Source organism: Dermochelys coriacea, chromosome 4, assembly GCF_009764565.3.
Source record: "Dermochelys coriacea isolate rDerCor1 chromosome 4, rDerCor1.pri.v4, whole genome shotgun sequence".
NCBI classification, from domain to species: domain Eukaryota; kingdom Metazoa; phylum Chordata; order Testudines; family Dermochelyidae; genus Dermochelys; species Dermochelys coriacea.
Window position 1 is genome coordinate 84,175,906 of NC_050071.1, and position 72,089 is coordinate 84,247,994.

Here is a 72,089-nt window from a genome sequence, read left to right on the forward strand (position 1 = left end):
GCCAGGGAGAATGGCTGAACATGCCAGGGAGAGGCACAGAGGGAGAAGTACAGAGACCCTCCCACCCTGCAGGTAAGTGGGGTTGAGGAGCGCACAACAGCACTGGGTGCAGGGTGGAAGGAGGGGGTCGCTGGGCAGAAGAGACACTATGGGCAGTCACGTCCTCCCCTTTAGATTGTGCCCCCCTGCTGGTATGGGGAGACACAAGTTGTATATTGTCCATCATCTATAGCTTCAGAATCATCTTCTGGTACCACCAGCAGTGCTGCAACTAAACATATGTCAGAAAGTAAATTACTCATATAAAAAACAAAACTATCTTCATTATTCAATAAAACCATGGATGAGTTCATAATCAAGACCAATCAATTCAAGCAAGGCTCCATAGATGAAGATTGCTCTGTTCATTTATACAATAAATTCTCATTTTCATCTTGTTCAGAACAAACACTTCAGTGACACGGTTCAGTCATTATGACCAGGCTACACTTCACCTGACAAAATAGACATTGTTGGAAGGTTGCTGCATATAGTGTATCAGAAGGAAATTGAAAAGGGGCTAAAAAACACTGGTGGGACATTTGTTAATCTGCTTTTTGATGGGTGGAGCAATGTACACAATGATACAGTAATGCGTGTGAGACAACAGAAGATGAGGTTGTCTGTCAATTGAAAAAATTGATACATCAGTAAATATACATGCACAGAATACTTAAAAGAAGTAGCAGTAAAAGCTTTAAAAAAACTGAACAAAAATTCAAGTCAAGTGCATTGCTTTATCACAGATAATGCTGCAACTGTAGCAAAGATTAGAAGAAATCTAGAAGAAATGAAATAGAACCTGAGACATAACATCTGGGTGGGATGGTAATTTGAGACATCTTTTAGCCAAAGACTTCAGTACCACTCCAGGAATAAAGGGTTATAAACCTTATTGAAATTGAAAAATACTTCCACAACAACCACTTTGCTTCAGCTTCATTGAAGAGATCAGGAGGATCCAAACTAATTCTCCCCCAATCCCTCGGAGACAAACGCCTACAAGATCTCTATCATGCATTCTTACAACTACAATACCACCTGCTGAAGTGAAGAAACAGATTGACAGAGCCAGAAGAGTACCCAGAAGTCACCTACTACAGGACAGGCCCAACAAAGAAAATAACAGAATGCCACTAGCCATAACCTTCAGCCCCTAACTAACACCTCTCCAACGTATCATCAAGGATCTACAACCTATCCTGAAGGACGACCCATCACTCTCACAAATCTTGGGAGACAGGCCAGTCCTTGCTTAGAGACAGCCCCCCAACCTGAAGCAAATACTCACCAGCAACCACACACCACACAACAAAAACACGAACCCAGGAACCTATCCTTGCAACAAAGCCCAATGCCAACTCTGTCCACATATTTATTCAAGTGACACCATCATAGGACCTAATCACATTAGCCACGCCATCAGGGGCTCGTTCACCTGCACATCTACCAATGTGATATATGCCATCATGTGCCTGCAATGCCCCTCTGCTATGTACATTGGCCAAACCGGACAGTCTCTACACAAAAGAATAAATGGACACAAATCAGCCATCAGGAATCATAACATTCAAAAACCGGTAGGAGAATACTTCAACCTCTCTGGCCACTCAGTAAAAGATTTAAGGGTGGCAATTTTGCAACAGAAAAGCTTCAAAAACAGACTCCAACAAGAAACTGCTGAACCCAGCAGTTAATGTTCAATTAATATATTGAATTAATATGCAAATTAGATACCATTAGCTTGGGTTTGAATAGAGACTGGGAATGGCTGGGTCATTACACGTATTGCATCTATTTTCCTATATTATGTATCCTCACACCTTCTTGTCAACTGTCTAAATGGGCCATCTTGATTATCACTACAGAAGTTTTTATTCCTTGCTGATAATAGCTCATCTTAACTAATTAGCCTCTCACAGTTTGTATGGTAACTTCCAACTTATCTGTATGTGTATATATATCTTACTATATGTTCCATTCTATGCATCCGATGAAGTGGGCTACAGCCCACGAAAGCTTATGTTTGAAAAATTTGTTAGTCTCTAAGGTGCCACAAGTACTCCTGTTCTTTTTATGATTCTATGTACAATGGAATCAATGGTTGATTGTTTTTTGAGCTAGTTATTAAGAACTAACCTATTCTGATGACAATTTGTAAAGAAGATCATGACAAAAATAAATGGCACTATCACAGCCAAGGTAGTCAACATCAGACTGAAAAGAAATGTAGAAGATATGCTGAATATACCAACACCTATTTTCATGGGACAAACTGCAGAAAGATTGGACAAACTGCAAAAAGATTGTTGATGTATTGCTGATTCTGTTTGAAATTTGGAAAGGACATCAAGAGACATTGAATAAAGAAATACCCAACAACAAACTTAAATTGCAGGCAGTAAAGAAACAGATGGATTAAGTATTTACTCCACCTCATTTTCTTGCCAATAGTCTAAACCCAAAGTATCAGAGTAGATACCTAAATGGGGAAGAAAATACTGCTATGTCTGAGAGGAGACATGATAACAGTTTTCAAGCACATAAAAGGTTGTTACAAGAAGGAGGGAGAAGAATTGTTCTTCTTAACCTCTGAGGATAGGACAAGAAGCAATGGGCTTAAATTGCAGCAAGGGCAGTTTAGGTTGGACATTGGGAAAAACTTCCTAACTGTCAGGGTGGTTAAGCACTGGAATAAATTCCCTAGGAAGGTTGTGGAATCTTCATCAGTGGGGATTTTTAAGAGCAGGTTAGACAAACACCTGTCAGGGATGATCTAGATAATACTTAGTCCTGCCATGAGTACAGGGGACTGGACTAGATGACCTCTCGAGGTCCCTTCCAGTTCTATGATTCTATGATAAACATGTAACAATTACCCACCAACATGCTGACCATAATAAATTTCAGGACTGGAGGTGAATCATTCAAACTGTAGATGTCTGCTGATGACTTAAAGAAAGTCACCGCCGCTGGTAGAAGTCACTGTGATGCTGTCTAAAAAGGAAGATGACCATTTTAACATTGTTGCACAATTGCACTAAAATTGATACAAAATATATTATGTGAGGTGTGATTAGAAAAGTTACAGTCTTTCAAGTATGATTATCCTGGTTAAATCCATGTATCATCAGTGTATCTGAAGTTATGAATATTGGCTATGTATTTGTATCTCCTACACGTGTTTGTTCTTGGGGTGACACCCACAAGGTAGTTTACATCCAATCTTGCCAGTCCATTGTGAATGGACTATTGAAGCTTGATGGGCCATTAAGAAGACTCAGCTCTCCAGATAGCTCTTCCTGGGAACACACAGGCAGCAAGGAGCCAATGACCACTCCTGCAATTCAGCAAAACATATAAGGACTTCTGATGTGGACATGTGACCTCAGACTCCCCATCTTTGTCAGTAACTTTCCATACACAGGGGCTGTGGGTTTGTTTGGGACACTAAATTTCCATGCACATGGCAGAGGATATAAAAGACACCTCAGACATCTCCATTTTGCATCATTCCTGCTCCATTTCTCTGGACATTTTTCTGGACCGCTCTCCTCCTGGTAATAGCTCACCTTTCCTGATCACTCTTGTTATAGTCTGTATGGTAACTCCCATTGTTTCATGTTCTCTGTGCATATAAAATCTCCCCACTATATTTTCCACTGTAGGCATCCAATGAAGTGAGCTGTAGCTCACGGAAACTTATGCTCTAATAAATTTGTTAGTCTTTAAGGTGCCACAGGTACTCCTTTTCTTTTTGCGGATACAGACTAACATGGCTTCTACTCTGAAACATTTCTCTGGACTGTAGATTTACATCTAAAAGGAGTATTTTGAACAATGGAATGAGGACCTTCCAATCTTTTGGAAGTTACCAGAGAGACTTTTGCAAGCCAGCAGAGTATTCCATCACTGCTACAAACCTCATCTAAAGACTTTGCAATCCTTTGTATGCCTATGATCTTTTAACTATGTATAACTCTACTCTTTTCTTTTATTAATAAATCTTTAGTTAATTTACTAAGGATTGGCTGACAGCGTGATAATTGGGTAAGATCTGAAATATATATTGACCTGGAGTAAGTATCTGATCCCTGGGAATTGGTAAAAACCCATATATGGCGAATTGGATCTGTTTGACTGGATGGGAGCCAAGGGCTGGAATGCCTAAAGGGGACTGCATTTGGCTTCTTGTTAACCAGTGTGGTGCTATAGAATTTCCTTTGTTACTGGTTTGGTGAATCTAGTTATAAACTAAACCAACAATTTGTGGGGATTGTCTGCCTTGTTTCTTGCAGTCTGCCCTGAATGTGGCATTCTCAGTGTGGTCAATTCCCTGCACCCAATCACAGTCACTAGCTAAGCATTTGGAATCAGTGTTTTGAAGTGCTTAACCAGCTTCGGACAGTAATAGCCTCTTCTGCAATCACAGAGAATATTTTTCTTCATTTGGCCTAATTCAAGTCAAAGTTGAGACAGCAACTGGGAGTTGAAAGAGCAGGAAGACATGTCTCTCTTCCTGTCTAATAATAAAAAAAAGGTGGTGGGGTGACATCTACTACTTTTAAAAATCTGAAGGATTCTAAGTGACTTAGGAGCCTGTCTCATTTTCAAAAGACTTACATGTGTAGGAATTTAAGCTCCAGTAACTCTCACTTAGGTGTATTTGAAAATTTTCTCAGGTGGACCTGAAGTAATCAGTTTAACTTACTGACTACAGTTAATCTCTCTGTTCCTTTAGGGAGTCATTTAGTTATAAATGTGAAACATGTCTTGATAAGAGAAGTTTATGTATCCAAATACTTAAGATTGGTTTTGTTTAATATAAATTTATATGCTGTTTTATGTGTTTAATTAACCTAACACAGCTTCACACAAATGATGAACAAAAAGTTCATTATCTCGTAAATAAGCAAGATATAATTCACCATTTTTCTAACATACTAAAAACGTACAACTAATAAGAATTTGAAAATGTTAAGCTATATAATTGCTTAAATAAATGTGTATAGTTACCCTCCGAGGCACCAAATCTAATGTAAAAGCTCTATTTAGTTGTAAATCAACTGTTTTTAATGGTTCTATCAACTGTGAGAATACACCTTTGTTTAGAAAATAACTGAAGTACAAATGGAAAAGTTGCTGAAAATAGATTACGTTCGGGATGCTGGTGAACCCATGCGCCAGTTCTAGCCAAGGCTGTAGATGTGAGCTAAGAACTGACAAACTCATAGATGGAAACCAAACCAGCTCAGCTGTATGTTAGTTTCCTTCAAAATAGGTACCAGTCTTATAAGAATGTATTTAGGGTTTAGAGTCTATGAAATGCTAGTGCGGTGCTGCCTGCATTCATCTGACTTCTAATGCTCGTATTCTGTGCTATAAGGGACCTTTGTAAGTTTTGCTTTATAACTTTGAAAATGTTTGCTCTGGACTTGTGAGCCCAAGCCCAGGAATCATTTCTTCCCTCCCCATTAAGGAGGCCTACCAAGATGAATGGGCCATTAAGAGACACCACAATACAAAGACTGGAGAATGGGCCTACCACACCTTAGAAATGCCACATGCAAGGGAGCTTCTCTCATGGACTGGAAGGCCAAATGCAAAAGATATAACAAGAAAATTTGTCATCACTTTGCTGTTTGAACAGGGCTAGAGACACTAAACTAAGGCAGAGATCTTTAGGGGTTATGTCTGGATCTGCCCTGAAAGGCACCTGGAACTGACAGATTACCTCATCTGTCATCTTTACGAATCATAGATGGTAATTCATTTGTGTATATATGTTTGCTTGCTTTAACCTGTAAATAACACTCTTACTAGTTTTTCCTAGTTAAATCTTTGGTTTATTACAGAACTGGCTACAGGTTTTGATTTTGGTGTGAGATCTGGGGTAAATGACTGGTCTCTTGAAACTGAAAGCAACCTCATTGACTAGTTTGTGATTTTTGGTGTAAGTGACCATTTATCACTAAGTCCAGCTTGCCGGCATGGCAAGGTAGATTGGAGAGTCTAAGGCAACTGTCTGACTCCATGTTAAGACCGTTATAGTGATCCATGGGTTCACGTTTGTTACTGGGTTGGTGAAATTTAATTATAGAAAGTACCACTGGTTTGGGGTGTGCCCTGTTTTTGAAAAGTCTGCCCTGAGCTAGATACTCCAGCATAACAATTTAAACTAACAGTTTCCACTTGGTAGTTTAAATCAGTCCACCCTGCCTGGGCCTGCAGATGTGTGCACTATATACAAAGATGTAGGTTGCTGCTGTATAAACCACAGATTGCAAGGCATCTGATGGTGTAAAACCATATGGCCTGGGAAAGCAGCAGCTGAAGACACTAGGCAGGAAAGGAGGTGGGTAGACTAAGTAAGTTAATATTTTTTGTTTCTCTAGATGAATCCTATGCTTTCCCTCCCTCCCTCTAAGTTGTATCCTTGCCTCACTAGCCTGGAAAAGTATCCTTGAACATTATTAGTGCTCCTTTTTTTTATTGTTGTTTTTCATGTTCCGAAGCAGGCACATTTAAAGGGGCAGAAGGATACAATGAAGGAGGTAACTTAAAATATATCTATCTAAGCAGGGTCTGAATGAGCTCTCCGCTGACATCTAGTGATAAGCTGTGAAAGACTTTCAGGAGATGATCTCATTTGCATAGGCACACCCATCTTGCCTAGGTGCTCAGCATGATGGGATTTCTTGCCCAAATGATCACTTTTGGCTGGTGTTGGATCCCCAGTCTCCTTGTTATTGGGACAGGAGTAATAAAGGGTTCTTTTCCTTGTAGTGTGAATCAAGGGCAGCAGAACTGTGCTTGGCATACCCTGATTGAGGGACTCACCCTCAACTAAGTGAAACTCACTAGGCAGGGGACATGGGTTCCAAAGCCCAGTAAGCTGGGAGAGGGTAGGCATTGGTAGGTATGTTGGGGGGTGGTGTTAGACATCATATAATCCTTTTTCCTTGTGTAATAACAGCTAATTTGGATTCAATTGAGAGTCTTGTTCTTAGGTAATTAATTAATTATAGTTAACTTGTGATTAATTCAAAAGATTGTGATTAAAAATTAATTGTGATTAATTGCACTGTAAAACAATAAAATACTATGACATTTATTACATATTTTTGGAAATTTTTCTACATTTTCAGATATATTGATTTCTATTGTACTACAGAATACAAAGTGTACAATGCTCATTTTATATTTTTTATTACAAATATTTGCACTAAAAATAAACAAAAGAAATAGTATTTTTCAATTCATCTCATTCAAGTATTGTAGTGCAATTTCTTTATTGTGAAGGTGTAACTTACAAATGCAGAATTTTTTTTGTTATATAACTGCATTCAAAAACAAAACAATGTAAAAAGAAGCAGGCAGCATTGTAACCTGAAAATTGTAACCAAACTTGTTTGTCTGAGTGATTAGCTGAACAAGAAGTAGGACTGAGTGGACTTGTAGGAGCTAAAGTTTTATATTGTTTTATTTTTGAATGCAGTTATTTTTTGTACATAATTCTACATTTGTAAGTTCCACTTGCATATAAAGGGATTGCACTACAGTACTTGTATTGGGTGAATTGAAAAATACTATTTCTTTTGTTTTTTACAGTGCAAATATTTGTAATAAAAATAAATATGAAGTGATCACTGTACACTTCGTATTCTGTGTTGTAATTGAAATCAATATTTAAAAATGTAGAAAATATCCAAAATATTTAAATAAATGGTATTCTATTATTTAACAGTGCAATTAATCATGTGATTAATTGCAATTAACTTTTTTAACCGCCTGACAGCCTTACTTGTTATACACCACAGAGCTGAAATCACCGATCCCTAGGTCTAAGCATTAAACCTGCTTTGGGGCAGTGTCTCTGATGCAAGAGACTGCCCAGTGTGCACCAGCAGTGAGGATCCCCCACTAACAGCTGAAATCACCGAGAGCTGTGAGACCTGAAAACATCTAGGCAGATTGGAGTTTGGCTGGCAGGGAAGCAGACAGAGAGGCCTGGTGATTAGCCAGCAGGGTGGCTGGTAGAGAGGATTGGATTGGATTGGATTGGAGCAGAGCCCGGCAGAGAGGAATGGAGCTCAGCCAGCAGGGCAGTTGGTGGAGAGGATTGGACTGGAGTAGAACCTTGCAGAGACGCATGAGCTCGGCCAGCAGGGTGGCTGGTGGAGAGGTGCAGCAATCAGCCAGCAGGGCAGATGTGAAGAGGAGCGGAGAGGAGCTCCACAGAGAGGTGCAGTGATTGGCCGACAGAGCAGCTGGTGGAGAGGATTGTGCCAATTGTCTGGCAGTGCAGCTGGCGGAGAGGAGCAGAGCGGAGTGGAGCCCCACAGAGATTGGCCAGCAGGGCAGCTGGCAAACAGGAAGCGAGCAAGTGCCCGGGCAGCAGACTGAGTGAGGTGCCTTCTTACTTCTCACCCCCACCCAGGCTGGGAGGTGAACTCTGCAGATGCACCTTTGAACTCTGGGTATGCTCTGACCAAGGACAACGACTCTGAGTGGGGTGCAGAGAAGGGATGAGCATTTTAAAAGGACTTTTGGGTTGCTGGGAAAGAACGTGAGATAAAAGGCCACTTCCCAACTTACTTGGGGGGTGAGTCTTTTTCTCATGGTTTATGTTTATAAACCCTGTTTGTGGTGTTTTCCCAATTTAATATTGGGGTTACTTCCCTCCTTTTAATAAGTTTCTTTGCTACACTCAGACTCTGTGCTTGCAAGAGGGGAAATATTGCCTCTTAGAGGTGCCTAGTGGGTGGTGTGTAATTGTCCCAGGTCACTGGGTGGGGGCTTGAGCGGTTTCATTTTGTATAGTTGAAAAGGAACGCCTAGATACTGAACCTGGCCCTTATTACTGCCACTCTGACTGGCAGAAGGGTTACATCGATAATTAGATACATTTTCAATGATATTTTTGGTCTGTCTTCTCTCAATTTTGCATAATTTTGGGGGGTTTTTTAAAATGTTTTCATCTCCACAGTTGTTGCTACGGGCTTTGAAATAAGCCAACAGCATTTTTGAATCTAGCTGAGCTGTGACCTCTTTTTTCCCTAGTGCCAAAAGCACTGCCTTTTAAAACAAACGATACAAATCAAAGACTCGCTGAAATGTATTAGGATAAAGTGTTCACTTCTAGTCCATCAGTAGAAACACAGCACATTGGATTACAATAATGAATGCGCTGCAGCCCTGTGAGCCTGATCAATGAGTTCAGTGGAGTCTTACCCAAGTGATGAATGCATAATCTCATGCTGTATGAGATCATCACTCTGATGTTTCCTGTTACAGAATCCTTGGCTGCTACACTGAAGCACAACCTCCATTCCCCCGCCCCCAACCCCAAGCTTCTCTGAGTAGAGTTCAGAGCTGTAGTATTCCTTAAAACAGTCCTTGTACTTGACTAGTTTTTTTCATTTAAAACAATGGCAACCTGTATGGGACTTTCAGTTGTAACAAATAACTCCTTTATTTGGCCTTTGCTTTTTTTTGGCTATACAATCTGCTAGTGCACAAAGCCCCATAGATCTCATTGAATATTTAGGAACAGCTTCAGTATGACTTTGGCACACAGATTGAAATAACAGGTTTCAGAGTAGCAGCCGTGTTAGTCTGTATGTGCAAAAAGAGAAAAGGAGTACTTGTGGCACCTTAGAGACTAATAAATTTATTTGAGCATAAGCTTTCATGAGCTACAGTTCACTTCATCGGATGCATTCCGAGTTGATTGAAATAATGTTACCAGTTGAAAAGAACATAGGTAGAGCAATAGGATGGCATTTGGGAGAGCTAGGTTCTATTCTCAGCTTTGCTACAAACTTCTGGACTGAGCTTGAGTAACTCATTTAATCAATTTGTGCCTCAGATCCTCATGTGTAAAACTGGCCTGTAGCGCCCTTTGTCTGTTTATCTATTTAGATTGTAAGTTCTCGGGGAAGGGACTCTTATTATGTATTTGTATAGAACCTAGCAAAATGGGGCCCTGATCTATGCTGGGGCTTCTGGGTGCAACTGTAATACAAAAAAGAAAAGGAGTACTTGTGGCACCTTAGAGACTAACAAATTTATTTGAGCATAAGCTTTCGTGAGCTACAGCTCATGATGAAGTGAGCTATAGCTCATGAAAGCTTATGCTCAAATAAATGTTAGTCTCTAAGGTGCCACAAGTACTCCTTTTCTTTTTTGCGAATACAGACGAACACAGCTGCTACTCTGAAAACTGTAATACAAGTTATTAATAAAAAAAGATTCCCATATTAAAATTTCCCTTTTGGATCCAGTATTGTCAACCATTAAAATGTTTATACAACATGAAAATAGAACTTCAGTTTCGCTTCAAACGGTGCTAGTGGCATTTCAGTTACATAATATCAAGAAAGGGTACTGTACAAGGGAAGGAAGGTGTATTAAGACACTGAGCAGACTGCTCTGAAGTGGTTCAATCATTGCATTTCCCACCCTTTGGGACTTAGAGAAAGTGGTAGCAGCTACCTTAATGTTGGCTCTGAATGTCCCTTTCCGAGCATCTGAAGAGCACTTATATCCTTTGCTTCCTTAGCTAATGGATTTCCTCACACACAGGACTGTGTACAGGTGAGAGGAGTAGAAGGGCTCTTCTGTCTATAAGTACTAACAATCTAAGGCAGTGGTTCTCAACGTTTCCAGACTACTGTACCCCTTGCAGGAGTCTGATTTGTCTTGTGTGCCCCACGTTTCACCTCACTTAAAAACTACTTGCTTACTAAATCAGACATAAAAATACAGAAGTGTCACAGCCACACTATTACTGAAAAATGGCTTCCTTTCTCATTTTTACCATAAAATTATAAAGTAAATCAAATGGAATATAAAAATTGTACTTATAGTTTGTTGTGATACTTGAGTATGTTTTTCACTTATGAGCCTTCTCTGAAGCCTGAGCCACAGGAGATGGGGCTGAATCATGTAACTTAGCTTCACGGGAACCCCTGTGCAGACTTTGGGCAATTGCCCTGCTACTTGCCCTCCTAATGCCAGCCCTGCACCTCCAATCCCCTAACTTTGTCCTGTGATCCTGACAGGGGCTGCAACCCCCAGGTTGAGCAACACTGATCTAGATGAGTTGATGTACACCCTGGAAGACCACTGTGTACCTCTAGGGGTACACATACCCCTGGTTGTGAACCACTGATCTAAGGAACAGGGAGTCAGCCCAAGACAAATCAAGCTCAGTCAGTTTCTCACAGTTTAAAACCCTTTTGGGTTAAATTCTGCTGTCAGTTACATGTATGCAGCCACAGTAGATTTGGCCATGTCTTTCAGTTCTTCTAACCCCACCCTGTTTCCCCAGGGTATGCTCTATCTGCATCTGTTTGTGTTTTAAAGAACACAGGAGACATGTTTCAGAGTAGCAGCGGTGTTAGTCTGTATCCGCAAAAAGAACATGAGTACTTGTGGCACCTTAGAGACTAACAAATGTATTGGAGCATAAGCTTTCATGGGCTATAGCTCACTTCATCGGATGCATAGAGTGGAACATATAGTAAGAAGATATATATACATACAGAGAACATGAAAAGGAGGAAGTTGCCCACGAAAGCTTATACTCAAATAAATGTGTTAGTCTCTAAGGTGCCACAAATACTCCTGTTCTTTTTACACATGAGATGTGAAATTCTTGTGCATTTTCAGGACTTCACTTAATTTCCCTTTCCCTAGTCTCAAACTATAACCCAAAATTTCTTTCCCCAGGAAAGTTTCCATCCATGTAGATTCCTTGGGATTAACATTTCAGTCATGATTTCAGCTTATGTTCATAACTTTACACATAATGTTGTTATATGCATTTTACCATGATATTATTGATCAGCAAGTTATGAATTTTCAAATGATACCTTACCAGGCATGTCTTGTAAAAAGATTATTACTGTAGTGTGTGAATACAGGGATGCATTCATTCACACTCAGATTCTAATTTTAAATCTCCAATGCACTTTTTCATATGCTCTGATTTGCAATGTAGACACAAAGTTTCTACAGTTAATCAGATAAGTATTTTAATATAAATTATCACATCAAAAATGGCGCTTGTTATACACTCTTTATAGGTAGACTTGTATGTCTAACTACAGTATTAGTGTTTAAAGTGACCACCTTCCCTTTTTCCAGGGACTAAACTGAAGTTTCCTTGATTTTGTTTGTTAGCAATTGCTTATCACATTCTTATCTCTTTTAGATTAAATTTATGCTTTAAGAGATGGCTTGGGTGACAGATTCTTTAATTAACTTTCTGATCCAAATTGATCTACTACTTAACTGTTTCCACTGACTTATATAGATCGTAAATATTAAGCACATTTGTGCATATGCAGAAGCATGTATCTGTTTCCCCTCTTACCACAAATCTCACACAAGCAATGGAAACTTGCATATTAATAAAATGAATATTTAGTTGATTTAATATTTGATAGGGAAGGAATTTGTTTGAATTCACAGTCGTGCACAAGAGCAGGTACACTATTGTATTTCACTTCCCTTCTTTACCCTCCAAGGCCATCACCCTCCAATCAACTGCAAATGAAACCTGTTGTATGTCAGTCTAAAGGTTTGGCCAATTAACAGATTTTATGGGATTTATTAAAGATCATCTTCTGATGTAGTTTGTCAGAATTCTAGTATCCCATACTAGGCAAAGGTCATACAAGTCACAAAATGTGACAAACAACATTTGTACCACTACTTGCTCATTAAAGAAACACAGACACACAAATAGGTGTAACAAAGCAGGTATTCAGCCAGAGTGGGAAATAGTTTTTTTTTTTTTTACAAAGATATTAGCATAGCAGAGGGTTTATTGAAGGAAGTTCTAGATCAAGATTTCAACCACAGTGAGCAGTTCTTAAAACAGATCCCTTGGCCCTTTTTGCAATAATTCTGCAATTGTTTGAGTGCTTGACTTTGCAACCTTAACATTGTTTTAATGTAGTTTTTTGGTTGTAATATTTACAGAAAATGAGGAAGCTAATATAGCCCAAAGAATTTTTCTGTTTGGCTTTTAAGTATTCCTTCTTCCTAAAAACTTGAGACAGCTGCTTGGATTTATTACAACACACCTATGAAGGCAATGCTGCTAAACAGCTGTAACTGACAGCAGAATTTGAAGACATTTTGATTGCTCAAGCTTTGAATACAGAATTCTGATGATAGATATTGCCTTGTGGAATTTATATTGGTGGTGATAGTGCAAAAATAGGAAAGATCGGAGCTTGATTTCAAGATTCCAGTTTGAGATTGCAGGAATGACAATTAGAAAAAGACTTTTTTTTCCTTATAAAAAGAGTAAATTTGGCATGCAAATCAGAGAGACAGCAGAAATCTGGAATCCCATGATGACATTGTCACACAGTTATTTCTTATTTACTTACTTACTTACTGACTTACTTACTTACTGACTCTAAGGACTCCATTCTGCTCCAACTGAATCAGTGGGAAGGATCACCCTAAGGACATTATTGTTCCAAAATACTGGTATCCAAGGTCTGACAGGTGGCTCATGGCAGAATGACTGCTGACATACTAGAGGGCTTGTGTAAGGTCTCTTATTTTTAACTTTGTATTAACACTGTAATAATTCTGATATGGTTATTTAAAGCCCAGGGACCCATCAACATTCTGGTCTTCACTTCACTGCATCAAGTGCTTTGGTGGGAGTTAGTCTGAACTGCAATACCATTGTTCTATAATATCTAATAAAAAAAAACACATTTCAGATGCATTCTTCTGAACACCCATCAAGAACCATCTTGCTCTCTCAGGTTAAATAAGATTGGAGCCATACTGTATCCAATTGTAGGTATTGTGGAGCCAGCTGTAAGAGTGCCTCGCTAGGCCCTCTTGCAAGCCTTGGTATAGGGGATGAGAAGAAGGCAGGGCTGTGATCAGAGGTTTATGCTGGAGGTGGGGCTTGGGTGAGAAGAGTGTTTCAGGGATGGGGCACAGCATGCAGTACAGAAGAGATTCTGGGCAGTGCTGCAGGGCAAGGAGGCTGCTATACCATCTGAGGTCTCTCCAGTTCTTGGAACAGCCAACGCTTGCGACGTTGCAAAGGTGACTTAAAGCCTCCTTTGGCTGTGAGTTTTGTACTGCACTTCAGAGAAGCACAGCACAGAATCTCCCCATGAGCCTGGAATTCCTTTTGCTGTTAACCTTAGGAGAAACAAGGTGATCACTTAAAAAAGTCTTTGAACTAAGATGTTTTTGACATGGAATTTTTATCTGCCTGACTAAATTTTTAAATATGTGTAACTGGTAATTTATATATAGCTTGTTATATTGTTGCCCAAAATGTCACAAACAGATGGGTGCATTAATATAAAATAAAGATGCAAATCCTTCAAAAACTTCTGCACGTGCTTTGATTTAGGCACATGAATAGTCTCATTGACTTCAGTGGGGCTAGTGATGTACATGCTTAAACCTTTGCAATAGTGAGGCTGCAATTATTCTTCACTGTAATTTGTCTTTTAGAAAATATTTTGGTTGAAATATTTTTGTTTCTTATAAGAAGTCAAAATCTATTTTTCTCAAAGGTTCCCTTAGTCATGGCTTCTAGATAAAACACTTCCTGGTGTAAATTAACCAACAGGGCATAAACTCTTTCTTTCTATTTTTTCCTACACTATAGAAAATAACTGTGCCTTCCAAGATAAGCTTTAGCTGATTCAATGAACAACCTAGGATTTTTCACAGTGCTCCTCATTCATTCATTTTAAATTCTCCAGCCTTAAATCAAATGTTCTTTATCTATATGACACTGCCAACTTGTGTATGACCCATAACAACTTAAGAGGCATTACAATTGTAATCAATAAAAAGAATGAGAGGTGCCACAAGTACTCCTCATTCTTTTTGCTGATACAGACTAACATGGCTACCACTCTGAAATCGTAATCAAGACAATTTACTTGTATGTGAATTTCAAAGAGATGTATTAGACTAGCAATCATTAACCCATTCATTTGTAGTAATAGAAATCAAGGGTAGAGGTTAAGTGTATTTGTTTCTGTTTACCTAAAACTTCTAACACATAAACAATGTAACCAGATTAGCTTGTAGATACTAATTCCCATTCAGGTCTTAATTGCTTTACATTATGTATGCTAATAGTTTGGTTAACTTTAAGCTCAAGAGATACTGCAGGAAATTAGAAAAGGAGTACTTGTGGCACCTTAGAGACTAACAAATTTATTAGAGCATAAGCTTTCGTGAGCTACAGCTCACTTCATCGGATGCTCACAAAAGCTTATGCTCTAATAAATTTGTTAGTCTCTAAGGTGCCACAAGTACTCCTTTTCTTTTTGCGAATACAGACTAACACGGCTGCTACTCTGAAACCTGCAGGAAACTAATAACTTTATCTACATCTTGTCAACTGTTTGAAATGGTGACAGGTTTCAGAGTGGTAGCTGTGTTAGTATGTATCAGCAAAAAGAACAAGGAGTACTTGTGGCACCTTAGAGACTAACAAATTTATGCTCAAATAAATTTGTTAGTCTCTAACGTGCAACAAGTACTCATTCTTTTTTGTTTGAAATGGACCATCCTGATTATCGCTACAAAAGTTTTTTTTTCTCCTGCTGATAACAGCCCAATTTAATCGATTGGTCTTGTTAAGAGTTGGTATGGCAACCCCCATTTTTTCATGTTCTTTGTATACATCTATATTTCTATATCTATCATATATTTTCCTACTGTATTTTCCACTGCATGCATCTGATGAATTGGGCTTTAGACCACGAAAGCTTGTGCTCAGATAAATTTGTTAGTCTCTAAAGTGCCACAAATACTCCTCGTTCTTTCTGCTGATACAGACTAACATGGCTACCACTCTGAAATTTATCTACATTGTCTTCCATTTAACTATCTCTGTTATAATGACCAGCTGTTGTTTTATAGTGTACCCGGATTATCAGTGTATGCATAGTAAGTAGGATGTTAAATTCAAAGTGATGAATTGTCAGTCATGTGCTGTATTCAAAACACTTAACAGCCTGTTTCAGCTATACAAGTGAAACCTCAGGCCTGATCCTTTCATCTCTGGTCTATTTTTTCCTTAACAGGAAAAATCTAAACCATAGGACTGTGGTCCCCATGTAGATACCTGGATAATTTTGTAATTCTCATGGAAAAACTCTAACAGATTATACACTTGGACTTTTCCAGAAAGACTTTTACAGATCAGCAGCCTCACCATGTCTGTTATGAAATTGACCTAAGGTCACACGTTTACACATGTTTGTATGTATATTGATCTCTTAACCATTTATAACTTTCTTCTTTCTTTTTCCTTTTTATTAATCTTAAATTTAGTTATTAAGGATTAGCTGACAGCATGATATTTGGGTAAGATCTGAGATTCATATTAACCTGGGGATAAATGTCAGGTCCTTTGGGATTGGTGAACCTTAATTATGGTGAATCAGGTTTTCTGTAACTTCTCACTATATTAGACTTGGTTGTCTAAATAGGCTGGAATGCCTAAAGGGGTTCTTGTTAACCAGTGTGGTACTACAGAAGCTCTTTTGTTACTGGCTTGGTGAATCTAACTATAGAATAAACCACCAATTTTGGGGATTGTCTGCCACATTTCTTGCGGTCTCCCTTCAGTGTGGCATCCTCGGTGTGGCCCATCCAGGCACTCAGTCACAATCTATCTTTAAACAAACAAATGAGTTCATGGTTTTCTAAGCTCTCTCTACTGGTCTACAGCATCATCATGTGGCTTTTACTTTAACCTTTAAAATCCAATGATAGCCCAAGATATGCGATAGATTTTATATATAGCCGGCAGCTTTTAGGATCTTTTTGATAAGAAAGAAGATCCTTTAGCTAATCTGAGGAAGCCCTGAATATATTTAACTTATATTTTGTGTTTTATTAGTTGGTAAGTTAATAAATTCTATGGTACGCATTATAATGTAATAAGTAGAGGGAAAAGGAACTATAAGAATTATTTTCTTGAAAGAACTCTTTCCCTCCTATTTTTATTAATTCTAGGTAAAATTCAACCAAGTGTGGAGTCCTTGCTACTCCCAGTAAAAAAAACACAATAACGTGCTGAACACCCCTCTGCACTGGCACACTAGAAGGCTGTATTGGCTATACATGGTCTGGGAATTCTCCACACAGGGGGACAGCAGAGGAGTAATGTTGAGCTGCTATCCAGCTCTATGCTAATTCTACCTGCACTTGGAAGTATCCTCACGAAGCCACTGATGATAGCTTTATGGGCACTTTTTGTTGTCACAGTAGCTTAAGAGGATGGAAGAGTACTACAGCAAGGCCAAGTATTTGCTCCTAAATCTTTTGCTTTGGACCCAAGTTTAAATCTGGAATTATTCTTAAAACGTGTGGTATCATGAATACTATAGTCTGTGTATAATTTAATTTAAGAAGGCATATGAGATGGGGGTGTCTAGTATCCCTACTTTTCTATACTCCTCATATTGAATATTTGAACTATTGCCATTAGGTAATATCCAATTTTAATTATCGTGTAAATGTAACATTTCTATATTCTATATCAATGTATTTTGATACCTGTGAAAGTTATTCTACTGTACATCAGTGATGTTCTTCAGCTATGGGGTGAAAGTTGTTGTTGGAAAGTTAACTTAGAGGCAGTACCAATAGGAGATATATATCAAAGGATTCCATCCCATGATTTTGAGGTAAATTAGTCTCTGCTATATTTCTAATACCTTATCATGAAATGATTACTTTAATATATTTGTAAAGCAAAATATATCTACATTAATACAAAATATTATCATACATCTAATTTGAAAAAAAGAAATGGTAATACATCCTCTTTTATTGGGAGGATGAATATATTTTATTAAAATAAATATCCCACCTTATTTACTGTACTCTTTTTAGATTTTTGTAATCTCTCTACTGTGAAGAGAAGTTAGATCAGATGTACAAATTTTATACTGAGAAGAGAAAAACAATGATAACCCTAGACAAAATGGCAATTATCCAAAACAGATGGCGGCCTAGTATTCCCTAGTTGACAAACATATAATTCATCATATTCCTTTTGTAATGTATGATAATGGCTCCATTATAATCCATCTGTAAACTTTTATCATTCACATGCCATCAAGAATGATATGCTTCATCTTAGATATCCATATAATCTCCCTATTACTACAAATTACATCCAAATTGTCACTTACTAAAAAACCAGCCTGTCAGAGCAATTACCAGTCACACATGGCATAAAAGACAAGAAAACATCTTTAAAACAACTGTTTTGTGTTTAAATTTAATAAAGGTTTGAGATTGTCAAATAATAGGCTCAAATGGAATTATTTAATCAAAGTTGATCCAATTAATACAGCACTATACCTAATACAGAAAGAATAGACACATTACCATCATTGGTCTAAGGTAAAGAGCTGGTCTCTGTGTCTGTCTCCTCTGGCTCTGGTGGGATAATTGCAGTTTTCATTCCCCAACCTACCTTTCAAGTCCTCTGTCTTTTATAGAGTGTGAGACAAAGGGCTTGTCTTCACTCCCAGGGAGATCAATGCTGCTACAACTGATGCAGCGGGTGTTGATTTAGCGGGTCTAGTGAAAACCCGTTAAATCAATGGTAGAGCACTATCCAACCAATGCCAGTACTCCACCTCTCTGAGAAGAGTAAGCCTAAGCTGACCAGAGAGTGTCTCCCGTCCACACAGTGCAGTTAAGTAAGTCAACTTCAGCAACGGAATTCATGTAGCTAGGTTTGCGTAACGTAGGTCGACTTATCCTGGTAGCGAAGGCAAGCCCAAAGAAACTCCTTTCTGGAGAGAACATTGCTTTCCCATGGTTAATTACACTGTGTGTTTTGTTTTTGACATTTTCAAATGACCTAATTACTCATGAAATTTCTTTTATGGTATCTTTAGGTTACATGATTGATAAACTAAAGGGAATTCTACTCTGGTCATTACTACTGACAGCTGTGACTACTAGCAGTTCTTAATGCATTAAAAATCATCTGTCAATGGATCCTTTTTCTATCCATTACAGAAAACATCCACAGAGCATTATTAAATCATAGGTACCCCTTATCAAACACCCAGTCTTGTCAATAGCATATGGCTGTAGACACTTTTTGTCAATTTGAAAGGTTTTTTTCTTAGACATCTATATTGCCACCGATGTGGAGGCACCAGCCATAATGAAGTACAGCCTAACACTTGATCACATGAAGTTCCTGAATACAGGTCACTCATATGTTAAGAACCAATAACCCAGCCTTAGAATTCAAACACACTTTTTGCAAATTTCATAAAGATTCTGAAAGAATAGTTAATATGTGAATGAGTTTAATGTACAATAAAAGATGACTAAAAAGGTTCATATTTATTAACAGGTACTAATATAACAGATTACAAGTAATCAGTCTCGCAGCTTCTATAGTGGGTTCAAAAGAGTTTTCAACAACAGTACTCAATAACATACATAAATGATGTGTAAACAAAGGGTTAAAGTAGATGAAAGATCATCCAAAATTAAAACATATGCTCATCTGAACAAACACAATTCTGGAATTACTAATAAACAGCTTTACATAAGCCTCCAAATTATGCTCATTCGGTAAAGACCTGCTAGTTGCTGTCAGTTCAGCGGCAGCAAGTATTAGAATGTTTAATCAACCCCCTTACCCACCAAAAAACCTATCCATGCAAATTTAGGGCCTGATCCAAGTCCTGTGAAAGCTGGATTGAACCCTGAAAGATGATGGTTTGGAAAGGAAAATAATTTTTAACATTCACACAACAATCTTAATTTTGTGTCTTCTTCCCTCCTGCCCATTCTCCACATATGGCCCATGGAAACCCCTCCCTGGTTCTACACAAAATCTTCCTTTGTCTCTTACACAATATTGTAATTAATATGTGTATTTGCTGCATAGTTTAAACTTCACCCACCCTATTGTACTGTATACTTAGCAGGCTGGGCACAGTTATTGCCTCATGTGTAATTTCACATTAAATCCCATCAGTATCAACGCTGGATGCTGAGTAAAACTATATGATTGATATCTAGTGGACTACTTACATAAATATGTGCATAACTTCTACTCATGAGTCTTCAAAACAAACAAACAAAAAAGGGCATTGGTATAAGAATAGCCAGCTGAGAAACTGCACATTTTGTGAAATTAAAAGAACAGTAGGCAAGATCACATGAGTGGAAGTATAAATAAGCAATAGGAAATTCAATTCTTTTTGTGTCCTAAGGGACACTATCACTGAGGCAAAATGGATAACAAGTCTACTACAAAAGAAAGATATAAGTAAAAAGAAGGTTTCAGAGTAGCAGCCGTGTTAGTCTGTATCTGCAAAAAAGAAAAGGAGTACTTGTGGCACCTTAGAGACTAAACAAATTTATTTGAGCATAAGCTTCCGTGAGCTACTGCTCACTTCATCAGATGCATGCAGTAGAAAATACAGTGGAGAGATTTTTATATACTCAGAGAACATGAAAAAATGGGTGTTACCAAACACATTGTAACCAGAGTGATCAGGTAAAATGAGCTATTACCAGCTGGAGAGGGGGGAAAAAAAAAAGCCTTTTGTAGTAATAATCAAGGTGGGCCATTTCCAGCAGTTGACAAGAACGTGTGAGGAACAGGTGGTGTCCATTAAAAAGAAGAGGCCAATGGGAAGCAACAAGACTATTATAAAACAAGGCAGGAATTGCTGTCACGAATATGAGACAAAACACAACATTTTAATAAATTAAATGCAAACTGTAAAATAAAATATAGCCAGTAGAGAGAGTCAATTGAAATGTTTTGTAATTGCATCAAGGGTAAAAGAAAAACTAGGAAGGAGTTTAAATAAGATTCGTTGAGAGATTTGCAGGAAATTAATAGCTAATGAGAATTTGAGCAAGACAATGTAGGTATTTGTAGGTTTCTTCTCCATCCTTTCCACAAACTAAAGAGCTGCCACTCAGCAGCATCATTGGATATTCGTTGTAGGTTTTTGAAGAACTGCTTGGTGAAAATGCAGTCAGAAGTAGTCATCTTTAACACCTCACTAAATACAGGAGAAGGGGAATATCATAACCATGTTTAGAATAGAAAAGAAGGGAAAGTGAGGAAAATGAAGATCAGCTAGACTAACTCCAATGCCAATTAAAATACAGGAATAAGTAATAAAGAAATTGATCTTCAAGCTCTTCATTGAGCAGCCTGACTAATACTAAGTAACGATAAGCAGCATGAGCTCAAAAAGAATAAATCAAGCCAGACAAACCAAATAGCGGTATTATGCTGTTACTGAAAAGCAAAATGTGTAGTTTTAAGGCATTGCTGTATTAGGGTAAGTAGGTGTGCGTGGGGAAAAGACTGTATCACGGTAGCAACTTCCAGGGGCACTGCACCATAGGCAGAAGTACCTTCCTCCAGGAAATTCTAGGGACATGCAGGCTGGAGGAAACCCCGTTATACCTCAACAGTGAATGTAGAGTGTTTTCCCTCCCATTCCAGCCTAGTCTCACTACGCCCTGCTCTCACCAGCAAGCTGAGCTCCATAGCCTGCACTAAACTTTCCTTCTTGTTGTGAAACAGAAACTAAAGAACTGAGGTTGTCTCTGGCCTCTGTACATGCTCACTATCTAGGCTCTTGGGTACACACATTTATTAATATGAATACAAGATTTCTCTCTTCTCTCTCTTCTCCTACCCCACTCTGTAAGGATTTACTTTAAGTGTGTGGTTCTGTGGGGTTACTGAGGGAAGGCTATGTGAAAAATTATGGAACAGATCCTCAAGGAATCCATTCTGAAGCACTTGGAAGAGAGGAAGGTGATCAGGAACAGTCAACATGGATTCACCAAGGGCAAGTCATGCCTGACCAACTGATTGCCTTCTATGATTAGATAACTGATTCTTTGGATATGGGGAAAGCAGTGGACATGGTATACCTTGACTTTATTAAAGCTTTTGATACAGTCTCCCACAGTATTCTTGCCAGCAAGTTAAAGAAGTATGGATTGGATGAATGGACTATAAGGTGGACAGAAAGCTGGCTAGTTCATCAGGCTCAATGGGTAGTGATCAATGGTTTGATGTCTAGCTGGCAGCTGGTATCAAGCGGAGGGCCCCAGGGATCGGTCCTAGAGCCAGTTTTGTTCAACATCTTAATTAATGGAGCTGGATGATGGGATGGATTGAACCCTCAGCAAGTTTGCAGATGACACTAAACTGGGGGGAAAGGTAGATATGCTGGAGGTAGAGATAGGGTCCAGAGTGAGCTAGACAAATTGGAGGATTGGGCCAAAAGAAATTTGAGGAGGTTCAACAAGGGCAAGTGCAGAGTCCTGCACTTAGGATGGTATATTGGTCTGCATTAGTAGGAGCATTGCCAGCAGATTGTGGGAAGTGATTATTCCCCTCTATTCGGCACTTGTGAGGCCACATCTGGAATATTGCATCCAGTTTCCCCCCCCCCCCCCCACTATAGAAAGGATGTGGACAAATTGGAGAGAATCCAGTGGAGGGCAACAAAAATGATTAGGGGCCTGGGGCACATGACTTATGAGGAGATGCTGAGGGAACTGGGCTTATTTAGTCTTCAGAAAAGAAGGGCGAGGGGGGATTTGATAGCAGTCTTCAACTACTTGAAGGGGGGCTCCAAAGAGGATGGCGCTTGGCTGTTCTCAGTGGTGGCACATGACAGAACAAGGAGCAATGGTCTGAAGCTGCAGTGGGCGAAGTCTAGGTTGGATATTAAGAAAAACTAGTTCACTAGGAGGGTGGTGAAGCACTGGAATGGGTTACCTAGGGAGGGGTGGAATCTCCATCCTTAGAAGTTTTTAAGGCCCAGCTTGACAAAGCCCTGGCTGGGATGATTTTAGTTGGTGTTGGTCCTGCTTTGAGCAGGGGGTTGAATTAGATGACTTCCTGAGGTCTCTTCCAACCTTAATCTTCAATGATTCTATGTGAAAGGAGTATTTTTAAGGTGTGTTCTGAAGAAGCTAAAAATCATTGCCATTCTGCTCTTTTCTGACACTGAGTTCCACACTCATAAGTCAGTTACGGAAAAAATCTCTGAATCTCTCTCTCTTGTGCCTGTAAGTCTCACTGTTGAAGTTCCATTGCCATAGTGGAAAGAGTTGACATTGGAGGTACCGTGAAGTGTTGTAACTGTGTCAGCCCCAGGACGTTAGAGAAACAAGGTGGGGGAGGTAATATCTTTTATTGGACCAACTTCTGTTGTTGAGTGAGACAAGCTTTCAAGCTACACAGAGCTCTTCTTCCAATCTGGGAGAGGTACTAAGAGTGTCACAACTACATATAAGATCAAACAGATAGTTTAGCATAAATAGTTAGCATATATTTTAAGGGACCATTAGAGGTTATGATCATGCAGGATGAGGCAGTCTCTAAGGTATCTTGAGTCAATACCTTAGAGCAGTGGTTCACAACCTTTCCAGACTACTGCATCCCTTTCAGGAGTCTGATTTGTCTTGCATACCCCAAGTTTCACCTCACTTAAAAACTACTTGCGTACAAAATCAGACATCAAAATACAAAAGTGTCACAGAACACTCTTCCTGAAACATTGCTTATGTTCTCATTTTGTCTCTATGAAATTTTAGTTTGTACTGACTTCGCTAGTGCATTTTATGTAACCTGTTGTAAAACTAGGCAAATATCTAGATGAGTTGATGTACCCCCTGGAAGACCTCTGCATACCCCCAGTGGTACATGTACACTTGGTTGAGAACCACTGCCTTAGAGTGGTATTTCTCAATGACCAGTCTGTGGACTGGCGCCAGTCCCTGAGTTCTTCCTGACACAGTTTAGAAAGGCAGCAAGCTGATCCCTGGTATCAAAAAGGTTGAGAAACAGTGCTTTAGAGTATTATATATTCAAGATTTCTTTCCGAAATTTCAGCTGATATTAGCCAGGGAACAGTGATGTGCTCCCAGAGGCTTATATTGATTAAAGAGATCTGCTGTTTCAATGGGGGCTGGTTTTTGTTTGTTTTTGAAGACCAGGGTTTGTATCCTAGGTACTGTGCATTGCAGTAATCAAACCTAGAGTTCATACAGCTGTAATTTCCCCAATTCCTGTCAGCAGTTGCTACCGAGCAACCACAGGGGGACCCAGCCACTGGAACTGTGCTGTAGACCTAGTCGAATTTTTTTCAGGTTTCACTGAAAAATGAGGTCTCGCAAAGAATATTTTTTTTCATTTCTCAAAACAAACAAGTTGAAAGTAAATGTTTAGGAAAAGTTGCATATTTTTAGATTTCAGAGTAGCAGCTGTGTTAGTCTGTATCTGCAAAAAGAACAGGAGGACTTTTAGAGACAAACAAATTTATTTGAGCATAAACTTTCAAGGAAGTGAGAGCTCACAAAAGCTTATGCTCAAATAAATTTGTTAGTCTCTAAGGTGCCACAAGTACTCCTGTTCTTTTTACATATTTTTAATAATTCTCAATTTCAAATTGTAGGAAAATGCCTTCCTTCTCTCAATTTTTAACTTCCCAGGGGTCCTTTTTCCACTGGAAAAGTTCTTTAAAAGTTTTTGTTAAATTTTTCTCCCTGTGATGGAGTATATATCTCACCCTGGCTCTGAAAGAGTTAACGGGAGCAGGAGAGATTAATTGGGGCACCTGGTTGTATGTGGAGGGTGGTCCAAGCCCAGCTTAAAATGAGTCCCATGTCAATGAGGAACTGAGTGATTACTATGCAGAGAGGAAACCCAGAACAAGAGGGGGCTGAAGGAAGAGGAGGAAAGAATTCTGCAGTCTCTCTCTTAGCAGTAGAGAGTGGAGAGAGAGAATGGCAGGATTGAAGCAGTTTCCCAGGGGGAGAGTTGGCCTTGGGACCTCTCTTGAGTAGAAAACCTGTCAAGAAGCCAGGACAGAGACAGAAAAGCCCCCACGGTAGAGTATGGACTAGTGGTGAGCCCTGGCAAAAGGGCAGGATCCAGACTTCTTAGGGAGAGAGCCCTGGGAGGTGTTCAATTCAGGGATGGAGCAGCAGATGTTAAGAGAGAAGCAGTTAGAGCCTATGGAGGGCAAAAAAGGGTTATTTTCATTTGGGATTTGTTAGACTGCAGGAAAAAGCTCTTCAAGACCTGGCCCTGAAAGAAGGTTGGATCTAGAGAGGCTGTAGAGGTCTGGAAGATAGAGATGGCTTGTAGCCTGAGAAGAACACAGGGTATACAATGACCCCAGGAAGAAAGGGCCTGAGGACAGGCTGAGGTAGGAAGAAGCCCAGGGATGTAGCAGGCAGTATGTGTGAATAGACAGACTTTGCCTGCTCACTTGAGTGTCCCTGGGCTGGAATCTAGAGGAGAGGGTGAGCCTGCGTTCCCTACAAGCTATTGGGGAAGGTGGTGTGAAGCTCTGATATAAGGGGATAAAGACTTTTGAAAGCCCTAAGACAAAAGGGTGTAAGGATCCTGGGGCCCACAATTGGGAGCTGAAGACCTGATGTAAGAATATTGAAATATTGTTGGCGGGACTATAATGGAATGGGAGAACTCATAATGACCAGGCTGAAGAGCAGAATCATGAGAAGAAGCAGACCACTGTAGTGCTACAGCACCTGTCATCAGGGGCTGTCAGAGGGGGAAAGGCTTATGCCATACCCAGCCATAAAGGAGTGTGCCAGCAGTGTATGTACTCTTCTAGATCCCTCTTTTCCAGTACAATGTGAAAAGCTAAACAAGTCAGGGAAAGGGAGGTGTTTCCTATTTTTCTCTCACTTTTCTGTTGGAAAAAGTGTGAAAGATTAAAAAAAATCCTCCACTCTTCTCCACTAGCTTAAAATAACAAAAAACCTTTTCTCTTCACTTCCCAGAAAGGAAGAAAGGCAAAAAGTAAACAAGTGAGAAAAGGGAAGATGGGGGGGAATCTGAAAACTGAAAGGTATTTTGGTTTACAATAAAAAAGAAAAACACAAATTTCAATGTGAAAGCAATCAAATGGGTATTTTTGTTTGTTTTTTGAAAAAGAATATTTTTTCTCAGAAATAAAATAGGATTTTTCAACTAGGAATAATGTACTGCCAGGAAACTTGGGCCAGAGGCAGCAGAATTTGGCCATGCAGAAGGATAGAGCAGAAGGGAACTTCAGAAATTCCACTAGAAAATCCTCTCAGAATTTTCCAGCCTCTCTGATTTTCACCATGACTTCCATGCAGGAATTTGGCTACTGTGATGTGCTCTTGCTCCACCTCCAGCAAATCTCGCACCCTCCCCAAAACTTCGCAGAACTTCTTCTGTGCACAGTAGCAGCTCACTTGTGGGATCTTTGGAGCAATGTTCTCCCAGACAACCAATCTCTTCCTCCCCACTTCAGCACTGACACAGAGGTACATCCTCAAAAGGGAATTTCTAGTCCTATAAAAACATATCAGTGAGAATGTAACCAGAAGAGGGAAACAAAATTATTTGAAGAGTTATTCTGTGTTGTACAGCACATAGCACAATGTGGTCCGGATCTTGATTGTGGCTTCTTGGTTCTACCATTGTATGTACCACAAAGTAACAATGACTAGGACAGATGATACCTTGAGATTGATGAATAATTAAAAGTGAGTAACTTAATCAACTAATTTTTCCTGTTTTTCCGCTAGAAACTTGTCCACGAACAGACTGATTTTTTTCTCTCTCGCATTGATTGTTTTTTCAAAACTATTTAATTATTTCTGTGAGTAATCCTTGGTCTGGAGCTTGCTTGTGAGCACTTTAATATGAATATTCAATATTTGAAATTCAAATAATTTTTGATTGGATTGGTCATAGATAAAATAGCGTGTTTCTGTTCTCAGAGTATTTTTAGAATCAGGTTACTGGGGCATATATGAACATAAAATGAGATCTCATGCTTGTAGCCTCTCTGACTTCTGAATCAAATGTGCTCAGTACTGTACAAATATTATTTTACAAAATAAAGCTCTATAAGTAGATACATAAATAACCAATGATACCAAAGCATTTCACAGATGAGGAATATGAGGTTGAGATGGAAAAACTGAAGCACACGGGTCACTCACTCAAAATCACAAACCAAGTCAGTACAGAGTCAGGAATAGAATCTAGCTGTCCTGACTTTGCTGACCAGATTCTCAACCCCTATTTTGCCTGCTTTGTGCTGCATTAATGAGACAAAACAGGCAGAAAATTAAATGGACAGTTGAGGATTCCACTGACAGCTCTGTATGTGTCATAGACCTGACATAGCTGAATTTGTCCGATTGTGACTTTTTACCTCAATGAGGTTGGTGGTGGCAATGCAGAGCAATGATAATGGGTGCAAATACAAACTATTTGCTTTGTAAAACGTTGGTGTTTAAAAAGATTGTAGAAATCTGGGAGACTGTTATAAAGGTATCACTCATCCAGCAATAGAGGTATGCCAGGTGCTTTAGAAAAGGTATAGCAAAGTCCCTGCTTCAAAGAATTTGGAATCTAAATTGGACATATGATAAAACAATAAATAGATTAAGCAAGATGGTGAGAGCAGACTACCAGCAAAAGAAAGGTACACTAAATAAGCAGGATTTAAGGAGAGGTTTTCAGAGAAATAGGGCCTGGTGCTAAGCACACCAACATCAGTGGGTATCTTCCCCACTCCAAACCCCCCCATTCACACACATTGATTTCAGTGGGCTTTGCATCTGACCTTTGAATTCAATCAGGGACACTCTGCACAATGGCATTTAAGCCTATGCTTAATTACTGTGCTGAACTGGGGACTGGAACAGGAAGTCTTCTCTAATATATCACCAGAGTTAAAAGACGCCGAAGACCAGCATAGCCATTTGCAATAGGGCCATGGTCTACATTGCAGGTCTCTGAAAAGTGTGTGAGTCAGTGGTGGTGAATGACACAGAAGGCAATGGAACAGAAGGAGCAATAAAACCAAATGACTCTGTGAATGCAGTGTCTATACTGTCATTTTGTTATGCAATGTTGTATACATTTTGTTTGCCACAATACAACCAGCCCTCTTACTCCAGTTGTGCAGTGGAATGATTCCACTAATTAATTTTCTATATTAAAACAAAGAGTGGAAAAGATTGGCTTAATTTGCCCTTGGAGCTGAAGTGTGCAAAACAAAAACATGGACGATTACAGACAAGAAATGCTGCAAATTGTTATGAAGCCATGGCATTTTGATTTAAAAAACCAAAACCCTAGAATACAAAATTAACATGGTACCCATTTTAATAAATTAAAAACTTGCTAACTGATAGGCCTCAAAATGTAATTCTAAAGGGGGAATTGCCATATAAGTGGGTGTGTTTCCAGTGAGGTCCTGCAGGGATGAGTTCTTGGCCCTAGGCTAGTTAATATTTTTTATCAACGACCTGGAAGAAAACAAATCACTGATATCGTTTGCAGATGACAAAAATGGGGTTAGTGGTAAATAATGAAGAGCACAGGTCACCGACTTAGAGTGGCAGTTCTCAAACTGTGGGGTGAGCCTCCCAAGGGAGGCACGGGAACGTGTCAAGGGAGGCATGAGCTGTGTGCTTTTTTTTTATTAAGAACTCTGGCTGTCAGACCCGGGTGGCTGGTGCTCATGCAGAGGAGCCAAGCACATCCAGGAGGCAGGGAAAAGGGGGACAGATGGAGCACCACTGCCCCAGGGCTGACAGCTGGAGCACCCTCAAGTGGGCTCAGGCTCTCCTCTCCACCCCCACCTCCAGTCCCTCACCTGGAAATGGCAGGGCTCCAACTGTCAGCCCCGGGGTGGCACCAGCAGCATACAGAAATAAGAGTGGCAATGGGATTCTAAGTCTGTTGTGAACAGTGATATTGAGAAATATCACTTTTCACATTGCCTCCCTTACTTCTGTGGTGCTGCTGGCACAGTGCGCCTTCAGAGCTGGGTGCCTGGCCAGCAGCTGCTGCTCTCTGTTCTGCCTTCGGAGCAGGGTGGTGGTATATATACTTGGGGGACATAAACAAACAACAGACACAATGAGGGGGGGGATGAACAATTAAGTTTGAGAGGCACTGATTTAGAGCAATCTGGATTGCTTGGTAAATTGGGTGCAAGCAAACAATAGTCATTTTATTATGGCTAAATATAAATTAATACTTCTAGGGACAAAAAATGTTAGCCATACTTACAGAATGGGGGACTGTATCCTGGGAAGCAGCAACTCTTATAAAGATTTGGGAGTCATTGTGAATAATAAGATGAACATGAGCTCCCAGTCTGATGCTGTGGCCAGAAGAGCTAACAAGATCCTGCGATGCATAAAAAGGGGAATCTCAAACAGGAGTAGAGAGATTATTTCACCTCTGTATTTGGCAGTGGCATGAATGCTGCTGTAATGCTGGGTCCAGTTTGATGCCCACAATTCAAGAAGGATGTTGATAAATTGAAGAGGGGTGAGAAGAGCCACAATAATGATTAATGGTTTAGAAGGCATGCCTTATAGTAATTGAGTTCCTTGAGTCTATCTAGTTATCTTACTAAAGAGAAGGTTAAGGGGTGAGTTGAATGGGGAATAAATATTTGATAATGCACTTTTCAATCTTGTAGAGGAAGGCATAACACAATCCAATGGATGGAAGTTGAAACTAGACAAATTCAGTCTGGAATTAAGGTATAAATTTTTAACAGTGAGTAATGAGCCCCTGGAAAAATTTACCAAGAATTGTGATGCATTCTCCATCACTGACAATTTTAAAATCAAGATGGGCTAGTTTTTCTAAGAAATCTGCTCTATGAATTATTTTGGGGAAGTTCTAAGGCCTGTGTTATACAGGAGGTAAAAACAGATGATCACAGAGGTCCCTTCTGGCCTTAAAATCACCTGAGAGATTCATAGATTCCAAGTTGCCAGTATAGCTAGAACAATAGTGTATGCTTGTAAGTCATACACAGGAAAGATAACAAGCTCAACTGAAAGAAAAGGAGTACTTGTGGCACCTTAGAGACTAACAAACTTATTAGAGCATAAGCTTTCGTGAGCTACAGCTCACTTCATCGGATGCATTTGGTGGAAAAAACAGAGGGGAGATTGATATACACACACAGAGAACATGAAACAATGGGTTTATCATACACACTGTAAGGAGAGGTTTCAGAGTAGCAGCCGTGTTAGTCTGTATTCGCAAAAAGAAAAGGAGTACTTGTGGCACCTTAGAGACTAACAAATTTATTAGAGCATAAGCTTTCGTGAGCTACAGCTCACTTCATCGGATGCATCGGATCAGTAGCTCACGAAAGCTTATGCTCTAATAAATTTGTTAGTCTCTAAGGTGCCACAAGTACTCCTTTTCTTTTTACTGTAAGGAGAGTGATCACTTAAGATAAGCCATCACCAGCAGCGGGGGGGGGGGGGAGGAAAACCTTTCATGGTGACAAGCAAGATAGGCTATTTCCAGCAGTTAATAAGAATATCTGAGTACACAGTATATAATGAGAGACTCTGTTTTCCAGCTAATAATGCTGCAGTCCCACTGTTCTTGCACACACAAGTCTTATGGCCTTGATAATTTACAGGAAAGACAACCTATTCAATACTGGAGACAAGGTTCAACAAGCATACCCAGAGAAAGCATCCCTCAGCCTAGAATAATCTAATCTGTGTTACTGCTATGACACACAACACATCTTATCTCCTGAATGTATGGCTAGAAAGGACAAGTTAAATATCTAGCAAAGGACCCCATTCCATAATGTATTTGAATTGGCACTTACTTTCCTCTCTCAACCCTTTGTGTTTGCTTTCTTTTGTTAAACATTGTACGATCCAAGCAGGTATCATCAGAGGGGAGACCATATGAGCTGAATTCTTTCATAGTCACATCAGAGTTGGGGAGATAATTAAGGGCACAAAAGCATATGCGGCTTATTGTTCTCAGCACAAGTGAGACATAAAGCCCAGCTAGTTCCCTTTGTGGGTACAACACACATTTATTTTAACATGTCACACGAGAGGGGTCACTCACCTCACAGTGCAGTATTGCAGTCCTTTCCCTGCTCCTGGTGCCCCCCTGTAGGCCATGTGCCTGCCTCTGCCAGTCTTCTGTGGTTTGGATTTTGGGAGATCACATAGTCAAAAATGAACCCCCTTCTGATGTAGCACTGATTCCAATAACTCAGCAGTCTATCTTGCTCATCAGGGTCTTCAGGCCTTAGATCAGGCTTCCAAATGAGCCCTGTGCCCTTTGGGTTATGATTAGGCCTGTCCCCCACTTCTCAGGGTTTACATCACTTAGATGGTGAGGGAACCCTGGCCCATCCACTACTCCAGGTTCTAACCTAGGGACCCTATAATTAGCATATTTATATGCCATATTCCATGTCCTTTAAGAACAGTTGGCTAGATTTTAATTGTACCTGCTGTTATGGATTCAACCCTGTTCCCAGTTTAGTGGTACAAACTCCGTGAAAATGTGGTCATCTGCAAATGCTGGATTTTTTAACTAGTCATTAGATGTTAGAGTATGTAGTCCTACCAGCTGAATTTTTAAGCAAATTCACTTATTTAATAGTATTTTCCATTCTTTAGACTCTGACCATAGTATCAGCCTAGTATCAACCTCAAAGTCAGGCTAGTGTTCAAGAAATGGCTTTGAGAAATTTTGGTGAAAATCTTCTAGATAACTCTCAGATAAAAAACAGTGAAATTTGCTTGTGGCTATAATCCCTTTACAATCTGGCTATAGATTACCAGCAAATAATTCCCTGGGGGCATGATTTTCAACAGCCTGGAGCACTGTTTTCTAGCATTTTAATCCTAGATCAAATATGCAAATACATGAGAAAAGTGCTGGACCCATTCTGTTGATTGATGCCTTGTCTTTTCTTCCATTGAAGTCAATTACAGTTTTGCTGTTTAACTTCAGTAGAAACAGACCCTGGTCCTTGTCAAGGTTCCTTCCCCACTCTGAACTCTAGGGTACATATGTGAGGACCTGACCCTACGCTTATTTTTACCAGCTTAGGTTAAAACTTCTCCAAGTTACAAACTGTTTTACCTTTTGTCCTTGAACCTTTATGCTGCCACCACCAAAGTGTCTAACAAAAATAACAGGGGAAGTGCCCACTTGGAAACATCTCCCCCCAAAATATCCCCCCAAGCACTACACCCCCTTTCCTGGGGAAGGCTTGATAAAAATCCTCACCAATTTGCATAGGTGACCACAGATCCAAACCCTTGGATCTTAAGAACAATGAAAAAGCATTGTGTCCATGTGTCTTGCATGCAAGAAGTCATAGTATTAGTGGATAGGGTATAAAGATTGCACATTCATTCAGATAAAAGACATAATTTGCTCTGAAGCTATTCACAACTGTTTTTGTTTCCCTGAATCATTCATAGGAGTGATTTTTTTCTTATTCTAAGGAACATTTGCGAAATGTGAAAGTCCCACATATATTCATGGAAGTATATGTTATCACATCACTGGAATTATCCATACAGTCATCTTCAAATCTCCAATTTTTGTCCTGTTAATTTAAAAAAAAATCAGCCATCCAGTCAGGAAACAGAAACAATACCATGTGATTTAGGTGATCTATCACATGCCTCAAACAGATGCTAACTGTCAAGACCTAGTTGCAGTGAATAAGTTCAGGAAGAAATCATCTCTTGAAATAATGTTTGTCTTCAAGTGTGTGGAATTTTGTTTTCTACCTACATCTCATAATTGCCCTCTTAAATCCCCAGCACCCTTTCTTCACATCAACCACATTCCTCTAAAACAGATGGATGAAGACAAGACCCAGAACACATTCATATTGCAAGATTTCTATCACCAACTTTTGAATAGGATTGGGCCTAAACAAACATTCTGGATCTAAGCACCCATGGATTTGGGGTGTTTGGATGATGTTCCTAAACTAATTACTATCAGTGTTTCTGAATCAACTATAGGTTTCAGAGTAGCAGCCATGTTAGTCTGTATTCACAAAAAGAAAAGGATACTTGTGGCACCTTAGAGACTAACAAATTTATTAGAGCATAAGCTTTCGTGAGCTACAGCTCACTTCATCAGATGCATTTGGTGGAAAAAAAAAAAAACACCAAATTTTTCCACCAAATGCATCCGATGAAGTGAGCTATAGCTCACGAAAGCTTATGCTCTAATAAATTTGTTAGTCTCTAAGGTGCCACAAGTACTCCTTTTCTTGAATCAACTATGACACCAGTTTTCTATTCTGACCCCGGTAGAGGGGTGCACTGGTATAGGAGGGCACATAACTGGAGCACTGATGCACTCTGCCATTTCTCAGCAGGCAGATGGTCCCCTGTGGCCTATTGCCAGTTGATGTAGGTTAGTACAGCTCCTGGGCTGTATACATTCAGGTCACTGCCGTGGCTGGAACTGCCCAAAGTAGCTACAGGCAGCTCCCTAATGGATTATGTCCATTTCCTGTGCCAAGTGGACCTTGACCTATGAGAGAATCTGGCCCTAAGAGTTATTTTTGCTTACATCAGCTAGGGTGACCAGACAGCAAGTGTGAAAAATCGGGACAGGATTGGGGAGTAATAGGCACCTAGATAAGACAAAGCCCCAAATATTGGGACTGTCCCTATAAAATTGGGATATCTAGTCACTCTAACTTCAGCAAACACAAAGAGTTATGGGATACGTAGCATTAGTTAATAGAATTATGGTATAGGCTAAAAGAATGAGTACTTGTGGCACCTTAGAGACTAACAAATTTATTTGGGCATAAGCTTTCGTGGGCTAAAACCCACTTCATCAGATGCAAGGAGTGGAAAATACAGTAGGAAGATATATATATATACACACACAGAGAACATGAAAAGATGGAGGTTGTCATTTAGGCTAGTTTAGACTATATTGCTGTTACAATATTTGTGCTTAATGTTATTGGTGTTTTAATGCATACTAATTGATATATATGTGTATGTGTTGACTAATGTATGCTGGCTAATATATATATATTGAGATAATACATATAGACAGATAGACAGACAGTGTATTCTAGTCAACATAGTATTATAATTCTAAAAATGTGGGTCAGGAATCAGAATCTCAGCAGGATCCATCAAAAATACCTTGTCTTCTTGGGCCTGCTTAAAGAGAGAGTTCAAAACATGAGTCTCCTTTACAGGGAATTTCTATTTGCTGTAACAAAATAGGGAAATTTCAAGTTGAAACATCATAGAAAATTGTATCTGATCATTTTCATATATAGAGTAACACCTAGACCTTACAGGTCCTAGATTCAAAATTATGTATACTGAAATTATTATTGTAACAGAATTACAAACTCTGGGATTTTGGGTGTAAGGGGCATCTCTTATCACTCACTGGCACTTCAGAGAAGGGTTTTTGGATTAGTTTAGGTGTAAACTTTTGTTATATTTTATTAATATATTTGACATAACAGCATTATTGTTAACCTACATACATTCATTTCAAGTTTGAAATTGTTATAAATACTAAATTACTAGTAATATGAGACTAAAGAAATGTAAAATTATTAGAAAAACGTGTCTCTATTTTTCACTGTGGACTTGACAGCATGTGAAGGGGCACATCTGTGCTCTAGTAGAGAGGAGGCTAGTGACCTCTTCTGGGCTCATCCAGCACTAACCAGTGCATCTGTGAGGCTTGCTCTGCCTGAGGGCTGAGGGGCAGGGGGGTGGAGACTGGCTTAAAAAAGGAAAGCCTGCCACAGAAAGGGGTGGTGAACAAGAAGAAGACTACTGTATCTCAGAGACAGCTGAGCACAGACAGATCAGCCAAGAGGGAGACAGTTGCAGCCCTCACAACCCCTGAGACTGCATGAAACAGGCATGAAGTTCGGTGACTCGAGAGGAGGGGCTAGAGGCAGACCCTAATTAAAGACACCATATCAGCTGATAAATCAAACCCCAAAGGCCTGACCCCAAAAGACTGCCTAAGAGACAGTCTTTGCCTTTCTTTTCTTTTACTCTGAATCCCTTCTCTCTCTCAAGGGAAAGAAGGAGAAAAGGACCTTTTGTCTGTTTTTGCTTGATTAACCCCTGAGTTACAAACAGGGGGAGGACATTGCAAACACCTTGAATTGTGACCTGGTGGGGATTCAGGGGATTCCCAATCCCCCTGCAGCACTTATTAGCATTGTTCACAACTTATCACAGAATACTGCCTAGAAGCCGCAACTAATGTTGAGGGCCTGTACATAAGCACTGGTATGTAGACACTGTACAAACACATAGTATGAAGCAGTCCCTCCCCTAAAGAGTTTTAAATCTAAATACCCAAGACAAAGTGTGGGAGGGTAAATAAAACCAGAGGGATGTAATATGACCAGGCCAAGGTTACACAGTAGGTCATTAGCAGAGCCAGGTCTCCTGAGGTCCAATGCCTTATCCACAGTACGATGCCACCTCTCACACTTTGTACGATCAGTTTCTCTTGTATGGTCATTTAGTCATTTTCCATTGTGTGTGTTGCTTACTCAGCAAGTTAGGAAAGAACTGCATTTTAAATAATGTGATTATAAAACATACCCAAATCGGCAGGCGAGTCAGAGGACGGTGTAATGCTTGCAATAACTTTTAGCTGAGTTTCAAAAAAAACCTGATTTGATTACAAGTGCATAGTGTCCTTTAAGCATTACTGAAATTGAGAGCATTTTTTGTGCAATTTTAGTGTCAAAGGAACCTGTTGTGTTGAGAAAGAAGTCTTGAAATAAGTCTGTCAGAATCAGTCTGATTGCCTCTTTATTTATTTGGATCACTGCAGTACCTAGGATCCCCATTTATGGACCAGGACCCCATTGTGGTAGGTGCTGTACTAATACAGAACAAAAACAGTCCCTTCCCTAAGGAGCTTAAAATTGAAGTATAAGGCAAGAGACAACAGATAAATACAAACAGATGGGAGAGTCCAAGTAAAAACAGTGAGACAGAGTTGGACAGTATGATAGGCAGCAGACTCACCACCCTCCTATTGTCAAGATTTTTGTAGGCATAGTGGCAAAGGGAAGTTTTGAGGAGGGATCTGCATGCAGGTGGTCAGGTGAAATCTTACACCCACTTGGTTCTTCTACACTGGGTGAAAGGACTGGAGCACTGTAAAGGGGCTCTAAAAACCTCATCACCACTCAGAGGAAAATTCTTCCAGTGTAGAAATGAGGGTAGGCAGTGGCAGGCTGTCCTCTAAGGACCCCTATGCAGCCCTTGGCATAAGGGATATGCCAGGTCCCCACTGGGTTGGAAGGAGCATATCATGTGAACTTGCAGCACATAGTGCCTCAGAGAATCTGGGCACAGAGAATCTCTGCCAGCCACAGGGAGCCAAGAACAGGCTGCTGTAATTTAAACAGTCCCCCAAGGGCTGTCTAAATTATGCCAGGAGGCCATTCCAGCCCCCTGACCAGCACAGAATCAGGTGAGCACAAGGGTGACTTTAAGCCATTTTAACCACACCACCTACTGGGCTGAGTGGTCTGTGCTGTGCCTCTTTGAGCCAGAGGGTATAAGCATAACTAGATTCTGGAGTTAAAAGTAGCTGCAGGATTTAGGTATTGGAAGATTTACACCACAGACATATGCTCTAAAGTGCACTAAGCAAACTCTTAGGATAGGAATGGGAAGAACATGGGCTGTGATGTGTCCCAATTTTGTTTCAGGGAATTAAGAGTAGACCCTTTCCTGAAAAGCAGAGTGGAATTGTTGGTGTTATGTAACTGTTGACCAGGGCTGATTGAAGCTGCAAAAGAGCTGGTGCATTCCCAGGTTAGCACTTAAGAACATAGGACTAGAAAAGATCTCCAGGATTAGTGAATCTAGTTCCCTGCTTTTGCAGGTAGTCATACAATCCTATTCATAAATGTATCTAGCTCCATCTTAAAACTAGTTAGGTTTCTTGCCCCCACTGCTCCTCCTGGGAGGCTGTTCCAGAACCTCATTCCTCTGATGGTTAGAAGCTCTCTTCTAACTTCCATCCTAAATTTATTCATGCACAGGTTATACTCATTTGTTCTTGTGTCAACAATGTAGTTTAGCTTAAACAGCTCTTTTCCCTCCCTCATATTTACTACCCCACCCTCCGATGTATTTATGGAGAATGATCAGTAAAATACCTACCTCAAAGACTTTAATAATTAGATTAGAAATTTAAAATCATCAGTACACGTTTAAAGTTCACATTTAAGGCACTGCTTTCCTAATAGATACTTGATTTTTATTAAGTAATTAATAATATGTGGTCACAAACAGACAGTATGCAACAGCCTCAAACCCCAGTATCCAACTAGATAACCAACCAGAGGCTCTAAACCAGATGAAAAGAACATGAAATGTACCATACTCAGGCCAATGGAGAGTTTGGACAGGAGTATCTGACCTCCTTGGGTTCATGGAGGATTAAATCCTGCATAATCTTCTTAAATGACATATCAGAGAAACTCCTGCATATGGAGATGAAGCATATAGGAGCCCAATGGGGTGTGGGGGAGAGAAAGGACCACTAGTAACCCTATCATTGTGACGTTGTCTGACATAAGAAAAGGATATTAAGAGAGATGAAGAAACTATAAGGAATTTTTTTCTATCTTTTGAGACCTGTGATCGAGGCAAACAAATACTTTGTTTCTTTTAAAAGAAGGCTTTTATGCATCAGGGTTCAGAAGTCATTTAATTTAATCCCAGTGAAGCTGCATGCTACACTTGGGGAATATAAATAGTGCTAAATCTTTGTTAGAGAAGATGTCTCCTTGCAGTGATGAAGATGACCAATAAGTGTTGAAAATTTCCTAAAAGATAGGACTCTGGCATATTATTTGCTTAGTTTTTCTACTTGGCTCCCTTAAATTTGTATACAGCAGGGGAAAAAGGGGGAACAACTTTTAAAGTTAAATCCCCTTCTTTCCAGAACTGGATGCTGCATGTTCTGTATTAGCAAGATGCACGATTTCACTTCATCTTTTGTTCTGTTTGGGGTTCTTTGTTCAAATGCTGAAAAAAATCCCATTTAATTGTGATTAATGATTTCATGCCGATTGTTACAGATTTAATTAGTTTTTCTGGTTTCATACATGGATGACTAAGCTTCCTCCACCCCCAAAACTTTGTATGGACTATATTCAGACAGAGTCCTTTAGAGGGAATATTAGCTAGCTATTTTAAATCTTGAGTGTTGAGAAATAGGCTTAGCCACCCTCAAACAGCTGTATCTGGATATACTTCTGAGCATTTATCCCACTAAACTGCTGTTATTTGGAATATTTTCATTTTAAAGGGTAGGCTGTCTCATTTAAATGTGTGTGCTCAGCTGTAACACTAGCAAATATCTGCTTTCTAAAATTTGGCAGTATGGTTGAAGCAATGGATCTGTATTAGAGTTTAGTTTGGGGGGTAAAAAAAAGCCTCAGTGCTTTGGATGAAATGGGAGCCTGTGAGAGTGCAGGACTCACCTGCACCTGGTCATTGGGAATTAGCTCTTTTCCAGCCTGGAGCACCCTCTGCAGGCCAGTGATCTGCACAGCTCCAGCCCCTGTGTCCCTCATAGACCCCGCTGCCCTTTTCTCTGTTGTTCTGCCCCCTGGCAGTACCCCCACACTCTGCCTCTGGTTCTCCCCTTCCTGGGGAACCCCCAACCCATTATCCCCACCTTGCCTCAATCTGGGCTACTGCCAATCACCAAGCCCCCGCTCCCTGGGGCAGACTGCAGTGTAAAGGCCACTCATCATAGGCAAGGGGGTTCAGACCTGCTACCTTCCAGTACCAATATGGGCCTTGGACCGAGCCCTACAGCCTGGGGAGTTGCCAGCCTGGAGGGCCCCCACTCAACCTGCTTCCCCATCTGGCAGGCAGGCAGCCAGGCCCTACTCTCTCCCAGCTTGGAGAGAGACTCCTTGGGCCTCTGGCTCACAGCCTTTTTATACAGGCCAGCTGGGGCCTGATTGCGGTGTGGCCCAGCTGCAGTTGCTTCCCCAATAAGCCATCCCCAGCCACAGCCCTCTCCAGGGCTGCTTTTAACCCCTTCTATTTTAAGAGCAGGGTAGCCACCCTGCTACAGGGCCCTACAAATAAAATATCACCGTATATGCTTTTTATGTCTATACAACCAACAATTAAAAAAAAGTATTCTGACTGAATGGAGAGCAAGGAAAATTACATATACAAGTATGGAAGAGAACAGTTGAGGGAAGATTGAAGGTATTTTAATATTTTTCTCAGTTCACAACCTCTCAGTGAAATGTATATGTGTAAAATTTCACATGCATATCTATCCAGAATGCCCATCACCATGGTAATTGAGCTCCACTCAAGCAAGGATACCAATAACCATATTTCTCTTCCTTCCTTGTCAGCAAGAGATTACAGTTTATTAATATTAAATATCAATGTGAGAATGTTGATGTGTAAGAGCCCCTTTGAGCTTAAGCTTGAGTGAAGAGATAGGTAGTCATTCTTATTTCTTCTGACAACTAGTTCCAGAGTCTTGGTCTGGCTCCTGTAGTCACAGATAACTCTCTCTCTTGGTTGATATGAGGAACATAACTGTCATGGATCAGTGTGGTTGCACAGAGAAGCACAATCTCTTAGCACTTGTCTCCACTTACCGGAGAATCGACGTGTAGCGATCAATCAGCCAGGGGTCAATTTAGTAGGTCTAGCAAAGACCTGCTAAATCGACTGCTGATCACTCTTTCGTCGACTCCAGTACTCCACCAGAACGAGAATCGTCGACTTACCTTATGCGAGAGTTTCTCCCATCGACCCAGCACAGTGTAGACACCACAATAAGTCAACCTAAGGTATGTCGACTCCAGCTATGTTATTCACATAGCTGGAGTTGTGTAACTTAGGTTGACTTTACCCCGTAATGTAGACCTGCCCTAGAGAGCTCTGTTCTATCCGTTGGACAGCTTTCAAAAATGAAAACAGAAGCCTTGAAATAGATTTTCTGGTATGCAGTTAGAATGTAAAAATTCAAATGTCATGTATAAAAACCATAAAAACTGAGAGCATTTAGCAACTTAAAAAAAAAGTGAAATAATAGTCACAGCATTAAAGTTTTGTCTTTTTGTTTCATTCCATATAAAAAAAATACAGTCAATGGAGAGTTTAGGATCCTTACCTAGTCTCCAGCCCCATACTGCAATGTGAAGTTTAGGATCTTCACATAGTCCGTCTCTACTCTTATTTCATAGATGCTCTGAAAAGCATGCGAGTTTCTGTCCCTGGCTCCCTCTGCATCTCTTTACCCTTCCAAGTTTCAGAGACCCACAGGCTCCCCAAATCTCCCCCACTGTATGCTACTGAGGGGAGCAGTTTGCAGGGTTCTCATTACTTGCCTGGTTCTCCTGCATTTAAAAAATACCCACCACACAGACTTTATACAATGAACATCACTATAGAGTATCATAAGGCATGTTTTTGTAAAGTAGTATTTTGGTTTTCTCTCTCTAATTTTCAAATGATGGCCTAAGCCTTTGATTTTTTTTAGGGATCATGAAGTTTTACACTATAGCTGTATTTTAGCTAGTTAACTCCTCAAATGAGTTACAGAAACAAGGTGTGGGGAGGTAGTATCCTTTTTTGGACCAACTTCTGTGAAACAAGATTTCATGCCATACAGAGCTCTTCCTCAGGCAACACTGCAAACTCCAATGTTAGCCACTTAGAAACTATACTATTGAAATTCTTTAAGCCTCTCCAACTTCAAAGAGCCACTAACCCCCTCAAAGTAGGCATGTGCCCTAGTACTAAAGACCTTCAGTGGAAGCTTCAGCCACATACAAGAGTGCAGACTGTTCATACAGAGGTACACAATGACCTTTACATTTAGTTACAATAATCATTAATATTTTGGTTTAATTACAGCCTATTTTCTTCAAATAGCACATAAACAAACTTTCAAGAGATTTACATGGAAAATTTGAAAGGCTATCAACAAGCTGCATTTGTACTACAGTGACACAAAGCAACACTATATGGGAGTAGAGCTGAGTAAATGAATATTTGATACATCTAGGAATCTAATTTTCCTGTATGCAAACTTTCCTCCAAGAAACAGATCATGATTTTCCTGATTTTGTGAGTTCCTCCTAATTCTTCAGCATATCATTTGCCTGAATTAATTGCTATGGATTAGACACACACTGAGCAGTATGGTTCGTTACTTGTAATGTGTGATTGGCTGCCTAACTCACATAGTATCATTTTTTTATTCCTTGATGGGATTAATGTTTTTAAACAGGAAAAAAGTGACAAATAGAGAATAGCAACACTAAAAATTCTTTTTTTCATGTGCTTGCTCGCTTAGGCTACATCTACACGGCAGCTGGGGATGTGATTACAGCTTGTGTAGATGACAGATCACAGGGGTACATCTGGCTAGCTCATTAAAAACAGCAGTTGAGGATGCAGCAGTTTGGACTAGCAATGCATGTACATGGTCAGGGCGGGCTTGTACAGCCTCCCCTGAAGGCCACACCGCCACATCCTCGCTACTATTTTTACTGAGCTAGCTAGTTTAAAGCAAATTAAATACCCAGTTGCAGCATAGATATAGCTGTAGACACCTTGGGACAAGGACTGTATTTACTTTTATGTACAACACCTACCAGAACAGGACCTCGTTGTGGTAAGTGCCTCTGGGAGCTACCATAGCATAAATCCATTTGAAAGCAAATATGGGTATTATTATTTAGTATCACTAATTTAAAAACTTTTAAAATCAAAGTTTAGAATGGAGTAGATCACTCCAGCTGCTCTGTTCTGTACTCTCCCCTGAAGCTCTGATACTGGCCGTTGTCAGAGACAGGATACTGGGCTGGTTGGACCGTTGGTTTGATCCATTATGGCCGTTCTTATGTAAATAAAACCGAACACTTGGAATTTATTCAATTGTTAGACAGAACTGTCAATTGGGATTGCACTCACTTAGTGCACTCACACTTCTTGTCCCTTTGTCCATGATAGCTAAAACTCTGGGACTGGTGGTTTAAATGTACATTTTTTTTTCTATTTACATAAGGTGGGAGGCATAAGATTGATAAGACTCATGTAGAGGTGGGGTAAGTAGTAGGAACTTTCCGCTGTAAGGAAAAGGGGGAAATGTGCCAGCTTCTTTAATCAGCCAGTTCTTGTGCTCTCTCTAAAAATGTGGGTTTTAATCTACCAATGTGATATAAGCCATCATGTGCCAGCAATGCCCCTCTGCCATGTACATTGGTCAAACTGGACAGTCTCCTCGTAAAAGAATAAACGGACACAAATCAGACGTCAAGAATTATAACATTCAAAAACCAGTTGGAAAACACTTCAATGTCTCTGGTCACTTGATTACAGACCTAAGAGTGGCTATTCTTCAACAAAAAAAACTTCAAAAACAGACTCCAATGAGAGGCTGCTGAATTGGAATTAATTTGCAAACTGGATATAATTAACTTAGGCTTGAATAGAGACTGCGAGTGGATGGGTCATTACACAAAGTAAAACTATTTCCCCATGTTATTTCTCCCCCCCACCCCCCACTGTTCCTCAGATGTTCTTGTTAACTGCTGGAAATGGCCCACCTTGATTATCACCACAAAAGGTTTTCCTGCTCCTCCCCCTTCCTGCTGGTAATAGCTCACCTTAAGTGAGCACTCTGGTTACAGTGTGTATGGTAACACCCATTGTTTCATGTTCTCTGTGTATATAAATCTCCCCACTGTATTTTCCACTGAATGCATCTGATGAAGTGAGCTGTAGCTCTCAAAAGCTTATGCTCAAATAAACGTGTTAGTCTCTAAGGTGCCACAAGTACTCCTTTTCTTTTTTCTAAAAATGTACTTGACCAGCACTGTAGCCAGAAGTGAATGTATTTGAGTTATGGACTCTGTATTAGTGTTAAGCAGCACCAGGACACTCTTGGGGATTTAATTCTCTTGTTGTTATTCCCTGGGTTATTTCCATCTCAATATCTGGCATTTCCAGTAGTTTTTTGCTTTGTGTGCAAAATGTTTTGCAAAGCTCGAATTCAGAATCATTGCCTGATCCATAATGCAGAGAAAGAAAAGGGGAATGTAAATTTTACTATCACATTTTAGATGTTGCTTGTAATTATTAGAATTGGGAGCACTGGCTGTTGGGAGTCTGAAAGGATAGGAAACAGGAAGGAGGGAGAGGAGTTAAGAGGCTTGGAGAAAGTTACAGCGGGTGCAACAGCAGCTTGGTAAAGAGGTTTCCACTTTGAAAATAAAGTCCTGTTGAAGCTTGTTAGTACCTTGCCTGGTTGATACAACATTTTGGCGACGAGGATGGATCTTCTGCCTCTGAACCCAACTACACCCTTTCTGCAAAGCCCAGGTGAGCCTCCAATTGCTTTTATTACCTGGATCCATATGTTTGAGACTTATCCGCTTGCAAACAGTGCTACAGAGATTTCTGAAGTAAGAAAGCATGCTCTGCTAATCCACTGCCTTGGAGCTGAAGGGCAGTGTATATTTTACATTTTTCCCCTTGCAGATGATAAATATGAGACTGCACTCACTGCATTAAATAATTTTTTTGTTCCAGAAGTGAATGTAGTAGCTAATTGCTACAGATTTCGCCAGCGTGAGAAGAAACCAGGAAAACTATAATGCAGTATATTGCTTCCCTGAGGAGTCTGATTATAATTTGTGACTTTGGGAATATGGCAGATGAGATGATTAGAGACCAGCTCATTGAGAAAACAACCATGCTTCATGTAAGAGAATGCTTACTTCTAGAACCACAACTTACACTAGAAAAAACAATAACCATTGCTATCCAGATTGAGTCAGCTACAGCTGAAGCCAAAATAATGAGTATGGATACAGGAGGCACAGTCCAGGCTGTGACTCCTTTGCAGAAAAGTTTGCTACCACTGCAGACACACAATAGCAAGAGGAAAACTAATGAAAAACCACTGAATCAACAAATTCAAAATACAGTAAAAGCATGGTTTTGCTGTGGATCCCCACAACACCTTGCAAGCTACACAGGATGTCTGGCAAAAGTAGCTCAGTGCAATCATTGCAAAAATATTGGACATCTTGCTAAAGTATGTCGCAGTAGCCAGTTCAATCAACAGGCGCATGCAGTTACAATACCAGATGTTACTGTGCTGAGCGTGGACAAAATCACTACTGCACATATTCCAGAACAGATAAAGTGCACTGTAAATATTTTCGTCATACCCTCAGGCAAACCACACTCTATTCAGCTAATGTTGGACACTGGCTCAGCAGTATCTATACTACCTGATTCCATGTATCTGCATTACTGTAAAGATGTGCCTCTTACTGAACCCAAACTTCATTTGGTGTGCTATTTGAAAAACCATATTCCAGTACATGGCTGCCTGCCACTAAGAGTTACTTTTGGATGATTGCTGTGTAACTGCAGAGTTCTACATTGTCCACAAGCCACTCGTATCCTTGGCAGAGATTTATTGGCTGCTTTAAATCTCAGGGTAGTTAATGGACGAATTGATCTTCCTAAGCAAAGCACTCTTGCGGTATGCACAACAGTTTCAGCTGAGACCCAATACCAGGTTGAGGAGAAACTCAGCTGTGCTTATGGGTTTCTGCATAAAGTTAAAATGCAGAATAATGTGACGCCTGTACGACAGAAGTAACAGTGCTTACCATTTTCAGTCAGGGAAGCTGTTTCAGAGGAACTTAGAAAACTTGTTCAAAAGGACATTATTGAAGAGATTAACTCCTCGGAATGGGTTTCACCTATAGTAGTGACGCAGAAGAAGGGCGGAGGCATTCGCCTTTGTGTGGACTTAAGGGAGCCAAATAAAGCTATTGTGATTGACAGCCATCCTCTTCCTCACATTGAAGAAGTATTTGCAGAACTCCGTGGAGCAAAGATGTTTTCTACTCTTGATATGCAGAGCGCATACCACCAGGTTATGTTGCATGAAGATAGCAGAGACCTCACAGCATTTATTACACATGAGGGACTATTTCATTTTAAACGTGTTCCATATGGTCTCGCATCTGCCCCAAGTGCCTTTCAAAAAATGATGTAATTGATTCTGAAGAATCAACATGGAGTTCAGCGCTATCTGGATGATATTATCATTTTTGGAAATACTTCTGAGGAGCACGACAATAACCTACAGTCTGTACTAAACTGCATCAGCACAGCAGGCCTCCAGCTCAATAGGTCCAAATGCAAATTTAGACAAACTGAACTCTCCTTTCTGGGGCATACAATTTCTGGACTAAAACCTGATCAGCAAAATACATATTATTAAGCATGTGCCTAACTTTGTATTTGATAAGTCCCATTGACTTCTATGGAACTATTCACATAACTTAAAAAAGCTTTCTTTCTTTCTTTTTTTTTTTTTTTTTAAAAAGCTCTTATAATAAATGTAGAAAACCGGGGTGGGGAACAAAACTGTATGGTCCTTTTTGCAGATCCTCAAAGGTGTATATATAGGTCAGGCACCTAAATATATTTTGAGGGTCTAGGTCCTTGTGTCACAAACTTATCTCACCCACTGGTTTCACTATAAAAAAAAAAACAAAACATCCCCAAAAAAACTATGAAACTTACCATTGCACAAAGTCTTAGTGAAAATTAGACCTGAGAAAGCATGAATCTAATCCTCTGGTTGCAAGTTGTCTGTGAAGTGACTTCATTTTTTTTCCCCTAATTTCTTTGTTATTCAGAGTTGCTAGGCACGTTTTAATGAATACATTTCCACATGTGGCTTGCTGAATCACATGCTATTGTTTCTCTTCCCTAATGGATAACCATGATTGACTTTTTAAAAGGGTCTGAATAACTAACTGGGGTTTTGATTTAGTCAGGGAGAGGGTGGGGTCAGTTCAGGGAAGACAAAGCAGGTCTAGAGGATTTAAAACCCCGTCTGACCCCCCACACACACATTTTTACAAGAAAGACCATTCTGACTATGTAGGTAGATCCTAGATTTAAAAATACCAAGATTTATTCCTGGATGAGGTTGAGAAAGATCAAAATCTATAAACTCCAAAGCTAGAGGGTTTAACAGACAGAGCTTGTCAACACCTCTTCTTGGTGAAAGAGGAAAATCTAGCTGCTGGCCAGTTCAAATTAAACATTATAAAATCCATTTCTTGCAGCTCTGGACAGTGTTTTGTGTGGCATTTGGATTTACTTATGTTCTATTCTTTAGCATTGATGTTAAATTTGTCAAATCAATATAGAAAAGGGTGTGTGAACTATGAAAGGTGTGCCAAGGAGTCACTCTGCTCTTCTGTAGTGGATTCTGGTTGTACACTGAGCCCAGAATGAACAAAAAAGAGAGCAGGGACTCTGTCAGGGAATCTTGCTGTGATCTGTACTTTGATGGAGCTGACTTCACTGAACCAACAGCAGAATTAGGTAAACTGGTATTGCTGAGCCACACCTGTCAGCAATGGACCAGCTGAAAGGGATTTAGTTAAGCCAGGACCTCATAGCAGCAAACCTGGATGAGCTGACTCTGTGGGGTTGGATCTGGTGGCAGCAGGTCAGGACAGAGCTGGCTTCTTTGCACAGGTTCCAAATAATAGTGGACCTCTTAGACCAGGACCTAACAGCAGCAGATCTGATGGAATTGACTTTGCTGAATGAGACCTGACTGGAATGGAACTTGGCAGTGCTAACTTCCCTGAACTGAAGTATCCTCCTGGGGCCACTGCTGAGTGTAACCGGATTCCTGAATGAAGTGTAGGAATTGTTTCAACAAAAGTTTTGGGCTACACAGAAGCCAAATAGTTAAAAACTGAATCAGTGGGATATTCCATACCTCTCATATTCTCTTTTGGTTTTGCTAATTTCCTTTTATTAGGATAGCTGTTTATCTTTTTCTTAAATGCAAAGCATTTATATTCCCTGAGACTCCTGAATGGTTTACATATGGGAAAGAAACATCTGTAAAAACAAATAGTCAAGGTGTTTAGATTTAAATTTGCTAACATGGGAATGGATAAGCTAAACCTTGAGCCAAACATTTGACTTATTTGAAGAGGGACCTGCTACATATATTTAAACCTTATTACCGCTCCTGACAGCTGGTTGAAGGATTGTATGTCTTATATCTCGTGGTTCCACTTAGCTCTTTTCTTAAAACAGACTTTTATATTTTCCCCTTGTCATAGTCTCATGAAGCAATTGCATTTATGTATGTGTACAGTTTAACTTGCAAAAATCAGTCACGTGTGTGTGAGCTATAATAATCTCCTTGTCCTGGATGTGGACACAGCAGCAAATGAGATTAGAAACATGCAGAGAATTAAGTGTTCGGTAACAACTTTTATTAAACTTTTGCACAGGAGAGGGGCACTACCTGCCCATCACCCATATCAGACATTGAATTGGTTCCACTGCAGGGGTTACAGTGCTCCTTACCATATAACCTGTAAGTTGGGATAGGCTTTCACCAACCTACTCCCCAGGACTCAGCTCTCTTTGGGTCCTAGAACCCTCCCCTGCCACAAGGTGGACATAGTTCAGAGGGGTGGGGACCTTGACCCCCAAAGGCCACAAGATCTCACCCTATTCCATGAGATCAAGGCAATCATCAAATCCCAGGTCTTTTACTCTGGCAACCCTTCATTTTATCCTTTTTAACTGCACTGGAAACCGGCTGCAAATTACAATGGATTAACAACTCAACCCAAGTACCTCAGTTAGGTACTACGTGCATTCCTACTTAATCCTACTTAGTCTGAAAATGCTGTGTGGAAGGTGGAAAAACTCCCTGGTTCTCTGAAAATTGGTCCATGGGAGAAAAAATTCCTTCCTGATCCCCAAATGGATGATCTGCTAGACCTGCAGCATCTGTCAAGCCAGGTTCTCATTGCTAGTTTGGGTGGGTAGGATGGGGCTGCTGGAATGGAGCCAAAAGAGACTTCATATGGCCCCTGCTCCAGGTTAAATCCTGGGAGATGGGGAATGCTGGCTAATCAGCATCCCTCCTCCGCAGCTGGCCAATGGGTGCCAGAGACTCCAGAGGGGAGGAGCTACCTGGTGTCCCACAGTGAGTGTCCTTTCCTTCACTGCTGGAAGTGTGTCCTCCTTCACTACCTGCCCCATCAAGTTTCGCCCACCCATTGAGGCAGGTGGATGGCACATCAAATTTGATTAAAATGCCTTATTACATGTTCTCTAGCTAAGGGTTTCAAGGACACTACCCCAGTGCTCTCATAGATTTGATCCAGAAAATCACTTAAGCACATGCTTAACATTAATTTCTGTGGGTGCAGACTCTCTCAGAATGAGGGAGCTGTAGTCAGTTCCCTGAACATCCCTCATCTTCAAGACTCACCAGACAATCAAGCCCGGTGTTTTCAGAATGAAAGCTCAGATTCTAGAGCAACATGCTGTGGTTAAGGCTGCATTGTCCCATGTTATTACTGGTAGCACAGATATGCCACCAGATGCTCTCCATTGTGATTTCTGCTGTTATGTCTGTATCTGGTGCTTTTCACAGTGTTGTGTGTGCTACTTTGGTGCTTGGTTTCAGCATGCAAATCCCGTCCTGTTATAATCTAGTTCCTACTTCTGATTCTATCTCCCTCCTTCTGGCTGCAGCAGGTTTTGGTCTTTCATCCCATCAGTGCCTGCACAGGACTGTTTTGCATGCCTGTGCTGAAGTTTTTCTATGTGACAAAAATGCTCACGAGGGATCTGAACAGGAGAAATAGCCTCATGTAACAGTCTCTTAGCTGTTTTCAGAGATGACTCCACCTTACCACTACTCAGTGGGTATTCTGGGGAGAAGGGGTGGTGATCAAACTCCCATTTGTGTGAAAATTCCATGAGTTTATCTGAAGACAACAAAATATAAGATTGAAAGGGGGAGAAGATAGTCAGAAAGGAGTGATGTCCCAGGGCTGATGTCTAGACGGTGATAAGAAACCTGTAAACAGCTAGAGGAAAGAAGACCAGGGCAATTTGAACTGCCTTAGCCCAGGTCCATTTGAAGTCCTTGGAACAGGCTGATATTCAAGATTTTGGTAGATATTGATCTTTTGTGGGGGTTCTGCACTTTAGCCAAACAAGAAATCTTAAAGGCCAGTAAAAAAGAAAAAGGAGTACTTGTGGCACCTTAGAGACGAACAAATTTATTTGAGCATAAGCTTTCGTGAGCTACAACTTACTTCATCGGATGCATTCGGTGGAAAATACAGTGGGGAGATTTATATATACACACTCAGAGAACATGAAACAATGGGTTTTACCATACACACTGTAAGGAGAGTGATCACTTAAGATGAGCTATTACCAGCAGGAAGGAGGGGGGAAGAAGGAAAACCTAAGCAGTTAACAAGAACATCTGAGGAACAGTGGGGGGTGGGGTGGGGGGAGAAATAACATGGGGAAATAGTTTTACTTTATGTAATGACCCATCCGCTCCCAGTCTCTATTCAAGCCTAAGTTAATTGAATCCAGTTTACAAATTAATTCCAATTCTGCAGTCTCTCGGTGTCTGTTTTTGAAGTTTTTTTGTCTGTAATCGTGTGACCGGAGAGATTGAAGTGTTCTCAGACTGGTTTTTGAATGTTATAATTCTTGACGTCTGATTTGTGTCCATTTATTCTTTTACGTAGAGACTGTCCAGTTTGACCAATGTACATGGCAGAGGGGTATTGCTGGCACATGATGGCATATATCACATTGGTAGATGCTCAGGTGAACGAGTCTCTGATAGTGTGCCATCTACCAATGTGATATATGCCATCATGTGCCAGCAATGCCCCTCTGCTATGTACATTGGTCAAACTGGACAGTCTCTACGTAAAAGAATAAAATGGCTATGCTGAAGCATAAAAACAGATCGGTGAAAAATAGCATTGCTTGATTTCATTTAGGCATAAAAATAATATCATCTGAAATCAAACAATATGAACACATTTTATATCCTCTATCTAGTTAGTTAGATGGCCAATCTTTAGTAGCATGGATGTTGCATGAGACTTATTTAATAATTGCATGCCCAAATATTCATTGAAATAAAATTTTAAATGTAAGTTTTTGACAGAAGTGCTTGCATTCTCAGTCAGATAGATCATACGGTATTTTTCTGGTCCATTACTACACTCAACACAGCTCAGACAGCAAATTTAGGATATCAAATACCTGTAAAAAGCTGTTTGCCGTCAATCCACAGCATTTTAAAACAATGCGAAAATTAATTGAATTGTTTCAAACAAATAAATGTGAGGAAATTGTACTGTTTGCATATGTTCCATGAACAAAAAAAGGCTTCAGATAAAATTATGCTTTGCAAATAATTCACCCATCTCTACCAGGTTGCTGCAATTAAACTTTAGTTAGCATCTCATAACAATCTTTCTATTATTATATTATTATATTATATTATTATTATATTATTATTGACAGAGCCAGAAGAGTACCCAGAAGTCACCTACTACAGGACAGGCCCAACAAAGAAAACAACAGAATGCCACTAGCCATCACCTTCAGCCCCCAACTAAAACCTCTCCAACGCATCATCAAGGATCTACAACCTATCCTGAAGGACGACCCATCACTCTCACAGATCTTGGGAGACAGACCAGTCCTTGCTTACAGACAGCCCCCCAATCTGAAGCAAATACTCACCAGCAACCACACACCACACAACAGAACCACTAACCCAGGAACCTATCCTTGCAACAAAGCCCGTTGCCAACTGTGTCCACATATCTATTCAGGGGATACCATCATAGGGCCTAATCACATCAGCCACACTATCAGAGGCTCGTTCACCTGCGCATCTACCAATGTGATATATGCCATCATGTGCCAGCAATGCCCCTCTGCCATGTACATTGGCCAAACTGGACAGTCTCTACGTAAAAGAATGAATGGACACAAATCAGACGTCAAGAATTATAACATTCAAAAACCAGTTGGAGAACACTTCAATCTCTCTGGTCACTCGATCACAGACCTAAGAGTGGCTATCCTTCAACAAAGCTTCAAAAACAGACTCCAAGGAGAGACTGCTGAATTGGAATTAATTTGCAAACTGGATACAATTAACTTAGGCTTGAATAGAGACTGGGAATGGATGAGTCATTACACAAAGTAAAACTATTTCCCCATGGTATTTCTCCCCCCCACCCCACCTCCCACTGTTCCTCTGACATTCTTGTTAACTGCTGGAATTAGCCTACCTGCTTGTCACCATGGAAGGTTTTCCTCCTTTCCCCCCCCTGCTGTGGGTGATGGCTTATCTTAAGTGATCACTCTCCTTACAGTGTGTATGATAAACCCATTGTTTCATGTTCTCTGTGTGTGTGTGTGTGTGTATATAAATCTCTCCTCTGTTTTTTCCACCAAATGCATCCGATGAAGTGAGCTGTAGCTCACGAAAGCTTATGCTCTAATAAATTTGTTAGTCTCTAAGGTGCCACAAGTACTCCTTTTCTTTTTGCGAATACAGACTAACACGGCTGCTACTCTGAAACCTGTCTATTATTATAGAAATCCAAATAAATAAAATAAATCTCAGGGAGAACATGACTCTGAAACCGTTACAGAAATTAAAGAAGTAGTTGGGATATACATTTCAGCCTTCCCCCAACACAACTCACTGGGAATGCTCAAAACCCAAATGGGTAACCAAGAACGTAACATACAGGGTCGGACCAAAGGTCCTTCTAGCCCAGAATTCTGTCTTCCAACAGTGGCCAATGTCAGTTGCTTCAGAGGGAATGAACAGAACAAGTAATCATCAAAAAGAAAAGGAGAACTTGTGAAGTGAGCTGTAGCTCATGAAAGCTTATGCTCAAATAAATTTGTTAGTCTCTAAGGTGCCACCAGTACTCCTTTTCTTTTTGATATTTTTAGGTTAATTAGCTTCTGTATCTGATATACCTGAGAACTGCTATCAAAGAGACATCTGGGAATCACAGTGATACAGTGCTTATTATCAAATGCTTGTAACCTAATTCCCAAAAGTACTGCATTTTGGGTGCCATAGGTTCATTTATTGCCTGGGTTGATGTACTTACATGTGGTCAGACAACGCACAGTCAACCTATGGTACTCTTTGCAAGAGGATGTTGTGAAGGGCAAGACTATAACAGGGTTCAAAAAAGAACTAGATAAGTTCATGGAGGATAGATCCATCAATGGCTATTAGCCAGGATGGGAAAGGATAGTGTCCATAGCATGTGTTTGCCAGATACTGGGAATGGGCAATAGGGGATGGATCACTTGATGATTACCTTCAGAGTAACAGCCGTGTTAGTCTGTATTCGCAAAAAAGAAAAGGAGTGCTTGTGGCACCTTAGAGACTAACAAATGTATTTGAGCATAAGCTTTCGTGAGTATTACCTTACTTTGTGAATGATAAAACCCATTGTTTCATGTTCTCTCTCTCTGTGTGTGTGTGTGTGTGTATATATAAATCTCTCCACTGTATTTTCCACCGAATGCATCCGATGAAGTGAGCTGTAGCTCACGAAAGCTTATGCTCAAATAAATTTGTTAGTCTCTAAGGTGCCACAAGTACTCCTTTTCTTTTTGCGATTACAGACTAACACGGCTGCTACTCTGAAAATTGTGCCCAATTGGTACTGTATACACCAGTATTTAAATAAATTGGTGTGCTACAATAATGCACAGATATAAATTCTGAAAAGCAATAGTTTCCCCCTTGTGTAAGATGGCAATGAATTTTCTTTTAACAATTTCTTTTAAAGCTATTTCCAAAGCTTGAAAATAGCCATCCTTTCATACATACAGACGAATCATTGTCACATTTCTGTAGATGGTCAATTTGCTGCATAGTATTTCTTAACCCTGAGGTGGCATCATGTACAGTGCTAGCTTTCTGTAGATGCATGAAGCTGGTGACTCTCGCTGGGGGCCTACTTCTAGGAGTACGTAGGGGAATTCTCCTAGAACCCCACTGCAAGGAATCTCTGCAAGTACTGAAGTTTACCAGATGCTCCTACATGCCTGGTAGCACTGTGGAACAGACTCCCCTATATAGTGTCACTGTGAGTGCTGTGGGACACCCGTCATCTCTAGATGTCTGGCAATATGCTCTGTTTACCATAAGCTTGGAGCCCAACACTATAGGCTCTCCAAGCACAAGGCTTTATTCCTCCATCCCTTGGTAGATTCCTGGTACTTCATCAGAATCTGAATATTGAGAGGATTATTTTAATAAGACTGCCAGAAAATTAAGGGGGAAAAACACTGTTTCCCCACCTCCCCAACCCCAGCTTCTATATTTTGGGGATAGCTAGCCAAAGCCTCTGCTTCTCTCAAACCCCCAATTTCTCCTGGAGAAGCCAGGAAGTAGCCTGATCCCTGCCATAAGGCAGTGAGTTATGGAAGCCCTCTCTTTGCTCATAGCCTTCCCCCCCTCCACTGTCTCCTGGGTTATTCCCTACTTAGGTTTCCAGGAGTACAGGCTGGCTGCTCCTTCCTACTCATCCTCACACCAAGAAATCTCATGTGTATACACACGCGTCATAGAGAGCTGGGAGAAAGAAACCCTCTTTCTCATGCAGAGCCAGCTACTGCAGGAAGCCCAGGGCCAGGTATCAATGCACAAGGTTTAATATGGTAGCCTTAGCATGAGTTGCCTAGCTACCATACTAAGCCTTGGATCAGGAAACTAGTTAAACCAGGTTGTTTTCCCGTGCTGTAAGTTTATGAAGTCTTCAACATACAAAACCTTTTAATTGTAATGGCTCCTTCAAAACCCGGCCTGCTATTCACAGACAGCTGGGTGAGTGGTCCCAAGGGACTCATAGTAACTGTGGGACAGAGAAGCTCCAGCCATATTCTCTTGTCCCTCAAGTGCCAAGCCACACTCTCTCAAACCTGCTGGAGGGTGTGATGAGAGGTGACATAGGAGCTGTTATACTGGCTCTATGACACTTGAGAATTCCCCTATACTGGGATGATATTTTTGGGCCAGATATGACAGCTTTAGGATCCTTTGCCCCCTGGTCGGATTGTGCAAAACAGCCATAGCATAGGCTTGCTGGCCCACATTCTCCCCTAACATTTAGTTAAATAAAGCCAAAAATTCTCATTCCCTGTTGGTGTAAATGTACATAGTGCCACTGAAGGCAACAGAGCTATAGCAGTTTAGCACATCTGGCCAATCATCACTGTGATTCCAGATTACCACTGGTGTAAAACAGTGGTGAATCAGGCCCAATGATACTTGGAACATTCCTAGTTGGACTGAAAAGCTTTATCTTGATTATCAATCTCTTAGGGTAAAGTACACTGTAACATATCATTAAGGGTCAAAAATTAGATCTATTTAGTTCTATAAATACATTGTGTTAAGGTAATGACCTGATGTTCCTTTGTTTTTGTCACTTTGTGATCAAAGGTAGAGCGATACACCATGAAGTCATACCAAAGTTTTATTTCCTTAGGAGCAGCAATCCCAAGGCAAATGTACACTGTTCGTTGCCAGACTGATGTCAGCATTTTCTGTTGTCTCCAACAGCCAATCTTCACATTTTCGATGGCTAGGATCTCTTCACTGCTCTTTTAAAGTCCTTTGGCCAGGATCCAGAATGTTATACAAGAGTTATTGCCATCCATTAGAGGAGGACACATTTTGTTTGTTAAAGATAACTACCAGTTGATCAAAATGATTCATCCCAAGGACTGAAATGGTCTTCTGATAGGTGTACATAAATTATTTGTGAACATCTTTTCTTTACCCCCCGACCCCCTCCCTGAGTACCTTTTCATTTATAGTCAAAGAACTCAGCTAACTATTTACAGTGAATAGTTTGAGGAATTCTACCTTTTTTGTTCATGAACTGTCCACAAAAAGGTTACACAATTCAAATTTTGATTACTTGGAATTTGCTATTTTTTTCAGAGAATAATTCTTGGTCTGCAAATCATTTACATTGTGATCACAATTAGCATAATTTGCAATTCATAATGCAACATTCATTCGAAGCCATATTAAGTTGCTTTAAGCTAAGTTGCATAAGTTAATTATATATATATATATATATATATATATTTTTTTTTTTTCCAGCCCAAATTGTGTATTTGATTGTAATATTTGCAGTTCATACTTCATGCTGCATTGGAAATTTAAATTGGAAGTTTTACAAATACATACAATTCAAATAAGTTAAAAACTGTTTTCATGAATATTTGTGCTATCACAGCTCCAGTACTCAAAGCCTCGAAAAAATGAACTTAAAAGGATCACAAACACAGTCAGTCACTTTTAAATAAATATTCCTGGAAATTTTTCACTTAGCTTTAGTAAGCAAACTTTTGCTTCTTACAGGTGATGTGTTCTGCATTTTTATCCACACTATGCAAGTGCCTGACAGCTCAGGAGGGTTCATTTGGGTTGACAAAAACATTTGTGAGATAGCAGTAACTATCTCATTTGTAGGTAGCTCACCTGCTCACCCCTCATTTATACATTCCCATAATTTTACTTAAAAATCTTGGGTGTATATTAAGCACCATAAAAGTGCATGGTATTTTGTAGAAAAACAAAAGATATGTCTTACAACCTAGTTTAAGACATGACATTGTTTCATGTACTGCATGTTGGGTTATAAGGTCAAAGGACACCAAGTTTCTAAAACTAAATTGGCTTTTTATCAAGAGAAATATAAGATATAGTGCAATTTCAGCTACCGTTCCAGTCACGAGCATAGCAGCACACAGACTTACTTCCTGATGCTTCCTCCAGTCTCTTCCCTCCTGCAGCCTATGCTCCATCCTTCAGGTAGGTTGCCAGAGACATGATGAGAGATGGTGAACACTGAGTAGCAGAGGCAAAACAAGAGCTGCAAGAATTAGAATTTTAATTGCATTGATTAGTAATAAGCAGGTCTTGACTATTTCATTTTTTTTAAATGGTCTTAACTAATGTTTGATTCACATATTGATTTTTGAGGGGGTCCTTATAAGATTTAAATAGATATTAGAATAATTGTTTTTGTTTTTTTTAAAGCCTGGTTTGTTACTTTTTATGATTGTACAAGCTTAGCCAATAATTTTATCAGGTTATACATATTTTTTTTTCCTTTACCTTGTTGGATTATGTGTGAGGGTTTTGTAACCTCAGAAATAATCATTTGGAATGGGGAAATCTAAACCTAATTTAGTGGCCCCTGACACATATTGGATATCTGAGAGGGCTCTCAGAAACTTAGTCCTGGGACTGTAACAGTGTCCATGAACACTGCATAAAGATCATGGTACGCTGATAAGCATATATTTACCACTTTAATTGATGAATTAAATAAGTTTTCTTTCCATTGGCCATGAGTCAGTAATGAAATACCCACCAGCTTACCTATAGACATGCCCACTAATACACCTCATCCTGTTCTCCCACTACATTGATTGACTCTTTCTGGATGTATCGTTTCCTACTTATGGAAATTCTAATTCCCTGGTTGTGCTGAACTCCTGTTCTGGAGTCCAAGTCTTTTAATCCTGATATAAGCATGGCATTTTCTGGAAAAAATAGTTTAGCACCATGAGTAAATTTTAATGTTAGCCCTTGTCATGGTCTGTTTACTGCTAATTTAATCTTTGTGAGCACTAACATGTGCTTCATCCATAACCAAAACCAATGAGTTTTGTCCTCTAAGCCTCTTTATTTCTTCAATTACAATAATAAAGCAAAAATACTTGTTTAAAAAAAATTGTAAATAGGTGAAGTAATAAAATCCTAGCTTTTTGTGTGTGATAAAGAGCTGTATCTCTTAAGCTCTTGGTTGAAGCTTTGCAGTGATGTTCTTATGTTGTTCTGTACTCAGTCTTCTGAAAATCCTGTTTATCCCGACAGTTCTAAGAGTTATACACAATTTGTACAGCACACGGCTCATTTATTATCTGACAAAAATTAATTTGAAATCTTCTCACCCTACCTGGTCATAAAATAGATAGTTTGAAAAATCCAAACACCAAAAGAGAAGGGAGCAGAGGTATTGGAACAGAGTGATTTAATGGTCTTGTCCATCTGAATATTCTGAAGTTATTTTGCATCCTGGTAATGGCCAGGAGCACAGAAGCTCAATGGAGGTCTAGAGTTGATGGAAAATGTGTATGTGTAAGTCAGTGTTTTGTTTTGGGGTTTTTTGGCACACATTGGTTTGCATATATTTATATTGGCACAGAGCTTCAAATCACATGGCAACACTGAAATTAGCTTTTTCTGTTTTCTAAAGGCATCAGCTACTGGTGTCAATGATTACATGAGAATCTCAGCTTTTATGGAAAAAAAAAGTTTCTATCCTTCATGGTTGCAAGGAAAAGCTTGAAAACATGAAAGCAAATGTCCCCAACCACTCATATTTATTCTTATCTAAAATCTTGTGATCTTTAAGCCAAACTCATGATTTTTCGGTGGGCCTGACTCATGACTTGTGAACAGTGTTTTCCCCAGAAATTGAAATTAGTATTCAAATATACAGGTGAGGTGAGGGGTGTTCAAATATACAAAAAGAAAAGGAGTACTTGTGGCACCTTAGAGACTAACAAACTTATTAGAGCATAAGCTTTCGTGAGTTACAGCTCACTTCATCGGATGCATTTGGTGGAAAAAACAGAGGAGAGATTTATATACACACACACAGAGAACATGAAACAATGGGTTTATCATACGCACTGTAAGGAGAGTGATCACTTAAGATAAGCCATCACCAGCAGCGGGGGGGGGGAAAGGAGGAAAACCTTTCATGGTGACAAGCAAGGTAGGCTAATTCCAGCAGTTAACAAGAATATCAGAGGAACAGTGGGGGGTGGGGTGGGAGGGAGAAAGAAATACCATGGGGAAATAGGCTTGAATAGAGACTGGGAATGGATGAGTCATTACACAAAGTAAAACTAAGTTAATTGTATCCAGTTTGCAAATAAATTCCAATTCAGCAGTCTCTCCTTGGAGTCTGTTTCTGAAGCTTTTTTGTTGAAGGATAGCCACTCTTAGGTCTGTGATCGAGTGACCAGAGAGATTGAAGTGTTCTCCAACTGGTTTTTGAATGTTATAATTCTTGACGTCTGATTTGTGTCCATTCATTCTTTTACGTAGAGACTGTCCAGTTTGGCCAATGTACATGGCAGAGGGGCATTACTGGCACATGATGGCATATATCACATTGGTAGATGCGCAGGTGAACGAGCCTCTGATAGTGTGGCTGAAGTGATTAGGCCCTATGATGGTCCATGCAGAACACAGTGCCATCCACAGCCTCAGAAACAACTCTGACATCATAATCAAAAAGGCTGACAAAGGAGGTGCTGTCGTCATCATGAATAGGTCGGAGTATGAACAAGAGGCTACTAGGCAGCTCTCCAACACCACTTTCTACAAGCCATTACCCTCTGATCCCACTGAGAGTTACCGAAAGGAACTACAGCATTTGCTCAAGAAACTCCCTGAAAAAGCACAAGAACAAATCCACACAGAAACACCCCTGGAGCCCCGACCTGGGGTATTCTATCTGCTACCCAAGATCCATAAACCTGGAAATCCTGGACGCCCCATCATCTCAGGTATTGGCACCCTGACAGCAGGATTGTCTGGCTATGTAGACTCCCTCCTCAGGCCCTTCGTTACCAGCACTCCCAGCTATCTTCGAGACACCACTGACTTCCTGAGGAAACTACAGTCCATTGGTGATCTTCCTAAAAACACCATCCTAGCCACTATGGATGTAGAAGCCCTCTACACCAACATTCCACACAAAGATGGACTACAAGCTGTCAGGAACAGTATCCCCAATACTGTCACGGCTAACCTGGTGGCAGAACTTTGTGACTTTGTCCTGACCCATAACTATTTCACATTTGGTGACAATGTATACCTTCAAATCAGCGGCACTGCGATGGGTACCCGCATGGCCCCACAGTATGCCAACATTTTTATGGCTGACTTAGAACAACGCTTCCTCAGCTCTTGTCCCCTAATGCCCCTACTCTACTTGCGCTACATTGATGACATCTTCATCATCTGGACCCATGGAAAAGAAGCCCTTGAGGAATTCCACCATGATTTCAACAATTTCCATCCCACCATCAACCTCATCCTGGAGCAGTCCACACAAGAGATCCACTTCCTGGACACTACGGTGCTAATAAGCGATGGTCACATAAACACCACCCTATATCGGAAACCTACTGACCGCTATTCCTACCTACATGCCTCTAGCTTTCATCCGGATCATACCACTCGATCCATTGTCTACAGCCAAGCGCTACAATATAACCGCATTTGCTCCAACCCCTCAGACAGAGACAAACACCTACAAGATCTCTATCATGCATTCTTACAACTACAATACCCACCTGCTGAAGTGAAGAAACAGATTGACAGAGCCAGAAGAGTACCCAGAAGTCACCTACTACAGGACAGGCCCAACAAAGAAAACAACAGAACGCCACTAGCCATCACCTTCAGCCCCCAACTAAAACCTCTCCAACGCATCATCAAGGATCTACAACCTATCCTGAAGGATGACCCATCACTCTCACAGATCTTGGGAGACAGACCAGTCCTTGCTTACAGACAGCCCCCCAATCTGAAGCAAATACTCACCAGCAACCACACACCACACAACAGAACCACTAACCCAGGAACCTATCCTTGCAACAAAGCCCGTTGCCAACTCTGTCCACATATCTATTCAGGGGATACCATCATAGGGCCTAATCACATCAGCCACACTATCAGAGGCTCGTTCACCTGTGCATCTACCAATGTGATATATGCCATCATGTGCCAGCAATGCCCCTCTGCCATGTACATTGGCCAAACTGGACAGTCTCTACGTAAAAGAATGAATGGACACAAATCAGACGTCAAGAATTATAACATTCAAAAACCAGTTGAAAACACTTCAATCTCTCTGGTCACTCGATCACAGACCTAAGAGTGGCTATCCTTCAACAAAAAAGCTTCAAAAACAGACTCCAAGGAGAGACTGCTGAATTGGAATTAATTTGCAAACTGGATACAATTAACTTAGGCTTGAATAGAGACTGGGAATGGATGAGTCATTACACAAAGTAAAACTATTTCCCCATGGTATTTCTCTCTCCCTCCCACCTCACCCCCCACTGTTCCTCTGATATTGTTGTTAACTGCTGGAATTAGCCTACCTTGCTTGTCACCATGAAAGGTTTTCCTCCTCCCCCCCCCCCCCCCCCGCTGGTGATGGCTTATCTTAAGTGATCACTCTCCTTACAGTGTGTATGATAAACCCATTGTTTCATGTTCTCTGTGTGTGTGTGTATATAAATCTCTCCTCTGTTTTTTCCACCAAATGCATCCGATGAAGTGAGCTGTAGCTCACGAAAGCTTATGCTCTAATAAATTTGTTAGTCTCTAAGGTGCCACAAGTACTCCTTTTCTTTTTGTGAATACAGACTAACACGGCTGCTACTCTGAAACCTGTTCAAATATACAGGGTATGGGAGGGACAAAGACCAGGAGGGCGAAGGTGGGCTGTATCGCATCATAGTAAAAACTGAAAAATGTTTCACAATCATTTTATTAGATTTAATTCATGTTTTAAATTATAACTCACATTTAAAGTTTGCTACTCATGCCTACTATGAAGCTCTACCTCTACATCCTTCTTGATTTCTTGTTGTAATTTTGCATAACTCTGTTAATAAACTTCTCAAATGCAATACATTCGTCTTTGGTAGCTTCTCATGTGTCTGGTACATCCAGTTCTTATTAATATGTTCATGATCACGCACATGGCAACTTATTTCTGAACACAAAATTCTATTCAATGAGAAGAAAGAATACTCAAATGTAGCTAATTTATTTGAGCATAAGCTTTTGTGAGCTACAGCTCACTTCATCAGATGCATTCAGTGGAAAATATTCAGTGGAAAATTACTACTAGGAAATGTATATTTGTATAAGTTTCCCAGTCACAAATCTAGCATTCTGGAGCAAAGTCACTAAAACATTTGTTTAGTCCAACAAACATACCCCTTCCTTCACTGCACCCCACTCATAGTTGTTATCCCTGGTCAGTGGAGACCCAGAGTTCAGAGGTGGTTTTAAGTGAGTTCACCTCCCACCCTGGGGGCAGGGGGAGAGAGAAGGCCCCTTGCTCATTCCTCCAGCCACTCAGGACTTGCTCTGGCTGCTGTTTGTCATCCCAGCATTCATGCCACCTCTCTGCTGCTGCTGACTCTGTGCTGTCACCTTCTGCTGCCACCTGTCATTGTGACCTCTGAGTCAGTCTCCTGAGGTTCCACCCAGGTCTCAGTGATTTCAGCTCTCAGTGGGGGAATCTCACTGCTAGTGCAGGCTGGGCTGTCTCTTCCACAGGAACTTAGACCTGATTATCAGTGATTTTAGCTCTAGTGGTCATTAAACAAAAGACATGAGCCTAATCAGCTCTATTTCTAACAGAGGAGAGGGGCAGCTCAAATAGGGCCTGCGATTCTTAGGCAGAGCCCAAACTACCAAGCAAAACACTCCCCACCCTCTCTCCACTGGGATCTGCCATCCAAATCCCTTGCTTAGCAAATGCAGTTTAGTTGAGGGTGACCAGCGCTTAATTTGTAGCGAAAGAGGTACCAGGAATCAAGCAATTAGGTGCCGGGGCTCAAGCAAGTTTTTTACTTTCATAATTGATGTAGCAAGCCCAGAGGTGCTGGGGCCATGAACAGCCAAGCCTAGAGATCCTGGGGCTCAGCCCTGGCAAGCCTCAGCACAAATTAAGCTGGGGAGACCCCCTCATTCAAACAGGCTAAGCACAGTTCTGCTGCCCTTTACTCATACAATAAGGATAACAACATTTCATGACCCCCCACATTCAATACTAAAGTGATTTGTAACCCAACACCAGACAAAGTTAATCACTTGGGCAACACAACTCTGTCGGCTGGATACCTAGGCAGAGCAGGTGTGTTCAAGTGAATACAGTCAGGTCCTGAAGCCTTTCCCTCCCACTCCCCGGCTCATCACTAGATGTCAGCAGAGAGCTTATTCAGACCTTGCTTACAAATAATAATTTGAAATTATTAGATTGGCCAACATCAACAAAATGAATGAGCCAACGTTGTCATAAAAAGCAACAGCTGTGTGAGGTAGCTAGTATTTGTTCACACTTTTCAAACCTATTATGCTTTTTCAGGTACAAGTATTTTATCATATACTGTATATGCTTTTAAAGTCTATATTATTGCTTCAATTTCAATTCAAATTTCCAACCAATGACTAAATTGGCAACACTGCATGTAATTAGTTGACCCCTGGGAGGTGGGGGTTTTGGGAAATCCCTGTTTGGGGCTGACCATACTGACTTTCAAAGTAACACACAGGAGATTAGTTTCAGAGTAGCAGCCGTGTTAGTCTGTATTCGCAAAAAGAAAAGGAGTACTTGTGGCACCTTAGAGACTAACAAATTTATTTGAGCATAAGCTTTCAAAAGCTTTTGAAAGCTTATGCTCAAATAAATTTGTTAGTCTCTACGGTGCCACAAGTACTCCTTTTCTTTTTGAGGAGATTGGTTGCAGACTTTAACTGATTTTAACTCTGTGATTCTCTGTCCTTGCCCTGGTTCCGGCCCATAACACATCCCCAGGAAACAAATTTGCCAACAATCACCATTTTGACTTAATTTTAGTAGTTTTTTAGCTAATTGTAGTAATCCACTTGTAAACATTAGCAGCCCATTAGTAGTCTGTTTGTATCTCCTTTACTTCCCTCCTCCAGCTTCAGAAGTCCATTTCAGAAACCCTTGGCCCTGAGACTATTACCAAACAAACAAACAAACAAACAAACAAACAAAAAGGAGTTGTGGCAGCAATTCTAGTTCGGTTGTTATATTGGCTGGGCAGAGAAAGGAAACAGAAGAGAAGAGCTAATGGCATGAAGAGGGAATGAGGTTAGCCACAACCTGAGGAAAATAAAAACCCAGTCAAAACTACATTTTGCAACCCTGAGCAGGTCCTCGTAATATGTCATCAGACTGTTACATCTTATCATTAAGATGGACTTGGGGCATGCACGGTTGGTTTTTCAGATCCCCAAATAGCTAAGAACTCCCAAATGCACTATTCAAAATACCAGAAAAGACTCAAGATAACAACATGGTTTTGAATAGGGAAAGTGATCTTATTCTCTTTGCATATGAGTGTACGATGTATTTGGTAGTTGAAGAAATTGTTTGTGCAGGCCATGTCACCCATTACTAAAGGGGATCATCCCAGACGTGCAATACATGTTGCAACTGTGTGGGGGGAGAAATGCAGCAGCACTACATAGTTCAGGGAAAACATGGAAAACAATACCACAATCAACTCAAACTTTGGGTAGGCAGAATGTAATTACTTGGATTTGAATTGGGTCATAACTCTCATATTCTTTCAATAGTATCATGAAGTATTTTTAGCATTTCAAGTACTAATATCTTGATTATATGTCTTATCTGAGAAACATGTCCCCTAACATAGTGCTGCAGAATTTGGATCAAAACTGACCAAAAGGGAAGAGGATCACCTCCTAATTCACTGACACCACTTCTTGAAGTTCTTGCTGGTCCCCTATTCAAGAACCAACCAAACTCAAATTTGCTTAGCTTGTGGCATATGTTGATTTTACAGCATATGCTAGTTTGGCTGCAAGTAAATATCAATATGGTTTTAGCATGAATTCTTTAACTAACAATGCAGTTCTACTATGTTAAAATATATACTTCTTTAAATTGACACATAAAACATTTTTAATTTACCCCTTTTTAAAAAGCAACAGCAGTAACACTTCCAGATCTCCCACCTTTAATCAGCAAGCAAAAACTCTGTAATACTTAGTATCATGGCAGAGTCAAAGGCTTCTATCCAACAGCCTGGCCCATGATAATAGCAGTTTACAGTAGTAACTGCATACTGTGCAAATCCAGGGAAAAAAGGGAAGAATCTAGATTATAGCACATTGAAAATAAAATGATAGATTGGCTGAGGAAATGGGACCTCAATAGTTCAAAATAATCCACTGTTATATAGGACTGATAAAACAGTTGAGATGTGATTCGTGAATGATTCAGTCACCCTGTGGCTTTGAGTCATCTTTACTTTATCTGTGATGAACTTGCATGGCAGCTACAGTAAGCAGACCTAGTCCCACACAAACATGATTAAAATCTAATTGCTTGGTATCTTTAAAGAAACATCATCTGCTAAAGAGATTTAATCTGAAAATGCAAAGAGAGATTGGAACCAAAAGTGTCATGGGCAGTGTCAAGGTTCCTTCCCCACTCTGCACGCTAGGTACAGATGTGGGGACCTGCATGAAAACCTCCTAAACTTACTTTTACCAGCTTATGTTAAAACTTCCCCAAGGTACAAACTATTTTACCTTTTGCCCTTGGACTTTTGCTGCCACCACCAAACGTCTAACCGGTTTATTATTAGGAAAGAGTCCGTTTGGAAATGTCTCTTCCCCCCCCATCCTCCCAAAAATTACCCCCCCCCTCTCCTGGGGAAGGTTTGATAAAAATCCTCACCAATTTGCATAGGTGACCACAGACCCAAACCCTTGGATCTTAAGAACAATGACAAAGCATTCAGACTCTTAAAAGAAGAATTTTAATAGAAGAAAAAGTAAAAAGAATCACCTCTGTAAAATCAGGATGGTAAATACCTTACAGGGTAATTAGATTCAAAACACAGAGAATCCCTCTAGGCAAAACCTTAAGTTATAAAAAGACACAAAAACAGGAATATCCATTACATTCAGCAAAGCTTATTTTCTCAGCCATTTTAAGAAATCAGAATCTAATGCATATCTAGCTAGATTACTTACTAAGTTCTAAGACTCCATTCCTGTTCTGTCCCCAGCAAAAGCATCACATAGACAGAGAGAGAGGCTTTGTTTCTCCCTCCCCGCAGCTTTTGAAAGTATCTTGTCTCCTCATTGGTCATTTTGGTCAGGTGCCAGCGAGGTTATCCTAGCTTCTTAACCCTTTACAGGTGAAAGGGTTTTTTCCTCTGGCCAGGAAGGATTTTAAAGGTGTTTACCCTTCCCTTTATATTTATGACAGGCAGATTTTTAGACGTTTCATCCCAGATGGCTCTTTTGACAAGTTAAAATATTTAGTTTGAATTCTGCAGGAAAGAGTTGTCAGAAAGAAATGCATTTCTTTTATTAGATGTGTAAGCAACACACCTTTTAGATGTTCTAGGAATATTCTACGAAGATTAAAGAACTGCACGAGGTAGAAAGAATTACTGCTTAGCTGGGTAAATAAGATGAACCTTTCAATAGAAAAATTGGTTTCATGGAAGGCTGCATTTATAACTCTAGGTAAATTTTACTTTGCATTGTAATGAAATAGTGTAATGTCAAAGAAGCTGCTCCAGAACACCTCCTTGCAGCCAGATGCAGTGATGCAGCAATTTTTGCCTCAGTTTTCCACACTTATTTGGCCTATTCCAACTATTTCTGAACCCCTTGCCAGACCACTTTACATAGTCCTAACCTTTTTGATGCCATAAGATCCTATGCCAAAGTTCAACCAAAATATATAACGAAACTGAGCCTTCAGCTCGAATGGGCTCCACTGGCAGCAGCCTCACTGCACGTATGTCTCAGCTGCTTTAGATTGCCCTCTTGTTCCTTGATCAACCCCAAGGCCTGGGGCTGGCTTTCCTTTACTCAGGGGTTCAGGCAAGCTGTAATTCAGGGTTTCTGCTTCCTGGCAAGCTTCTAGCTCACCCCTAGAAACACCTGGCTGCTCCGCTTCCCCCTCCTTCTCAGTCTACCTTCAGGCTACTTCTCTGAAAAAGGGCACTCCCCAAACTTGTCACCTCACCCATCTCTTTATGACGAGCCCCAGCACTCCCACCAGCTGGGACTGATAACTAGGTGCAGCTAGGCAGGTTAACTGGCATCTCAAACATTAACCCTCTCGTGACTTGTGTGGGATGAACACACCATCACGAACCCCATAAAAATTGAATTCTACTTTTTTATCCTTTTGATTATTGTTACCAAACTATTGTCCTGGGGAGCAACACTGTGTATGCAAATGACAGATGTGACTTATAGACACTGGACCACATGGTCCCCATGTCAAACTATAACCTTGTTGGAGAGCAGGGAAGGGAAGGAGATGATGAACACGTTGTTGTATTCCAGGAGCCACCACCTCTCAAATGAGGCCACAGCGCATCCATTTTCCCCATCAGGTGAATTATGGTCTTCCTGAGAAGATACATGGAGCCTATTGAAATCAGTATTGTGATTTTGTATTTTTAGGGCTGGCATGTTTGTAGATTAATACTTGTTTATGAGAGAATTTTAATCATCAGTAACTGTGTAGAATTGAACTATTGAGAAAGAAGTGGATTCACAGATCCCAAGGCCAGAAGGGATAATTGTGATCATCTAGTTTGACCTTCTGCATAACACAGGCCACCATATTTTTCCCAGATAATTTGTGAGCATATCTTTTAGAAATATATCTAATTTCAATTTTTAAAATTGGTGGAGGATCCTCCAAAATACTTTGTAAAGTGTTCCAGTCATTAATTACTCTCATTATTAAAATACTCCTCATTTCCATCTGAATTGTCTAGCTTTAACTTTCAGTCACTGGATCATGTTATACCTTTCTCTGCTATAGTGAAGATCCCATTACTAAATATTTGTTCCCCATGTAGATACTTAGAGTGTAATCAAGTCACCCCTTATCTTAACAAAGTGAAGGTTAAGAAGACTGAGTTCCTTGATGCATGCTTTCTAATCCTTTAATCATTCTTGTGGGTCTTCTCTGAACTCTCTTCATTTATCAACATTCTTGAATTGTAGGCACCAGAACTGGATACAGTATTCCAGAAGTGGTGGCACCAGTGCCAAGTACAGAGGTAAAATAACCTCTCTCCTACTACTTGAGATTCCCCTTTTTATTCATCCCAGAATCGCATTAACTCTTTTGGCCACAGAGTCATACTGGGGGTATGTCTACACTGGCAGAGTTACAGTGCCGGCAGTTACAGCACTGCTCAGAGAGTGCTTAAGGGAAACTGTTGTTGTGTGTTCACACTGTCAGCTGCCTGCACAATAGTGTGTTCACACTTGTGGCACTTGCAGCGGTATTCAGAGCGTTGCACTCTGGGCAGCTATCCCACAGAGCATCTCTTCCACCGCTAAGAGTTGTGGAAAGGCGGAGGGAGTCGTGGGGCTTTCTGGGTCCTGTCCCAGTGCCCCATGATTCATTGCTTCATATCCTAGCAATCCCTATGATTCTGTCCTCATTTGGAGCCATCTTTCAATGGTTTGTGTACTGCGTGCTCTGCCTCTTTAGTCTACAGGAATGAATCCCGAACTGTTGACCAGTATGCTGCTCGCTCTGACTAACCCGTCTCGAGTGACAGTGGAATTATTCATTAAACTACAAAGGCAAAAGGAGTGTGACATAGCTACTATGCATGGCGAGATCAACATGAGATTGCTTGTGGCATTCACAAAGGTGCTGACCATTGTGGAACACCACTTTTGGGCTTGGGAAACGGCTGCAGAACTTTCGCATGAGGAAAGCCATATTCATGGGACTGTGTGATGAGCTCGCCCCAGCCCTGCGGCTCAAGTACAAAAGAATGAGAGCTGCCCTGCCATTGGAGATGCATGTGGAGATTTCACTGTGGAAGCCTGCTACTCCACACTGCTACCAATTGGTCGCTAACCAGTTCGGAGTGGGAACGTTGACAGTTGGACTCGTGTTGACAGAAGTGTGCAGGGCCATTAATTGCATCCTGCTCCGAAAGACCATGATTCTGGGTAACGTGTGAGGTGGATGGCTTTGCATAAATGGACTTCCCTAACTGCGGAGGGGCGATAGATGGCACGTATATTCCAATTCTGGCACCAGACCATCTAGCCACTGAGTACATTAATCAGAAGGGGGAAGAGTGAAGCGCTGTGGGTACAGACTGGAGCCAGGAGGTTGATAAGAGTGAGTTGGTGGTGTCTGGGGGGTGCATGGGAAAGAGTTTTTTTGTGACAGCAGCCACAGGGGAGGGAGGGAGAGGAGCTGCTTAGTTTGCAGTTCTAGTATCGCCCGGAGCATGTCTGCTTGGTGCTCCATAATATTTTTAAGAGCCACTCCGTGGCTTCATTCTGGTGCTCCACGTTCTCCTTTTGGTCCCGCTTCTCGCTTCCACCACTCCTTCAATTCCTGTTTTTTGGCCACGGAGTGCATCAAAACCTTACCCAGTAAGTCCTAACTAAGTCCTCCTTAGTTCTTCATGGTCACTTTCTAATTCTTCATAGGTTGGTGTTCTGTTGGTGATAACCTTGGGAGCCCAGCCTCCCTCTTTGTTATCTCTGAAGCCAAAAGGCAACATTTTACAGAAGCAGTATTGTTTGCAACACACACAGAACACTGATTCCATGATTTAAAATGCAGCCACTATTCACATACCTGTCACTGACTGACCCCAGGCAGGCACACATGAGCCACAAGACCCCCATTAACTGAGGCATAGAGGAAATCAGTGTTCCTGGACCTTAGTGTACATTGGGCATGTGGCTCTTGGGGAGAGCCAGAACTGTAGGGGGGGTCTTGATAATCATCCATTTTCCACACACTGTGTTCATTATGGAAGATATCTTGCTGCTGAGGGTGAGCAAGGAATCAAGGGAGGATCTTCTCCATGATTGCGGTTTCTGCCCTGGCCCTTATGCGGCTCGCCTGTGTGCAGCAATGGTAGTCTCCCCCTCCTCACCCTGCTGTGACAGCAGAGTGGCACAGGAAAGCACAGCTGTGACTGGCTAGTCTCCTCTGGGGTAGAAAACAGTTCCTGGATGCATCTCTGACCTCTGAGTCATCCTCTGCCTCTTGGTCCCTCTCCACATCCTCATCCAAGATTTCATTCTCCTGGCTTGGTCCACTGTCGACTGACATGCGAGCCACCGAAGTATCCACAGTGACCTTTACAGCGAAGGTGGGATCACTGCCAATTATCACGTCCAGCTCTTTGTAGAGCCAGGAGCTCATGGGTGCAGCACCGAAGCGGTGGTTTGCCTCCTGTGCCGTGTGGTAGGCGTTCTGCAACTCCTTCACTTTGACCCTGCACTGCAGTATGCCCAGTCATGGCCCCTTTCTGTCATGTATTATGAAATCTGTCCGTAGGTATCATAATTCCTACGGCTGGAGCGCAGCTGGGACTGCACAGCCTCCTCTCCCCAAATGCTGATGAGGTCCAGCAGCTCAGCATTGCTCCAAGCGGGGGAATCACCTTGTGCATGCAGCAGGCATGGCTACCTGGAAAGATGCGATGAGACTACTGCACACGTCGCTGAACAAACAGGAACTTTCAAAATTCCAAAGGAATTTACGAGGTGGGGATGATAGTTGGTCACCTGAGGGCAAGGCAGTAGAATTCAAACTGATGACCAGAGAGGCAAGAATAGGCATTGTGGGACACCTCCTAGAGGCCAATCACAGCACTGTAATCGACCCAGGTGTCTACACTGGCACCGCAGTGCTGTAGCCCTGGCACAGAAAGTGGTACGCCTCTCCTCGGGGTATTCTTTTTACAGTGCTGTAACTGTGCAGTTTCTGCGCACTAAATGGCTTGGCAATGTGTACACCTCAGGAGTTACAATGCAGAAAATTGCTTTACTGCGCAGAAACTTGCCAGTGTAGACAAGGCCTCTGAGTTCATGTTCAGCTGATTATCCACCACTATCCCCAAATCTTTTTCTGAGTCACTGCTTCCCAGGATAGACCCCATCCTCTTGCACCCCCCAGCCTGCAATTATGGCCTACATTCTTTGTTCCTAGCTATATACGTTTACACTTTAGTTATATTAAAATGCATAGTTCACTTGCAGCCAGGTTAGCAAGAGATCCAGATCACTCTGTCACTGACCTGTCCTCTTCAATATTTACAAATCCTCCAGTTTTTGTGTAATCTATAAACTTCATCTATGATTTGTTTTCTTCAAGGCCATTGATTGAAATGTTAAATAGCATAGGGCCAAGACCCAATCCCTGCAGGACCCCACTTAAATATATTTGATGATGATTCCGCATTTATAGTTATATTTGGAGACCTATCAGTAGATATTTTAATTCATTAATGTGTGCCATGTTAACTTTATCTCTCTCTAGTTTATCTCTCTCAAAAGCAAGTCAAATGTCTTACAGAAATCTAAATATATTACTTTAATACTATTACCTTTATCGGCAAAACTTGTAATCTAATCAAAGACATATCAAGTTAGTTTAACAGGATCTATTTTCCATAAATCCACATTGATTTGCATTAGTTATATTACCCTCCTTTCATTCTTTATTAATTGAGTCCCATATCAACCACTCCATTATCATGCCACTGATCAATGTCAGAATGACAGCCCTATAATTACCCAGCTCATCCCGTTTACCCTTTCTAAAAATTGGCACATTAGTTTTCTTCCAGTCTTGCTGGAAGTTCCCCAGTACTCCAAGACTTATTAAAAATGAACATTAATGTTCCAGTGAGCTCCTTAGCCAGCTGTTTTAAAACTCTTGGATGTTGTTTATCAGGACCTTCTGATTTAAAAATGTCTGATTTTATTAGCTTCTGTTTAACATCCTCCCTCCAGGGATACTAGTGGAATGAAAAGAATGGTGCTCTTACCATAGGAGGAGACTATATCATCTGTTTTATTCCCCAAATACACAACATAAATCTTTTTTTGAACACTTCTGCTTTCTCTACATTATTGATAATTCTATTATTTCCTTGTAGTAATGGGCCAATGCCATTTTCAGGATTCTTTTTGTTCCTGATGTATTTTTTTAAAAGGGTGTTTCCACTCCCACCTTCTTTAAAGAAATACTGCAAGATGAATGGTATTTAACATAATATGTGGTAAGAATGATTCACAGACTTCACATACTCAGTTTATTTGAAATTGAAATGTGTAGTTTATTTTTCAGGACATATCTAGAAGCCTGTGTTAAAATAGCTACTGTACATTCCATTTAATGTGGAAATATTCATTTTCCCTAGAACTTCCTTATAAGTACTATCATAGACAACAGTTTCAATTCTACTGGGGAAATGGTCATAGGGCAGGTGTAAGAAGCACCATTTTAAAAAGGTTTTTCAAATTATTTATTAAAATGAATTCATAAACCTAAATGTCCCACTGAGGCAATTCTCAGAGGACTCCTGGCAGCAGCAATGTCCAGGCAAAAAACAGCTCATTAATTCAAATCAAACTGTTACATGTTTTCAAAATACAAAATTAAAATCTTCTAAGAAAACACTAAAAAACAAAAAAAGAAACAAACGAAAAAAGAGAGGTCCTTGTTACACCTTAGACACTAACAAATTTATTTGGGCATAAGCTTTTGTGGGCTAAAACCCACTTCTTCCGATGCATGGAGTGGAAAATACAGTAGACAGGTATAAATGCACAGCACATGAAAAGATGTGAGTTGCCTTACCAAGTGGGGGGCTCAGTGCTAACAATCCAATTCAATTAAGGTGGAAGTGGCCTATTCTCAACAGTTGACGAGAAGGGGTGAATACCAAGGGAGGGGGAAAACCACTTTTGTAGTGCTAATGAGGCCAATGCAATCAAAGTGGCTCATTTCAAACAGTTGACAAAGAAGGTGTGATTATCAGCAGGGGGAAATTAGTTTTTGTAGTGACTCATCCTCTCCCAGTCTCTATTCAGGCCTAATTTGATGGTGTCCAGTTTGAAAATTAATTCCAGTTCTGCAGTCTGTTTCTGAAGTTTTTTTGTTGAAGAATTGCTACTTTTAAGTCTGTTATAGAGTGTCCAGGGAGACTGAAAGGTTCTCCTACAGGTTTTTGAATGTTATAATACTTGATGTCTGATTTGTGTCCATTTATTCTTTTGAGTAGAGACTGTCTGGTTTGGCCAATGTACATGGCAGAGGGGCATTGATGGCACATGATGGCATATATCACATCGGTTGATCTGCAGTTGAACAAGCCCCTGATAATGTGGCTGATGTGGTTAGGTCCTACGATGGTCTCCCTTGAATAGATATGCGGACAGAGTTAGAAAAGGGGTTTGTTGCAGGGATTGGTTTCTGGGTTAGTGTTTTTTATTGTGTGATATGTAA

The 72,089-nt window shown here is 40.5% G+C and overlaps 1 long non-coding RNA gene across 1 annotated transcript; it reads right to left on the reverse strand.

Moving 5' to 3' along the window:
* Nucleotides 1–15,280: 15,280 nt before the first annotated feature.
* Nucleotides 15,281–39,057, reverse strand: LOC122459854. Its single transcript, XR_006280807.1, has 3 exons — nt 38,918–39,057; nt 34,826–34,830; nt 15,281–15,314 (listed from the first exon to the last, which is right to left on the reverse strand). It is a non-coding gene; the product is annotated as an uncharacterized LOC122459854 (long non-coding RNA).
* Nucleotides 39,058–72,089: the final 33,032 nt, after the last annotated feature.